The sequence below is a fragment of the Oryza glaberrima genome, chromosome 1 (genome assembly GCF_000147395.1).
Source record: "Oryza glaberrima chromosome 1, OglaRS2, whole genome shotgun sequence".
NCBI classification, from domain to species: domain Eukaryota; kingdom Viridiplantae; phylum Streptophyta; class Magnoliopsida; order Poales; family Poaceae; genus Oryza; species Oryza glaberrima.
The window spans coordinates 24,477,718-24,549,806 of NC_068326.1; the positions used below are offsets into that span (position 1 = coordinate 24,477,718).

The window sequence follows — 72,089 nt, forward strand, 5'->3', positions numbered from 1 at the left end:
CATCCTAACCCCCTTTATCTCTTGATATTAGGCGCATCCCATATATAAAGGTGTGGCCTACATATAGCTTGACAAGTTTTCTGGTATGCAAGACTGATGTAATTAAGGCAGAGTTAGGAGCGGTCTATGTACAACAAAAGTATTTTTTTATTTAATTATCTAAAGTGAAAACATTAATAATAAAGCGTGTGGTTCAAAGCGGAACTTTTATAACAAAAGAAAATCCAAACCATAATTTACTCATTCTTTTAATTGCATTTTTGGGCTTCAAGCACGTGTAAGAGCAAATTTAATAGTATAGCTAACTACTAGCTCTAATTTATTTATAGCAAATCTAATACTCCATCCGTCCTGTAATATAAGGGATTTTAGGGCGATGTGCTTGTCCGATTCGTAGTCCTAGAAAGTATCACATCCCCAAAATCCCTTGTATTATGGGACGGAGGAAGTAGCTCATTTATACAATAGTTACATATAAACATATACTACAGTATTAATATATTGTCACACCTCTCATACTCACACAACGTATTAGAGTCCGTGCTGCAGCTGGCTACAAATCTGTAGCCCGCTTTTCTTCTCTCTCTTGTCTTCTCTCTTCTCTCCTCCACATGTGTTTACAGCTGACTTGTAGCCTGCTATTGTACTCGCTCTAATTGTAACATGCTGTTGATGTGCTTTATGTTTTCAGACCAATTGTTCACCCTTGTCGCACTTTCCAATCAAAAAAAGCTTGGCCTGTGCTCGATCTATCATTAAAGTTGTCATGTGTCTAATTTTGAATTTTAGAACTAGTTTTTTTTAAAGAAACATTTAACCACTTTGGCTCTAGAACCTTAAGTAGAAATTTGTTTTCATTTAATTTATTTTCGATGGATGACATACTACTATAGACAAAATTTGCTACAGGGTACACAAAATTTGTATAATTAGTTGAGGGACACCGTAAAAACGTGACATTGTCCTAGGACACTAAAAAACTGTAAAATTTACCGTAGGACATCGGACGCATTATTTTATTATTTTCCAGCTGAAAATGGTGAGATTTTTTTCGAAATGCCCAAATTGCCCCCGCATGTCACCACACACCAAAAAAAAATCTCCATCGTCCGGAGGGGTGTGGCGAGCGGCAGCGGCACACCCGTGCGGCGGGGCGCGACCTGGCGGCGGCAGCGCCGGTGCGACGGGGGCGCGGCCGGGCGTCGGCACTAGGCGTGACGGACCGAGGATGGCGCGACGTAGCGGCGGGGCTAGGATAGTGCGGCGCGGCGATGCCAGCGGCTGGGCGGAGGTAGCGCGGCGTTTGCGGGATGTGTGGCTATGGAGGCGGCGTGGTGGCCCTACGGCGGCCGGCGACCTGGCCAGACAAGATGCCGGTGTCGCTGGGGAGCTCTTACGATGCGTCATGCCTAGCTGTCGTGGCACCCTCGCTGGCCGGCAGCTCAGCGCGGCACATCCCGCACCACAAGAAGACGCAACCGGCGTGGTACCACTTCCCGCCGGGCCGAAGCAGCTCCCTCGCAGCTGCAGCTGCCCCAACATCGGGCTGAGCAAGCTCCCACCTTCTTCGTGAGCCCCAGCCAAGGTGGTGGTCGCGTCGCTGCCAGACGAGCTCGCGGAGTTCTGTGGGGGCTTCAATAGCACGAGCGTTGCAGCATGAGGAGGTCTAGCATCAGCGCGTCCGACGTGATGCGGATAACCCCGTTGAGCTCCGCCTTACCTGCGCGCCGCCGACGCCCAACCGTGCCGGTACCACCTCCCATCCTGTTCTAGCGCCACCTCCACCGCGTCGAGCCAACCCCAACCCCTGCGCATGACCGCGCAGCGCCTCCCCGTCCGAGGCGCCACACTGGCCCACGCCTCGCTGTGCAGCCGTCCTCGGTTGAAGAAAGAGCAGGGAGAAAGAGAGAGAGAATGAGAGAGAAGATAAGGAAGAATAAAGGAAAAAGAAAAAAAATTGAAGGTAAAACCATAGTTACACATGTGTTTCTCTCTTCAATTTCTTCGGATATAATAAAATAATCTGACAGGTGTCTAGCAGCTAATTACCGATTTTCTGTAGTGTCCTTCAGCAAATTCATGTTTTTACTGTGTCTCTCAGCTAATTACATGTTTTTTTTATGTCCCATAGTAAATATTGTCTACTATATATACACACCCTCTATCCTCAAGTGAATCAGCTTCTGGGGGTAAATCAGAAGATGATTCATTTTGTGGAGAAGGGAGTAGGTACGATTTTTTCGACAACACGTAATTAGTTTTACTTGTAACCCCCAAAAGTTAGTGTATTTAATCCTTTTAGAGCCCCTGTGAGAATTAGGCATAGGTGATCTTTGATCAGCGTAGGGACATGCATATCTTCCTGGTTGGTAGCTCGTTTCCAATCCTAGATTCTTTAGCAAGTTCCAACAAAAGCACATCATTCTAAGCAAACTCGTCGCGATTCAAACTACTACTACTGGTTGTCAATATTAATATATATGTGCGCGCCCTTAAAAGTTTATTTATGTTTTCTGGTTAGACAAAGAAATACCGCGATTCATGTTATTCGTACGACTTATAGTACTCCCTCCGTCCCATAATATAGAAATCTAGGACCGGATTGGACATTTCGTGGTACAACGAATCTGGATAGGAAACATGTCCAGATTCATTGTACTATGAAGTGTCACATCCGATACTAGATTGTTATATTATGGGACGGAGGGATTACTTTGCTACTCCTATATCCTTTTGAAAGAAAAACGAGAGGCTGTATATTGTGTAATTGAAGAGACGATGATGATTAGATGTGCATGATGACGAAGAGCGTGTGCAGAGTACGGAGTGGAGTACTCCTAGTAGGAGTACAGTACGTGAGAGTAGTATATACTGTAGTGTACGATGAGAGCAGGTACAATAGCAATCTATAAACCAGCTATAAACATATTTTAAAAACATAAAGAAAGAGAGAAGAGCAGCGAGCTACAGATCTGTAGCCAGCTACAACACGGACTTTAAGATGTAATGTGTATGATAGGTGGGACCATATATTAATAGTATAGTCGGTAACTATTGTATGAATTAACTATTACATTAAATATAAATAATTTTAATCTAGTAGTGGGCTGCACTATTGACCTTGCTAGGAGAGTACTCCTAGTGGGAGTAGTATACTGATCGTATTTCAGCAGAGCGGAATCAAATCAATATGAATCCAAAGTTCAGAATAGATTTTGTCGGGGAGAAAAGACAGCGCAACATGAGATTCATGACACCGCGGTTCGCAGCTGTCTTCATTTTCTTTGTTGATATGATAACCTCCTAGCTAGAGCATCAATTTTCACGACGTTCATCTCAGTCACTGTCGTTTGACCGATCATATATTCTATTACAAGTAATGGATGCATTTCTATTACTACTTCTGTCCCATGGAGATTTTGAGTTTTTATTTGTAATGTTTAACCACTTGTCTTATTTAATTTTTTTTAAAATTATTATTTATTTTATTTGTGACTTATTTTATTATCCACAATACTTTAAGCACAACTTTTCGTTTTTTATATTTGCAAAAAAAATTTGAATAGGACGAATGGTCAAACATTATAAACAAAAACTCAAAATACATTATATTGTGGAACAGAGGGAGTACGAGGTAAGATACATTATAAAAATGGTATAAACTACTACTATCAGGTATTAGCATTTTTATATATGGTGGGTCTCATCTATCATTTTAATTGTGGTATGATTCATGTTTGAAAGAAAATTTTAGATGAATCCCAACTTATTATCTAACATAAATACATTATGGTACGTGTCTCTCTAAACTACTATTACTACTTAATCAATGAGGCTTCGTTTTACTATCTGCTACCTCCGTCTTAAGTTAGTGGTCGCTTTAACTTTTTCTTACAACATTTGACCATTCATTTTATTTAGAAATTAGTGCAAATATAAAAAAGATAAGACATACTTAAAGTATTTTTTAATAATAAAGTAAGTCAAAAAAAATAAATAATAATTCCATATTTTTGAATAAGACGAATGGCTAAAAGTTACAAATAAAAACTCAAAGGACGGAGTTAGTAGTTTTGTAATAAATATTAAAGATACTCTTAGATTCCAAAGTCCCTGAGGGCTGAAATGGTTCGATCTTGACGGGATATGGGACCTGAAATCAAACATGTGATCGTGATGGACAGGATTTGCAATCGTACCAGATCGAACAGATTGTTCAAGAAAACAAGAGAGAGAGAGAAAGAGAGAAAGAAAAGGGAGTACGAAGTATTCCAGTGACAATAATATTGCTCAGAAGTACAGTACTACTGTAGAAATTACTCCTCTCTTTATTCCAAAAATATAAAGAATTGTTGGATGAATGTGACACATTCTAATATGTGTTTAGTTCACGTTAAAATTGAAAGTTTGTTTGAAATTAAAACGATGTGACGGAAAATTGAAAGTTTATATGTGTAGGAAAGTTTTGATGTGATAGAAAAGTTAAAAGTTTGAAGAAAAACTTTGGAAATAACTAGGCCTAAGTTTGATTCGGTTAGAGGGAGTAGTACTCCTAAATGGCAACAGCATTATAAGTTACCGTGATATGTAATGTCCCTGTCGCTGATAAGATTCGAGCACTTGACAATCAATTTGTCCCCTAACCTTTCTCTGTAAAACTGATGGACCACCAACCATTTTGACAAGCGCAGCAAGAAAGAAGAAAAGCTGGTGGAAATCATACCAAACACGTACTCCAGCTTTTCGCCTTTGTAGCAGTTCAAAGCTTTAAAATACACCAAGCTACTCCACATTGCTGCAGCTAGGCGCTTTGCAACGAGCCTATCTCGCTGCAAACAAGTTCCATGCAATGCAAGTTCCCATGCAGCCACATGCACGTCCATCTACAGGCAAAGTTCATTGCATCGGTAGTGGGCTGTTCCCGTGAAACCCTCAGGCAACACTACAGCTGGTTTTGTCCCTAGTCTCTACCCTTATTTTTTTGATCTTTCCAAACTTTGATTAGCTAGAGTAGCTCTCTACTCCTTGCCGACAACTTCTTCGAAATGGTGGCAATGCAATCACCTGAGCCTGACATCCGGGACCTTTCTTTGGACGATGCATGGTCCTTGCAACTCTCGGCTACTGTATGACCGGATTAAGTTTTTTCATGCGTGTATATGGCTGCATTTTGCACAGAGCCCGCAACTGCTTTCGGAGAGATGATCTAGGGCGTTCACGTGGAATATATTCGGCCTTTGTTCGGCAGGATAATTATGTCATCAGGATATAGAATGGCCCAACTGGGGTAGTAGTAGAGATGATGAGAAGATCTGTCTAGGGCCTTTTCAACAGCGGAGCATGTATATACGGCCGAGTTCAGGTCCAAACTTTTTCTTCAAAATTCTAATTTTTCTATCGCATCAAAACTTTCCTACAACATAAACTTTCAATATTTTCATCACATCATTCCAATTTCAACCAAACTTTCAATTTTAACGTGAACTAAACACACCCTACATCGGACACTATAAAAAAAAAAAAGAAGAAAATCGAGACATCCCATGCACGCAATTGTTTCAAATTACCAGGCCATTTTCTTCGCATATTCCGGCTCGCTTCAGACCTTCAGTTACCACGAATCTAAACAGATGAGCAGAACCGCAGATGCTCTGCACTCTGTAGTACATATAGTACTATGGATGCTTAGCGGAGAGGCCTGAACTTTGGAGCATTTCTTGTACACTTGGATCAGTTGGGGAAGTTACTGAATCATATAAGCTTGAACACACATGTTCGATGTGTTCAGCAACTGGTGACCGGTTCTATTTTATACTGTACTATTATTATATTGCAGAAGTAACAGGAGTATGTTTTCTTCCCATTCCTAGTAGCTTCCTTCCCTGATAACACAAGGACTCCACAGTTCACACCATGCGAACATGTTCCATGCTGTCGACTGCAACATCAAATCCCACGATCTGTTTCCAATACTGTCTACTTACTGTAAGCAGGTCATGGCAGTAGACAGCCATTGTTGGCTCTGTGGTGCACAATAGTTGATGGCTACAAAACGGCCGCAATAGTCTCTTGCGGGAAGTAAATAAAATCCCAGCTAGCTGTGACTTGTAACACTGCGGTGGATGATACAAGCTAGAGGCATCAAGGTAAAGTTATCACAAGCCACAACGGTCAACATAGCAGCAGAACTGACGGAATTAGATGAGGATATAAACGTAGCACTGAACCCTTCAAATAAACGTATAGCACTGAAGAGGGGAGCGCATGCAGCCACATGTGATGTACTTGAGTTTGTTCCAAGGCATTTCAATGGACAGGCAGTGTATTATTTGGTAGTATAGTTGGTTTTGAACTTGGCATCGCCAATGTTTACATAAATGGAACTTCCTCTATACAGTGTGTACTGTGCAAGATTTTTGCATTTCCTGTAATGAAAAATATATTTCAACTCCGACCTTTGCACATATATAGCTAGGGCACCCAGCTAAATTTCCAGATCAAATAAAAGGATTGTTGCATATGTGCACGAACGCCAACATTCTCGACTATCACACACAGAAGAAATGGCATATGTAAAGTAACTCTAAACATGAGAGGTAGACCAAAGATTAATTAACATGGTGGCTAAGATAAGTAATCGTGGCCTCCGTACCGTAATATAAAAGATTTTCTTTCTTTTATTTATTTTATAATATAAATAATTTTGGTGTACTATTTGTCACATCCATAAACACTAATTCAAATTTCTACCTATTTTAACCACCAATATATTATCCAATCACCCATAAGCAAATCTCATTTAATGTGTATATTCTAGTTTTTTCTTGCTATCATTAGTATTATAAAAAAAGAGAATAATCTCTTATATTATGGGACAAAGCAAGTAATAAAAAACCACGTCCAACCCTAAAAATTAGTAAATCTAAGAGAACTATGTCATCTAGAGAGAAAGTGAAACAAAAAAAAAACCTAATTAACACATTCCATTACACATAAATCTTTTCCCTTCAGTCGTAGCATCATATACCAGAAAAGAAACCAATGGGAACACACATAGATAATCTGTAACGAATTAGAAAACTACCTATTATCAAACAATATCATTTTGGCAACGTCATACCGACCAACAATCCTCTCTAATCTCCACAATATCATTGTTCCGCCAAATCATGGTTTCAGTAAGGTGCTATATATATCTAGACAGTAAGGTAGGCCACAACCTGGTCCGGTGGCCCCTATCTAGCGCACTACTAACCCCTCCGTCAATTCATGGTTAGTCTTATTGCCCAACTGTAGCACCCCTCTCAAACTATGCCCCTCCTTCCTCCGTCACTTTAGCCTGATTTAACTTCTTCTCCTTATCTGTTATTTCCCCTTCTCATAGGTGCCCCTACATTGTTCTTCTTCTATCACCGCCGAACGGCCCTTAACTGAGGTTTTCTTGATTCCCCTATTGCCCGCCATTGGACCGTCATTGCACTGACCTCCCTCTAACCACCCCCACGTCCTACACTAGCTTTACCTGTAAAATCTTATTGTCATGTTTCGTTGTTGAAGGAATCACGAGAGTTAAAGGAGAAGATGGGTCCAGCGCATAAATCTGCAAAGTCCATCGGATATATCACTATAAGATTTCTCCATCAGTTTTCTCAATTTTCTATCACAAAGTAGTTACCAAATTGGTATGTTATTAACTTATTATCATGATATATATTCCGTGGGGATGTGTGAACCCATCTCCCACATGCATAGGTTGAAAAAATATCCTTGAATTTACTCTCTTTTGGAATACAAGATTCTAGAACAACGAAAATAGGAAAAACGTTAGAACAGAATGTGACACTGTGAAATCCTATGGTATTCTAAAACATGTGAATACTAAAGTTTGTTCCTATAGATAGTTGTCAAGAAATAAATATATGAATTTCAAAGGAACTTGCTTGTGATAGAGACGGAAACTAAAGAGGTAAAGGAAAAGAGTTCACGAAGGAAAATAAAACATGAAGTTTGAGTCATGTGTATTTTTCTATGGAATTGGGTTGGGTTGGGGTTGGGGGAAGAGGGGGGGGGGGGGGGGGGCCAAAGGAGGGCAATTTATAGGAATTCCAACATCCTATTCCTTTGCAATAAAGGGTTCAACAGAAAAATTCCCAAGGATTCGAATCCTCCGTAAAGTCCATTAAAATTACTTCAATCCAAAAGAGCCCCGCACGTCATATCACTACAGCATGCATGTTTCCTACATTAGTATGTACTCCCTTTGTTTCATATTAATTGTTATTTCAGCATTATTTTTTTTGAAAAAATATTTATCGTTCTCACATCCCAAATCATTTATAGGTTGTGTAGGTTACCAACATCTCCTCTCTCGTTTTTCGCACGCACATTTTTAAAATTGCTAAATGTTAACCTTTTTTTGGCAAAAAAAACTTCTATAGGAAAGTTGTCCTAAAAATCATATTAATATATCTTTCAAGTTTTTTAGCTAATAATTAATTAATCATTCGCTAAACCACGGCTTTATTTTGCATGCTGTGAGGGAGGGGTTCGCAATCCCTGCAATCGAACACTGTCTCAGAGAATTCCCAACCCTATACCTCATCTAGTTTCCATAGCTTTAAGTACATTGTCATATAAGCCAAAAAGTTGAGTTGGCAATAGAGTTAACTAGGAGAGAGAGAAAAAAAGATGAATAAACTATTTCTTATGTAGGAAACTAGCTCTACACATAAACAAGAATAAAAACAATGTGATAAATAGATAAAAGGAGAGAGTAGAGGTGAACGGATGAAAAATTGTTTTGAAGAAACCATCCGTTGAGTATATAGTTTCTACACGTAGCGACTATATGACATAGTAGATATAGAAATTACTTGCAGTTTATAGGTTGGAATTATCTTTCCTACCCATCTTTCATCAATTAATACAATCATATATTAATAATCACACAACTCTCATTCACTTGTGTCTCACGAAAAAATAATTATGGTTTACTTATGAAGTTAACAATGTAATTTACCATTTCTTCATGGTTTATGTAGAAATTTTACTGTAATGACAAGGAATTTGAATTAGAGGAAGTACTAATAGTAGGTTGTAGTAGTATTAATTTACTCACGACTCGTAATGATATTTTATTTAGGCTAAGTTCGAGCCTATTTGGTAGAGCTTTAACTTTTAAATTTAGCTTTAGGAGTTGGGTCTGAAGAGAAGTTGTGGAGTTGACTAAACCTAGCTCCACCTCATTAGTTCATTTTGTGAGAGAATTCCACCCAAATCCACTCTCATTTTAGATGGAGGTGAAACTGTTTGATTGAGCTCCAGCTTGAGATGGAGCTAGAGTTGTACAAAATAGGCCCTTCGTTGCAATGTCCTACTACACCTTAAGCATGCAGGGAGAGGTTCCTGTAGGCTACCCGCTACCATGTCAAGAAACACGTCACGTGTGGTAACGCGAAATCTGCCGCTCGTACGTACTTGAGCCCCTGTAGCCTGGCGCAGCAGGTTAGATGGAGTACTACCCGCGAACACGTCGACGTATACTGCCACAAGCAACACACATGTACACACCTGCACGCGCGAGGACGTGCGGTACAGTAAACGCGCACTGTTCGGCACGGGCCGGTCGTACGCGTACGTTGATCAGTACGACGCGCGACGGCCTGCCTCTGCCTGATGATGAGGTGACGGGAGCCAACGCAGCGTGCGGTGCCTGCGGGGCGCAGCGCTGGCCTCGCCGCACTGGCAAATCAAAAGGGAGCAGCAGTGGCACGCGACGCAGCGTGTCGGCCGATCGGCTGCGTAGTCCCGGGTGGAAACGGGTGTTCGATCTCCCGGTGCATCGGCCGTGAAGGCCGTGGGGGTTGGTATGGTGGGGGAAGAGGAGGAGGAGGAGGAGTTGTCGAGTCCAGCGGACAGGGGCGTGCAGGTGCAGATCCGTAGGGTGGCGATGGGACGTTGGAAGGGACGGGAGCTGGCGCTCGTGCCGTGTGGCGTGTTGAGTGGCTGGGCAGCGGGCGGGCTCAGCTCACACGTCCCATCGGGTCGACGGGTCGTGCCGTGCCGCGGTAGGCTGCAGCGGATCGCAAGTGCTGCCCGTCATTTCGCGGAGATCTTCACACGGGCGGGGCGGCCTTGGTGCATCTCAATGGATACAGGACGCCAGGAGGTGGTAAATCTGTGAAGGAGCAGTGACAGTGTTTGAGAGATATTTAACTATTTATCACTCTTACAACTGATAGTTAAGAATTTAGACCCATATATTATAGATTATGTTGTAATTCTTAATTTTCACATCTTAAAAATAACAAACAGTTAAATGCCTCAGTATTTGATTTAGTTAGTTGGAAATTATAATAATTAACCTCAGCGTACCGTATATCTTTTGGAAAAGGTCAAATGGGAAAACCTTTGCATGAGAAAACCTTTTAGCAGTCTTACCCGAGACTCCTGCTTCCGGAAAAGACGGCCAAAACATAGGATCCGTCTGCTGAATTTTTTCACTGTTTGTGCAAAGCACTCTGCTAGTACCAACGCGAGGAACACGAACACCTTGAGAAAAAGTAACGACATTATGTAACTAGTCTGCGTTACAAGTGAACAGCACTAGAGCAGCATGCCACCTCCCACTTCCAGTAAAAGTTCGTCTTGGGACTTGGAGGTCGGGGAGATGCAGCCGTTGGAGTTTCGGTCACGGTTTTGTGGCCCGCGTACGGCGTACAAGCTGTCTTGCCGATCGAGATAAACCAGTTAAGGGCCCCTTTTAATCGCAGAATCAGGGCTGGCCCGGGGGGTCGAGCAGTGCAGCCGATCTGGGCCCGCAGGTCGTAGGGGACCCGACCTGACCTCCCCCCTCCCTTGGCCCAGTACGTAGAAAGGCAGCACACACGAAGAGGCATCGTATGATATAGGTCACAGGCTCACAGCGCCGCAGCACGTCGTTCCCAATTCCACCATACACAAGCGAGATTGCCGCCGCGCGTGTTGTTGACATTAGCACCTGCCTGCCGTTTATCCCGTTCGTTCCCCACCCAGGCATCCCATCCACTACATTCCAATCGCCGCCGCATCCACGCGCCTTCCATCGGCAGTCGGCTGTCGCCTGCCGCGACGACGCTGCCGCCGGTGGAAGTGCAAAACTTTAAATCGATCTTCAACACTGAATATTGAAGAGGTTGCTTTCTACTGCACTACATGTGAAAGAGGAGGTGAGCAGTAGCAACACCACCACGTTCTTGTGGTACTCTCGTTTGTTGCAAATTAAATTTCCATGCTATCTGTTTGTCATCTGTAATTTGGCTATGTTGGATTAATAGCTTTCTAATTCTGCTTGTTAATTAGATGTGTATAGTACAGAGGTTGCGCTTGAGTGACCTGCACATCCGGCCACCCACGCTCAATTAATTAGTAAGATTTTACATTTAGGTTTATTGTTTTGTAGTGAAATTTAGAAATTGATATTGGTAGATCATCAATACTTGCATCTAGAAATACATACGTACCCAAAAACAAATTTAAGGTTATACATATGAGGTTTTTCATATAAATATTATTTCTCCATGTAATTTAGGTATTTATCAGTAGCATATCATATATATAGATCTATTAATAATTATTTAGATAATATATTAAGGGATAATATATTAAGGGCCCTATGTTTATTTTCGCACCGGGCCTTTGGAAACTTAGGACCGGCCCTGCGCAGAATTGAGAAAATATAGGAATAGGAAAAACGTAGGATTTTAATAGGAATATAAGTATGAAACAGAGGATTGCAAAACACAGGAATAACTGTTTGATTGAACCACAGAAAAAACACAGGAATTGGATGAGAGAGATGACTCAAAAGGAAAGTTAGCAAAAGATTGAAGCTCTTACTAAATTTCCTCCAAAATCTCTATAGGATTATCCATTCCATAGAAATTTCAAAGGATTAGATAGGATTCAATCCTTTGTTTCAAAGGGCTTTATAGAAAATTTTCCTATAGGATTAAAATCCTCTAAAATTATTATGTTTTTCCTTCAAATAAAGGGGCCTAAAGCTATCATTGCAAGGCAATTTTCCTTGCTAGGCAACGGTGCCTCTGTCCTTCCCATTGGTTGATAGCCCAGAACTAGCGCGTGCAACCTGGTAAGCCTGGTATTGTGGCCCAAGAAGGATGCGATGGGCTCACCGTTGCAACCAAGGGGCCTTGACTTCCCAATTAAACGGTACCCCCAAAGTCCATATGTCCTCCGCAATCCGCCCTCAGCGTGCATATTTTACCACGTTCTGTATGCTGAATTCTTTGTGTTTTTTTCCCCGATACAGTATGATCGTACCAAGTTCTTTACATAGGGATGCAAGTAAGAAAATCCGTTACCTGAAAAAACCCCGGCTTTGATATCATTTTCTATTCGCCAATACATAATTTAGAAGAAAACAATAACCATTATTGTAATAAACAGGAAAAAGAAACCCGCTAACACATGCCTAATTTAACTCCTAATCTCAACATTTTAGTTTTTTCTTAAAAGATGATTTCAATTTTTTTTCTAATTTTCCAAAGTACCTTCTTAAAATTGGAATCCCTTTCTCCGTCCTTCTTGCTCTCCACCAACAAGGGAGCACATCGGCTACCAGTAACACACAGGTACATCGGAGGGGAGAGTGATCTCTATTGGTAGTTTAGTGTGGACCCACTTTTATTTTCTAGAATCAGATTTTTAAGATATTTATGAATCTATTCATATCTCAAAATATGATTAGGAATCTTAAAAACAAAATTGCGAGGGTAGATTTTTAGCATCTGTTGGTGATGCTCTTATCCGTCCCACTCGCATCCATATTTTTAAACATGCCAGTGACATTGTTTTGCTGTTCTTTTTAAATCCATCTACGTATAATATCTGGCACTCGGTTATAGACAAGATCATTAGCGACGCCTGGCCAACTTAGTTGTTCTAAACTACCGAATCACCCTCTTGAATTAAATTTAAAAATATACTGTTCATTTAATTTTTTTTTTAAATATTCGGGATACAATTTTTTTTTTATAGAAATATACTGTCGGTCTCGCACAATCGTTGCGCGAAAATGATGTAGGAGTGATGTCGAGGGTGATATCGCGCGGTGAAAAGGCGAGACCACGCATGAACAGTGTGAGAGTGCGCGGTCTCGTGGAAAGAAAGACTGAGACCGTTTGGTCTCGCTGAAGCAATGAGCGATACCGTGACATGCCGATTTAATTAGCGATCAATTATCCTAGATTAATTAATCACGAATCAAGATAATTAGTCATTAATTATTATTAATTAATTGTTAATTGAGTAATTAATCACTAATAAAATGAAGCCATTGGACAGTGTCGCTGTTTGATTTGGCGGGATCGTTTAGTCTCGCTCTTCCATTCCACAAGACCGCACGGTCTTGCGCTGTTGCTGCGTGAGACCGCGGTCTCGCGCTTACACCTCGCGATACCGCGCCCTCGACATTATGTCCAACGGTTGTGCAAAATCGACGGTATATTTCCAAAATAAATTGTATCCCAAATATTTCTGAGAAAAAATTGAATGAACAATATATTTTCAAATTTAATTCTCATTCTCTTTCAAGTGATCTTAGAGTTGTTCTAATATCACAATTAATATTTTTTTATATAATTAATTGCACTATCACATAAAAAAATTTAGCCTGATACTTACTTAGAGGAGGGAGAAAAGAGAGGGAAATTTGAAGAAATTGGGTCTCATGCAAGAGCTATCATGGGCGATAGGACCAAAATTGTTAGACCCAAGAAAATGCAATAGAGCAAGCCAGTGATTTTTTGTTTACCGGTCTCAATGTAAATATTTATTATTTGCTCCCTTTATGAAAACTGCCTAAAGAAACTATACAACGTTGTGATGGTCAGGTGTAGACAAACATTTACTACCCTCTCTCTCATAGACTCACAGACACTATATATTTAGAGCGTCTCCAACAGACTCTCCAAGTTAAATTTGACAAGTTTAGCATAAAATCGCACTCCAATAGCCTTTCTACTTGGATGGCCGAGTTAAATGACTAGCCAAACTCCTCCCTCTACTAGCCAAATTTGGCCAACCAAAAAAGACTTGCTAAACATTGCCCCACCATCTCTCTCCTCTCACGCTCAACCTCCCTCCTTGTCCGATGCCGCCGGGACATGCCGCCTCCCCTCTGCAGCACCATCACGCTGGATCTGCGCAGAGCTCGCCGTCGTCGTCCCTATCTCCACCCGTGCCCACCGCTGGCTGAAGTCGTTGCAGCGTCGCCAGCCGTCGCGCCTGCATTGTCGAGATCGCCATCGCCATCCGCCATTACTGCCGAGATCTCCGTCGCCAGCTGACACTGTCGTTGTTTGCTCTGTCGCCAACCGTCGCCAGCCACTGCCATCGTTGCCGAGGTCGTCGTCGCCAGCCACTGCCATCGTTGCCGAGGTCGTCATCACCAGCCGTCATATGTGCCATCTGGTCGGTCTCCACTACCTTCGTCCTCGTTGGATTAGGCCTACGCGGTGTGGATTCAGGGAGGCACGCGGCCTCCGCCCCCACCGGATTCGGCCAGCGAGACGTGGATTCGGGGAGGGTGCGACCTCCACTGCTTCCGCGCGGTTTTTGTCACCTTCGCGCGGGGCTGCAGTTGCCCTCCGCCGTCATCGTCACCATCTGCTGCGGCAGCTGCCGCCATTGTAGTCTGCGTCGCCACCGCCGTTGAAGGGCGAAGATCAGAAGAGGAAGGGGTGGATAAAATCAGAAGATGAAGAGGGGGAGGAAGAGGAGGAAGAAGGGATAGTAGAGACTGACATATAGATCCTAATGTCAGAGGCTCAAAATACAGAGGGTATATGGAGAGGCTGTTTGAGTAAGTAACAAATTTGACTATCTAAATTAGTTGGAGAGCTGGCTATATAGATATTTAAAGAGCCTAATTTGGTCATTCCGTTGGGATGCTCACCTCCAGTGTGATGGCTCTCTAGGAGGGAGATTTACTCTCGCTATGATTGCACACGTGGATTTGCATGTTGACGGAACTAAGGCTCGATGGTCTCACGACTCATGAGAACTATTAGTCTACCAAACCACCGCAATACAATAGGTACATAACATCACCAAATTTTAATCACATGAAGTCATGAACTATACCAATCAATATGTATATTTCTTAGGCTTTAGAAATGTTTTTCATCTGTCAAATAAATCTGATAGACTCCTAAGTCTGGGCATGTCTAACAATGATGACAACTAATCAGAGCGTACACAATGATTATTCATGGTGGCTGCCTAGAACAAATTTAATGTAAAACGATGTTCAATTTACATGAATATCCTGATCATGAAAGAGTCAACATAACCATAAGGTAAGAAAGAAAAATCTCTGACAACAATCCATAAGCATCAAAAGTAAGAACACCTCGTTGCCACGAAAGATTGTGGATTTACCCACGTCACTTAGAGCAGATACAATAGCAGACTATTAGCTAACTATAAACATATTTTAATGAGATAAAAGATAAGAGAGAAGAGTAGCGAGCTACAGATCTGTAGCTAGCTGTAGCACGGACTTCAAGACGCAATGTATGTATAGAGGTGGGACCATATATTAATAGTATAGAAAGCAACTATTGTATGAATTGGCTATTAGATCGGCTATAGATGAATTGGAGCTAGTAGTGGGCTATACTGTTAAACTTGCTCTTAGGATGAGTTTGACAAACTGAGTTGGAAATCATTCGTCACGCACGTAAAACGGAGTGACTTATTCGTACATGATTAATTAACTATTAGCTTTGTTTGAAAAATAAATTAATATGATTTTTTAAAGCAACTTTTCTAAAGTTTCTTTTTGTAAAAAATACATTGTTTTGCGGTTTAGAAAGCGTGCGCGTGTAAAACGAGTAGGGTGAAGTTGGGAACTTTGAGCAAAGACCACAGACTTACGGAGCAAAGCAACTACACTATTGATTCAAACCATGGTGTTTATGCAGCTGCATAGGATTGCCAGGTCCTAATTGGCTGATTCTGCCACTAACTAGAAATACTATACTTATATTAGAACTCACGTTAGATAGAGTAGAGCATATATAGGGGTTTTAGCCCCTCTCTCCCAAACACCCCCATAGTTGTGAACTCTCCCATTTAGATCCGAGTACCATCTTCTTATTGGTCTTGTTTAGATTCTAACTTTTTTATTCAAACTTTAAACTTTTCTGTCACATCGAATTTTCCTACACACACAAACTTTCAACTTTTTCGTCACATCGTTCTAATTTCTTCAAACTTCTAATTTTAACGTGGAACTAAACACAGCCATTGGCTTGTGGCGTGTGTGAGATGCAATGTGATTGAATTTTTTGGAATACCCTCCTTTTTATTTGAGAATTTTTCGTGCAGCTGTCAAACGCTTTCAATCTGGCGGGGTTTATTTGTGACCCTCGATCGGTCAATGGCCAGTAGCAATCCATCCGTCCGTTCAAATCCCTCTCTGGGAAACGGACGAAACGGGAGAGGCGCGGAAAACCCCCACCCCCCAAATCGGAGCGCGGAGGCGCCGACCAAGAAACCCTACCCTCCGCCGCTTGGGCGGCGATGATGGAGGCGGCGCCGGACGAGGAGGCCGGGCTGGCGCTCCCCGAGGGCGAGCGGATTCTGGAGGTCACCCTCATCTCCGCGCAGGGGCTGAAGCCTCCCTCCGGCCTGCGGCGTCGGCTGCTGCAGGCGTACGCCGTGGCGTGGGTGGACGCGGCGCGCAGGCTCCAGACGCGGCCGGACCGCGCGGGCGGGGTCGACCCGGAGTGGCACGAGCGCCTCCTCTTCCGCGTCCACGAGGCCGCGCTCGCCGACGACTCCCGCGCCGCCGTCACCGTTGAGATCTACGCCGCGCCCGCCGGCGGCTGGCACATCGGGGGGGACTCCCTGGTCGGTTCCGCCCGGTTCCTGCTCGGCGACCACGGCCTCCTGTCCCGGCCCGTCGGGTCCCCGTCGATGTTCGCCGTCGGTGTGCGCCGCCCCTCCGGCCGCGTCCACGGCCTCCTTAACGTGGCGGCCAGTCTCGTCGCCGCGCCGCCGTCCCCGGCAGCTGCCCACGCTCTCCGCTCATCCCCCGCCGTCTCCCTCAGCGGCCTCTCCACGGCGCCCATCCCAGCAGGCCGCGTGCTCCGCATCCTCAACCGCTCGTTTCCGACGCCCCCACCCTCTCCGACGGTTCTTACGCCCAAGAAGCAGCAGATTGCAGCCAAGCCGAACAAGAAGTGCGCTGACAAGCTGGACGTTGCGGTGAAGCTGAACAATAACGCAGATGATCGGAGCGATGAGGAGCGTGAGGAGTTGAGAGAGATGGGCGGGGTGGTGTTTTGCGGGCCTTGTATCCTACCATTACCAAGAAAGATCCACATAAGCCCCTCTGACGAGAACCTGCAGGCCTTTGCTAGCATCTTCTCCGGCGGAGTTGGCATTACCAGACAGAGCCCTCGCCATTGAGGAGTCCAGGCATTTAATAGGTTCGGTTCTTTCAGTTGATTCCTTGTGGAGATAGCCTGTTTCTTCTTGTTGTGGAAAATTAGTTTCTTAACCATGAGGATATAGTGCTGAGTTGTATTATAGCATCTATTGTTGTTACTGCAAATATGTCTCACTGATTCTTTTTTGTGTGAATCAATGGAATTATAGAATTATAGTGCCACAATGAATAGTGCGGAATCATTTTGTTATCTGCTATGCTCAAAGAACCTCAATTTAAGGTTTGAAGATTTCGTTTGAAGCAATATAAGCCTGAATGCCTGAGTATTTCCACTCATCTTAATGGCATATGTGGATATTTTCTTGTTGCTCAATATCAAATTTATCGGTGATAGTGCTATTGTGAAGAATTGTCAATTGGATTATTCCTGGGGCTGTTTGCTTTCTTAATGCTGCAGCTGCATTGCAAAATTGTTGCCTGGGTTGATTTGTAGTAGCATTGCAAACTTAGATGTTGTGAAAAGTTTTAATGACATCATATTATTTTCAAGTATTTTCATGTGAAATATGTAGCCACTGTTCTTCTTTAAGGTTAACTTGGCCGTACATGGGTATTCATGTTTGTCTTACGCTTTACCTGATGAATTATGTTATGTACAGACAATTCATAATAACTAGACATATATCCATCATTTCACTGCTTCTAATTAATGTCTTGTGTGGTCATGTGGAATTTAGTAACAGTTGAACCTTTAGTTTAATCTGAGGGACTATTGATAATTTTAATTCATATTCAGTGATCAAAAGTACTTAATCTTAGATTTAGTTTGAAAGGTGTGATTGTTTGGTTTAGAGGAAAGATCACACATTAATGATTGATCAGCATGCATAGAACAGTATTTTATGATTTTTTTTTTACAGACTAGCTCTGTGGGATAGTTCTCAAGCCTTAATGGCCTTTGAATTATTCTGAATGATCCCTTAATGGAACATAAAATGAACAAATGATTATTATTATAATAGTGCTGGGAAGATTAATAAGCAGAAAGATACTTCAATGGTAGAACCAGAGGATTAGTGCACTAAAGGCCTGATGCAAACAAGTCCATAGTGATTTGTTTTCCCTTCTTTTCTGAGAACAAAAAATGATATCAGTACTAACTACTCTGTACTTGGTTTGACTTTTGAAAAGTCAAGTGTTTTGGAATGATTAGTGTGAGCTTTTTTATGTGGATATCATATTAGTTACCATATTTGTTGCAAAGGACAATAAGTCTTAAAAGGTTGAAGATGCAAGTGGCAGATTAAGTTCAGGATGATGCTATGAATGCCATCTGGTTCTCTCACAAGTCACAACTATCAGCTTAATTTCTGTAACTTTGTTTGTATTCTTTTGTTGAGATATGTTTACTGGGTTTAACTGATTTGCACGTTCTTTTATAGTTTATGTCATAATTCTTAACACACAAAGCTTCTTTATGATGATTTGGCATGTGATGGTTCCAAGTGTCCAACAGTTTTTTGTCCAAGTCAGTGATTGAATGCAGGGAATAAACATCACTTGTACTGTTGTAGCTAATTACTATCCCCTGAATGTAGTTGATATTGTTTCCTTCTAAGTTTACAATCTGAACTGCAAAATCTGATAGTATTGTATAGGAATGCTTTATGGACTGGGTTAAAATCTTGCAGGCCATGTTTAGGGCCCAAATTCGAAATAGTTTCTTTAGCCTGTGACTATTTATGTCTCGAGCCTGTTTGTGGCTTTTTTTTTCATAGCCTAGGCTTCTGGGGCTTTGTAGTCTGCTGATATCGTGGGACATCTAATTGTAACTTTGTTGTATTTGGCTTTTGTATTACCAATTTTCTTTGCATTGATTCTGAAATTACGTGCTTCCTCGTTTTCTATCTTACAAATGTCCATGTTCCTTTTCGATGTATCGGAGTAAGATAAAGACAGTTTTGGTTAATTGACAACTCATGGAAAAGTATCTGCAGACTGCAATGTTAAGTTATCTTCTAAAAACCAAATGGTATACTTGCTTAAATTGTTAGTGATTCTTAATGCTTCCAAAGTTCCATTGTAGGATCAAGGCAGATTTGGTGAAGCACTGAGAGATAAAGTGCTGTATTATAAAATTGTCTGGAGGATATCCAAAGCTCATATTGTGACCTTACGATCTAAGCATTGGGTGGACTATACATGTACAGTGATTTTTTAACCATTTTGACAGCCCTTTCCATCTTGGTATTTTATAATTTTTTAGCAAACGGTAATTCAATGAACTATAGCGTCAAACTTTTGAGCATTTCAATGTAGTTTTGATATCTTTGACAATAATTTGTGGACTATTTCTATGTGATTAGTGGATGCTTTCTATATAAACAATCCTCTTGGTTCTGATGTAAAGCATTATGTGCCGTGTCACTTGAAAATGACAAAACAATATTCAGATTCTGAAAAACCATCTGCCTTCTTGACTTTGATGATTCAAGTATCCAGCAAGGGGATAGCAAGCAATAAACTCATGATGTTAGGTCATTTGAAGATCACATGTTTTAATAGTTTTGTCAGGATAGTTTGTCGGCTTTTTTTGGGTTTTGGCACATTTTTTAAATTTTTTTCTGTACCTCGACTATTGAGTATATATTTTTTTGTCAAGAGCTGTGTTACAGTACTTATGATCCTGTATGACGTGCTGCCACCAAAACTATCAAAGATGCCATTTTCACTGTACACCTAAATGGTGGTTTCTTCACCATCACCATCGCCATCCTCCATTCTAAAGTCGTTATTATAGTTTCCATCAGTTGGGTCATATGTGCGATTTCTGCTCTCCAAAATCTGCCTGCTTTCTATGGTAGGATCCTATGTTCCGATTTAGCCTGTTCCCTCGTATAATTGTTTTCCTGTTCACTCATATTGCTTTACAATGACTTATCGACTAGGGTAAACTGTTTGACAGTTCAGAACTGGAAAGGGCCACTTGCGGCCGTCAGATTTACGTGGAACTCACTGTTCCTTTGCTTATTGCGCTTATTGGACACTGCATAATTCTCCAAAAAGAGGCCATAAAGAAGTACTTGACGATTGTGACCTCACATCAATGGCCACATACAACCATGTACAATCTCCTTTGTTTTTTCCAGGACTTTTCCATCTCCCCCTTCTTCCAATTGCGATCCACACAATCCTGATTCAAGTTGCGCCACCGACGTAACATGCCGTCTTTTTCCTGGTCGATCCTTTGATTGCCTGAATTCTTTCTTCTTTTTTTTCTACGCCCCAACTGGTTGATTTGGATCCCATTCGTTCCCTCTCCTTTACCGGAAGAACCAACCCACTTCTTTTTTTTTTTCTCTGTCTTTGCAACTTTTCAAGTGCAATGTTGGAGAAGATTTCTTCGACGGCGCGAGCACCAAGAACCTCACAAATTGTTCCAATATTCCATTGCACACTCGGGGCATATTGGTTGGATCCTATTGTTTTAGATGCTGCCCATTTGCTAAACACGCCATGTTAGAGGTCTACTTGTCCTTTCTAGGTTCCTTTTCTTTTGATGCGTTTGCATATACGGTATATATGTACTAGATTCCATGGAGCATAGCAAAAGATAACCGCTGTTGCTTTGCGGGCATCTCATAGAAGAGAGGAGCTTCGTTGAGTTGAAAATGTTTCAAGGACAAGTGATGCGAATTCTGTGTGATGCCACAAGTGGAAAGAATAGCGCAAATGTGGCAAGCAAAGCAATGCATATGCGCTGCTTTTCCTGGTAGGTATGTGGCATTGCTAGGTGCGGTGGTAGATGTCCAAGGGGAAGAAGCACAAGGAGGCAGCCGCCTCTAGTGGCCTCGCCACTCACTCACACTGCCCCCGGAGTCTTTTGCTCTCCACCACCTCCCATGTTTCAAGGTAAATTCGTCGTGGTGGTTTCATGCCTTGTGCATATCAAGAAAGATGTACTTAAAGTTCCTGATGCCTTGCAACGTACTCGAGTTTATATATATATATATCAGTTGTGAAAGAGAGATTATGTGACGGTTGATTGTGTTTCTTCCTTAAAAGTTCATATGCTCACAGGTGCTAAAGTTTCGGACAGTCAAATGTATCGGCAATACCGTAGAGGATGCACGTTCATTTTATTACTCCCTCCGTTCTATAATATAAAAATCTAGAACTAGATATGATATTTTATATTACAACGAATTAGACAGGGATCATCTTATTACTCCCTTCATTCCATAATATAAAAATCTATAACCAGATATGACATTTCATAGTACAATGAATCTGAACAGGGGATGTCCTGATTCATTGTACTATGAAATATCTCATCTGATGCTTACATTTCTATATTGTGGGACACGGAGGGAAAAACTCCAAAGTTTGTAAAGTAGACTGGTAGCTTCATAGGGTGTGGGTGTCCCTACATTCTGCTTATATACAATCACAAAGGGTATCATTGCTAGCTAAAAACAGTCACAGTACAAGGTAATCTCTCCGTCCCATAAAAAACCAACCTAGTACTAGATGTGACATATTCTAATACTACGAATCTAGACATACATATGTCCAGATTCATCGTAGTAGATATACATATGTACATATTTATCGTACTAGAATATATGACATCCGGTCATATGTTTATTTTTTATTGGACGGAGAGAATAGATGAGCAATCGGGCTGATTTAGGGTGTGTTTGAGGAGAAGGAGATTGGAGAGATTGAGAAGATACGCAAAACGAGGTGAGCCATCAGTGCATGATTAATTGAGTATTAACTATTTTAAATTTCAAAAATGGATTAATATGATTTTTTAAAGCAACTTTCCTATAGAAAATTTTTACAAAAAATACACCGTTTAATAGTTTAGAAAGAGTACGCGTGGAAAACGAGCTGCTTTCTCACCCTATATCACACCCAAGCGAACGCAGCCTTAATATACACCTAGCCAAAGCTACCCGACCACAACTGTTCTACTAGGGGTCAGTGATTCAGACATTCCGTACTCATTTCTTCGTACCACCTTCATTTTAAAATGTAGGATATCGTTTACTTTTCGTAGATCATTCATCTTATTAAAAAAATTAATATAAATATGTTTAAAGAATAAGTTAAGTTTGTATTTTATTTGATGATAAAATAATTCACAATAAAATAAATAGGGACATATCCGATGAAACGAGCTAAGTGTTGGAAACTCGTGAAAATCATACCTAAAAGTTTAGTAAATTCATGAAAAAAATACTAGAGATGGGTGCAGATATGAAATACATTCTCACCAAATTCCAGCTCCAAACTCAACTTCGTTTATTTATGAAACTTTCAGATACGATTTTTACGAGTTTTTAACATTTAGCTTGTTTTCACACTTTGAAGATAAGTGATTAAATGTTATGTAAAAAATCAACGACATCATAAATTTGGAATAGAGGGAGTATTTGCCTTGCACCCTTTCCGACAGTTGAGCAGACGAAAGTATCGCCGCGACGCCGCCTCGTTGCTTTTTACTCCTACGTGGCTACGTGGTCGTCTCCTTTGGCCTTGGCCGATTGATCGATATCAACATTGATCTTTTGACGCGCCGAATAAATAGGTCGCGACGTTCATGAGAAAATCCACCCGGTATTGGCTTTCTCCCTTCCGCGTACCGGATGCTCAAGTGCTCAACTTGGAAACACCGTGCTTGCCTGTTTACACATAATCTTTAATTTTCTGCGATGATTGCCTGTGCCCTGACACCTCGCTGCCCGTCCGTAGTAGCTGTATAAGCCTTGTTTAGATAAAAAAAATTTTTTTTTGACAAAAACATCACATTAAATGTTTAGGCACATGCATTGAGACAATAAATGTGAAAAAAAAACCAATTACACAGTTTGCATGTAAATTACGAGACGAATCTTTTGAGTCTAATTACGTCATGATTTAACAATATGATGCTATAGTAAATATTTGCTAATGACAGATTAATTGGGCTTAATAAATTCGTCTTGCAGTTTACAGGCGAAATCTATAATTTATTTTATTATTAGTCTATGTTTAATACTTTAAATGTGTATTCGTATATTTAAAAATTTTACACCCATAAAACTAAACACAACCACAGTGTAGTGTAGTGTAGTGTAGTGTGCACCTAAAGCTGGGCCTCATGTCTTGAGGACAAGCAAGGTTCCATTGTTAGTCTGAAACAGAGATAAGTGAGGCAGCCAGCTGAGAGGTCACTGTTTTTAGCTCTCCAGGCGTCCAGCTAGTTACTGTGTTGGCGTTCAGAGAGTGACACACTCACACACCGTGGAGCATCTGCATGCGTCGGGCTAGTCGCGTTGAACTTTCCTTTACATTTATTTTCAGAATCAATGCCTTGGCAAGTTGACATACAGTAGTATATCTGTGTAACTTGAATGTAGTAGATGCGCAAACTGTCCTCAGTGCGAGGTTATGTGGTTATTTGTTCCGTTGGACTGAGCTGTTTAGTCATTTTCAGGAGCATATGCTCGATCTCCATTCAACGTATCTAAAAGCAAAAAGGAAAGAAAGAGAGAGAGAGAAAAGTCAATCTATCGAGCTATGAACTTTGTTGTTTGCATCCTGGAGGACCAAGTGTCGGTAAGCCTGTATCTCGGTTGCTAGCATGCATGTACTGATGCACGCCTCCCTTGTGATTGCTTCGACTTTAAGCTCACTCATGTACTAGTATTTTTTTTTGACACTCAAAGTGAGGAGGAGGAAGAAGAAACAACAAGCAAAGGCAAAAGAAATCTAGCGTGTGAGTGAGTGAGCCCCCACGGACCGATACAAAAAAAACCCGTGTGCCACGACGTGCGATGCATTCATATGCATGCATCCATCCTCGTTTTTTTTATTATTCCCTGTGTAATAATAATCGAGCCCGTCGACCAGTGCATCTGGATATATATATATATCCGGTGCTCCAGAGAAATTTTTCACGTGACATTACACCGTACACGCATATGGAGTGTACACGACGCGCAAAACAAAATTTCGCCGGGGAGCAGCGAAAACGGCGTGCAGGACCAGCACAGTGAGAGGGCGACGGGTCGACCATGTGAGGAAGGACGGGAAAGAGAGAGAGAGAGAGCGAGCGCGTAGTACAGTACAGTACGTGCCTCGACCGGAAAAAAGGGGGCCGGCCAAAATAGCATGGAACTGCTAAACCGAGGCGCGCGGGCGCATGCATATGTGACCGTGATCCCGTGCTGCTACGATGACGCACGGCGAGCGCGGGGTGTATCGGCATCGGCCACGGCCATCAGGCCAGGCAGCAGGAGGGGGCAGGAGGCAGCTAGCTAGCTGTAGAGCCGTAGAGGTAGCAGCTAACTAGGTGGCCAGCCAGCCAGCGAGACAGACAGCGGCGCGGCATGCAGAGGAGGCAGGGCAGAGCTAGAGAGAGAGGGGGTCGGCTCGGCCCGGCCGCCGGGGGGGCCCCCTCTCGCCACGGCGCGCGCCATGGCGTGGCTGGCCTGCCTGCGCTGAGACGCTGCACCGCACTGCATGCTACGCCTACGCGGGGGCGGGGGCCGGGGGGGGGGGGGGGGGGGGGGCGGGGGGCGGACAGCGTTGTGGTACGAAACCGAGCGTGCCGCCCGCCGCGCGCCGTAGGATGGTCCATCGAGACGCGCGCGGTCGAGAGGACGGACGCGGCTCGCTCTAGGATCCGAGTGACTCGCTCCGGCCGCTGCCGCCGCAGCGGCAGCACATGCAGATGCAGATCGACGCGCGGCTCGGGTCGCCAGGTCGCGCGCGCGGGAGGTGTGGTTGCGGTGTGCAGTTGCGGGCTGCGGCGGGGGGAGTCGCTCGCTCGTGAGTCGCGACGTGTTCGACTCGGCGCATCGATCGGTGCGCGGGGGCACGGCCGGGCCGGGGGAGGGGGACCGAGTCGTGTACGCTCGGGTACATTGTCCGTTGGTGTTGCCGGGTACGAGGGAGTACGGTATCGACGAGGAGTGCGATGCATTGCGGGGATGAGCTAGAGGGGACGGAACGAGTTGTCTAATCGGTTCTGACCACATACTCCCTCCCCCCATTCCATAATATAAGGATTCTAATATTTAATATTTTGTTTGTACTGTTTGATTATTTGTTTTATTTAAAATATTTGTACAGATATTAAAAAATAAAAAGTTTTGCTTAAAATAATTTGGATAATAAAGTAAGTCAAAAAAAATAATTTCAATTTTTTTTAATAAAACAAATGGTCAAATAGTGCAAGCAAAATGTTAAAATCTCTTATATTAGAAGACGGAGTGAGTATATGAGAAAAGAGGATTTTTTGAAAAAAAAATAAACTAGACTTATGGCTTGTTATTTTATTCAAATTTCAATTACAACTTTCTCATTTTTTTCGTAAACACACTTTTAAAAGGTTAAATGATACGTATTTTTCTTGAACAAGTTTATATAAAAGTTTTTAAACATTAATTAAATCTAATCTTTCATGTTTGTAATAGTTAATACTATTTAATTAATCATTTGACAATAAGTTTTTCTTATTTTGCGTGTGGCTGAAAATCTCTTCCAATCTAAAATAACGAATGCAGCCTTAGGAAATGAGCCATTCCAGCCATTTTGCTTATATAGTCAAAATTCAAAGCTAATACGAGTAAAACCCAAATCAAGTGACAAACATTTCAAAAGGACAATGTTAAAAAAAACACGAATATTAGGAAAGAACCTAATATCAAATAATTAGAAGAGGTGAGATTTCGAATTTAGGCCAGCTAGCCTACCACCTTGTGGAGCTAGGCGAAAAACTCTAAACGTTTCTCTACAAGGACAATTGTTTCTAATAACCACATTCCAACCTTATCTCCAATTCCAAATTTCCAATCGCTAGTAACGACCGACTATATATACTGAGTAACACTAGTAGTAAGACTATTTTTAGAGAGAGAACGATTTAATGATTCATACATATAGCCAAGTGAAAAAGATTGGTATAGATAGGGCTAATTAATCCTGCCCCCGCCGTTTTCTCTCGGTTTATTAATCTTAACCGTGGATGTCAACATCACACATTGTGTACCAATCGCCATCTCACCACCTTTCCTTTTGCACTATAAATAAATCCGAACGGCCTCTGCTTCTCGAAGCCCGGCCTGTAGCCTCGCCTCGCCTCCCTCCGCCGCCCCGGTTACGCAACCAAATACCGACGGCGCCGCCCGCCGACGAGCCTTCTCCCTTCGCGCCGCCCCCTCGCAGCATCCTCGTGCCCTCCTCCGGCATCTTCCTGCGCCGCGTTAGCATCGTCTGTCGGCGCCGTCGGAGGTTCTGCTCGGAGCTCGCTTCCGATGGACGGCGCGGCGACGGGCACGGAGCGCCTCTGCCCTCTAGGATGAGGGGCCGGAGACGTCGCCGGCGGAGGCTTGTGCAAGTACGAGCACTTAATATTCTCCCCTACTCTATTCCTTTTCCATTTGAGAAAATTAGAAGAAGAAGAAAAAAAAACTCGGTTACTTTATTTCTTTGTGAGAAATGTGGGATTCGATAAGATATGGCCTTGCTCGTGCTGTTCTAATGCGCTGTAACTGTGGGTGACGGCGGTGCGTTTGGTATTTGTTGATAATGTATTGCTTCGTCGCTGCACATTCTGCGAGCCTCTGCTTGGAAAAGCAAACCAGCAATATTTCGGTGTACCATCACTAACTGGAGTAGCTGCGGCTTGTTCTGTTCGGTTCAGCATGATCTTATTTCAGAGTTTATTCGGTGGATTGATATGAAAACGATTTTTTGTACGGATTAAACCGCACGGAAAATACCGCTGAACTGGAAATTTTTTTTGAAGAAACGGTGGCCCGTGGAAATATTTTAAATGATCTGTTCCTTATAACATTTGGGTAGGAGACTAGGAGGAACATAATGTGCTCCAACTGTGCCACGGCATGCAAACCATTTACAGATAGCACAGAAGATTGATGAACTAACATTATGGTAATTGAGTTCTGCTGCAATAGTAACTGACATAGCTTGAGCGCTTTCGAAATAAAATGGTTTAGGATATCATGTACTTACATATCATGTGTTAGTATGTCTGCAATAGGCAATGGTAACTTCCTGTTCCTGTGGTTAAACATTAACCGAGCTTTTCTTGAAATAATATACTGATGTAATTAGCTTATGATCCCATGTTCGTTTTATTTTCCATTTATTTATTTATAGGTAAATGATCTTTGCAACTGTCCTATAAATATAACTTTTTTTTATTCAGGTCATCTATGCTAGCACACTTGATGACTGATGTCATGGAAGATAATTCTTCATGGACAGCTCTTTCTATTGATCACATTAGAATTTCTGCATTCAATTTCGGAATTGTCTCCGAGGATAACGATGAAGGCAAAGAATTTTTGCTTTCATTGGACACTGTTGTTCCTGATGATATCCTGGAGAGAATTTTCACGTTTTTACCTATAGTAAGCATGATAAGGTCAACAGCAGTTTGCAAAAGATGGCATGACATTATCTACTCAAGCAGGTTTCTTTGGACCCACATGTTGCCTCAGAGGCCATGGTACTTTATGTTCACTTCTAATGAAAGTGCTGCTGGGTATGCATATGACCCGATTCTCCGCAAATGGTATGATTTAGAGCTTCCATGCATAGATAAGAGCAGTTGCTTTGTCTCTTCTTCTTGCGGATTAGTTTGTTTCATGGACAATGACAGCAGGAATGCCATTTCTGTATCTAATCCTATCACAAAAGATTGTAAGAGAATTTTGGAGCCCCCTGGTGCAAAGTTTCCAGATTACAGTACAATTGCCATAAAGGTAGATCGTTCCTCTCATAATTACACCATTACATTGGCAAAATGCAAGCAAGTTCCAGAGGATTACGTCCGATGGGATTTCTCTTTATACAAGTATGACTCACAGAGTAGTTCATGGGTGACTGCGGTTGAGGAGGTGTTCATTGGTTGGAGAGGGGGTGATGACAGCGTGATATGTGATGGAGTATTGTACTGTTTAATTCACTCCACAGGCATTCTTGGTAATATTGAACCGCGTCATAGCATTATCATGTATGACCTTATTGCTGGGCCTTCTAAGGCGTCACTAATGCAATCGTCGATCCCAGCACCTTGCTCTCTCACCTGTGGACGTCTGCTTAACTTGAGGGAGAAGCTGGTTCTGGTTGGTGGGATTGCAAAACAGAACAGACCTGACATCATCAAAGGAATTGGAATATGGGAACTTCACAAAAAACAATGGCAAGAGGTAGGTCGAATGCCTCATAAATTATTTCAAGGATTTGGTGAGTTTGATGATGTATTTGCTAGCAGTGGCACAGACGACCTTGTCTACATCCAAAGCTATGGTGCAACTGCTTTGCTTGCTTTCGATACGAAGCAGAAGCAGTGGAAGTGGTCCGCAAAATGCCCTGTGAGCAAAAGATTTCCTCTCCAGCTTTTCACTGGCTTTTGCTTTGAACCTCGGCTTGATATTACCACTTAATTGTAATGCCTTCCAATGGAATCAGGTTGGCAGTCCTGGTCTTTGTGAATATATGCATGCTTCATTAGATTGTTGCGTCACATGCAATGTGCTTTCCTTTGCTTATCATCCCACATTCGTCCTGATGGATGCAATTTCCTTTGCCTCTTTTCATTGGATTAATTAATCTTTAGAATGTTGATCTCTCTCTCTCTCTCTCTCTCTCTCTCTCTCTCTATAATAATGCCTGTTTACAAATGTACCTCTATTTTCTTTAAAAACAATGCATAGATCTATGCTATTTATCACATTTATCTGAATTCTCAAGTTCAGCCATGTACTGCCTCGACAAAACCTGCATACAATGTCATTGCTTGATGCAGGCCTTAGAACCTGTCCATATAAACTGAATGAGCTATTGTCCTTACAGCATGTCTAGACAGATAAATTTTGCAGCGCCATAAGTTACATGTCTTTTCATCGCGCAACTTCCTGTATGTGATATCTAAATTTTTGTCCTTTGCGGTCTCAAGGGACAAGTTCAACTGTATGCGTTTTGTTTCTTGTGATACTTCATCAGTGATGGGCCTACCACTGATGTTTGCTGCTCCGGAACAGCTTGCACACTGGATGTACAAGGCGATTGAAAGTCGTTTGTCTGTACACTGACCAGTCACTACTAGCTGATTTTGTAGAATCATCATGGGCCAAATCCAGGTTTCCTCTTGTAGGAGCTGGCCCATCCCTGAAACCGCCGTGACTCTGCATCGTGATGCAAGTGTGAGCCAGAGGTGCCATTGATGAGATTCCAGCTCGTCATCACAGCTCCTCTGTATGTAGTGCTCAGTTGTGACATTAATAGTTCAGCCGTCTCAGCGTTTCTCAGAATGGTGTCACGCGCTCATGCTCTGCATATGATTTTGTTTTGTTGCCTTGCAGATTGCACTGTTCTCTCTCTCTTTTCTTTTGGCCGTACGTTTTAGCTGGTTAGCTCACTCTAGGTATGGCACCATGATATGGGGCCAATTCGTCTGCTGTTTTTCTTTGTTAATCTTTACCGTGTCTCTGATTTGTTACCAGTTCTGCGTGCTGTTTTAATCAGAACTAGCTGGGTGGCCCGCTCAATTCGTAATTGCGCGGCTAGCACCTAAACAAAATCATATATTTTTTAAGTATGATTTTACTTAAAATTTATTAAATAGCTATCTAGCTATTTCATTGTCTTAAGACTTTGAAAGACCAAACCTTATCATCCTCGTGTTTCTAATTATATAGTTTTTAAAAGTCACACCAGTTGCTACCCTTTATGTCATCTCCTTCTTTATTTGCTTGCTCGATCTACCACTATTTTCATTCATTCTTCTTGAAACCTTTAAAAATTGTGTCCGTCCACTGTCTCTTCTCATTGTTGTCATTGAGATTTTAAAAATCGAACATAATTATTGTTTGGGTTTATTTTTTACTTTCTAGAAGTCCCGCCAAACAATCAACGGCTTTGCTATTGTACTCTTCTATGGCTCGCCCGCTGCCTCCCTTCTTTATTGGCATTGAGATTTTAAAATTGAACATGATTATCATTGGTTTTTTTTTTTTTACTTTTTAGAAGTTCAAAACCTTTAAAAATTGGACTTGTAGTTTCATTTTTTATAATTTTTAGAAGTCCCATCAAACGATGCTACAATGCCCCTCTACAGCCCGTCCGCCGCCAACTCTTTATTGTTGTGATTCTAAAAATCGAACATAACTGTCGTTGGAATTCATTTTTTATTTTCTAGAAGTCCTGTCAACCGTCGGCGGCTCTGCAACTATACTCTTATACACCCCGCCTGCTGCTTCTCCTTTTTATTATCATTGAGATTTTAAAAATTGATTATGATTATCAATGGTTTTTTTTTAATTTCTAGAAGTCCCGGCAATCGCCTTACTCGTTTGCTTCACGGTCTGCTTGACGTCTCTCCTTTTAATCGTCATTAGGATTCTATTTGGTGTTTTATTAACAATTTTTATATCTCATATCAACCGCCACCACTCTACTTCTTTATAGGCATGTTACTTAATTTATCTTGTCATGTGTTTTAGATGGTCTTTTCTTTCAATAATCTTTATTTTTATCACAAATTTTAGTTATTTATAAATTGTATTCTTAATTGATATCTTATTTTTCTTTTTCTAATTTCAGAATTTTTTAAAAAAATTTTAGTTAATATCGTATTGTGTTATTTTAATGTTTTTATTTTTTATTTTCAATTTCAGTTGTTTCAAAATTGTATTCCTATTTGAACTCTCTTTTAATTTTTCTAGTTTTAGATATTATTTTATTTTTATTCTAATTTTTAATTAATCTCGTATTGGATTCTTCTTTCAATATTGCTTATTTTTAATTTTGAATTTCAGCTATTTTTAAATTGTACTTCTACTTGGACTCTCCTTTTTATTTTTTTTTCTTTTTCTCCGATTAATGTGGGAATTTCTAGCCCCCACAACGAACATGGTGCCTCCTTTCAAAGCTGTTTTAATAATATAATAGATAGATAGATAGATATTGCTTGACAGATGTGTCCTATCTTACAGGTTTGGAATACTTTTTGTTGGTTAAGAAAGCAGTAATCGCCTGTTGCTTTCTGCTCTTATCAGCTGTCACAGACAAACCCTTTGGCTTCTCACCCTCTTAACCTTGTTCACTTTTATCCAGACCAGATAATATATGAGGTGAGTGTTTTTAGATGAACACAATGGGAAACACTGCGTATGCAGTCATGGAATTATTTTTATCTCTTAGATTGTTAATGGCATGGTGTTTCCTTTTCTGGATGCTTACACAGAAACGAAATACAAATAGGGAAGAAAAAAAGAAGAAGAAAGGGATGAAGTACCCGATTTCATTGTGTTTGAATCTTCTCCTCCACTTTCCAGTTTCATCGTACCATTTGGCCATTTGAGCCCTTTAGGCTCGTGCTTCGTGTCCAACTTTGTAGCCACCGAATTACTGCAACTTCGTGGGGATTAATCGAGATTTTGATGTGCACTCTAGTCTATCTTGGCTGGCCATCCAACTTGCCCTTGTCCTCTACGGGTTGCAAGTGGCCACGCACAGTTGCGTTGGTCTACGCACCGTAGATCACGCCGCTGGGTGTCGACGAATTTAACTTTGGTTCAAGATGTGCCATGTGTGCCGTGTGTTGTCTTGTCCGGGAAAGATGGAAATTCTGAATGTGTGGTTTACTAGTACAAGGATTATTTCATCCAAAGAGGGAAAAAAAAAATCTGCGAGTTCCCTTCAGTAGAAAATGGGTAGCAGAACATTATTGTTTTAAGCTGAGTTCTAGATGTGTGGACAGTTTTCCATATTCAGATGAAATTCAGTCCTTAATTTTTCTTCTAAGAAATGGTTTGGTTGAGAGGGTTAGAAACAGCTGCAACTGTGTTTTTTCTCCTTTCTCAACGAAAGGCAGGATTGCTACCGTCGGATTGAGAAGGCAAATAGGTATTTATAATACAGAAACGAGTTTACAGGAGGCTATAAGTACTAAAACTCAGGCCTGTCGAAAAACACAGGCTGATGAATGATGACTGAATGAACAGAGACAACTGGGCCTTAACCCAGTGCACTCACTACTCTGAATAATGATCATAGCACTTATTTGCATGCATATCTACCATGCAGTAAAAATGAATTCTGACGTATGATCAGTGTTCATTGGACCACTTAGAGCTCATTCAGAGTTTCAGGCTAATAATAAAACTAAGAGTAACCGCTCCCCCGCGTCACTCTTGCGCAGATTTCTCGGGGGCGAAACCCTAGCCGCCTGCGTCGCCACCTTCCATCCACCCTCAACGCCTCGCCGTCGCCGGAGCTCGCTGCTGCAAAGGCGAGCGGCCAATTGGGAAGGCGGCGGTGAGGACATCGTGAGTCGTGACCCAGCGAAGCTCGCCCTTGGCATGAGAGGACGGAGCGGCGCATGGCGTTGCAGGTCCACAGCGGCTAGAGTCGATCGGCAAGGGCGCAACGGATCCGACGCTCTCGGAAGTGGATTTGGCGTTCCCAATGCAGGGGCGCAGACGGCGGTGGAGGTTGGCAGCTGGAGAGAAGGTGGTGGCGGCAGTGGCGGTGGTGCCGGATCTAGAGCTCCCAGATCCAGTTCGACAGTGACGCTGTGACAGGAGGAAGCGCATGGCGCCGGCCGACACGACGACGTGTGGCCGGCGAAACGCGTGGAGAGTGCGACACCCGTTGTGGGGCTCCAGAGGGAAGACCATGATGATGGCCCTGGCATGAAGGAGCACGACTAGTGGAACATGGCCGGCGTGGTGGCGAGCCTGCTATGGTGGAGCACGGCAAGGTGAGGTGGTGCGGTGACGAGACTGTCACAGTGGGAGGACGGAGGCGAAGGTGATGCGACCAGGCGGCCCGTAGGAGACACGGGCAGCCTGGTCGAGGTGGCGGCAACAACGGTAGCATCATAAGAGGGGCGTTGAGGACTGCGACAAGCTCCTCTCTAGGTGTTGGTCCTCTTACGGCGGCGATTTGCCATCGCAAGATGGCCACGCTGGACGGACTAGTGCGGAGAGAGGGGATTCATCTTCTCTCTGACCCTCTTCCTCTCCAGCCCACCCATGTGGATGAATCTGGAGCACGCCAGAGGTCGAGATGCTTCTTCGATGGCCGGCCGGTGGCGAGGCGTCGACACGGTGGCTGCGTGTTGAAGAGGATTAGCTGGTAGTGTCTGTTGAACTTGACATGCACACATTGACATGAGAAAGTAGGAAACTACAGGCAAAAGCCTAGCCTTCGGGCCGATAACGGCGACGCCTGCGTCGCCGCATTCCTCTCGGGACGTTGTTACATTTCTCCTATTCTAATGGTTTCTTTAAGTATTAACCATGTCCTGGTTCTCTAGGACGGGCGACGGCGGCGCTCTTAGCGTTGTTCCCTTATTTTTAGACGTTGTTCAGAAGAACTATTCCTCTGGCCTGTCGTGTGCTTGTTTTGTTTTCAGTAGCAGGATTAGACGTTGACGCATGGTGTGGCTATTTTTTTCATTTTTTTTTCTAGTCTTCTAGAACTACAGACTTGTTCTTTTTTCTTGATATATCAACGTATTATCTTGTGTGGGTTGTTTTGGAAAAAAATAAAACTAAGAGCAGAGTATCACCAGTTGGAGACTGGCCAGTCAGTTTCTACTTAAGTAGACTCTCCAATCTCCATCATGTGACTATGTCTGGATCACTACAACTTCTTCGACGTATGGTTTGCTCCATGGCCTGAACAAGTTGACTGGGACGTGACCTACGTGTCGCGCCTAACATTTCTTAAGTTCAGACCAAGCATTTGCCTCGTACATACGTAATTACGTATTCCATAAAGAACTTCACCGCGTCCAAAGCAGATGCAGCCGCGTTGCTACTTAATTATCAACTGACATGAGCCAATGATACATTGATTCTATAGCTGAAAGCTAATGAAATCACTGATCAATGGATCATGTCAAAGTCATCCCTGATTAGCGGGTTGTGATTAACTGGTGGAGGAAAGTTTCTATCCACAAATTAGAAGTCGACATCTCTGCAGAACTGGACCTAATGGTCTACTTACACGTGAATTCTCGCATGCAGTTCGTGATGGTACAAGTTGTGGCCACACAAAAGGCTGGACCTGTTCTGTTCATCTCTTGCAGAGGATTTTCACCCGTTTTGTCTTGTGTGAAAATTGACATTGCGTAGTAGTAACCGGTAAGCCAGCGATGGAACTTCAGTCAACAGGTTGTTCTCATGGAGGGATTACTTAGCAGTGTAGGCAACAATGTATTGAGGCCGTGTTTTCTCCTTCGGAGAAAATGACGAATATGGCTTCTGTTCTTAATTAGAACTGTCCTTGTTGCTCATACATGGATTACTTAACTGAGTAGACAAGTTAATAAGAGATCATATAGAGGGATAGTGCACAGCTAGGAGCTTAGGACGTTTGAAAATAACTTCCAATCCAATCGATTGCTTGCAAAGATAAGACGATGAAACTACCACAATACGGACTTCGATGAGAAAAGGGAAAAGGGGCGAAAGTCATCGCTGTCCAAAATTCTACGAAGTTCCTTTGAATTGGCTTAGGACATACTCCCTCTCTTTAATATTATACTCCGTAAGTCGTTTAACTTTTTTAAGTCAAAGTTTTTAGGTTTGATCAAGTTTATAGGAAAAAAAATTAGCAATATTTACAATACCAAACTAGTTCATTAAATATACTATTGAATATATTTTAATAATATGTTTGTTTTATATTGAAAATATTATTATATTTTTCTATAAATTTATTTAAAATTAAAGAAGCTTTACTCTAAAAAAAATCAAACGACTTATAATATAAAACGGAGAGAGAAGGAATTTCGGATGAATTTTAACATGAGATCTAGTCTCGTAAAAAATCATTTATCGATATATCTTCTTATTCATGTGTTCCTTCTGTGCTTCCCTCAAACGGTCATTTCTACATCATTTCTGCCTTTTTTTTAATCCATGGAAGCCCTTTTACGTGGTGATCATCAGAATTTCGTATGCAAATAATCTTGATGATCTTTGTAAACATTTAGATGGTATGGTTTTACTTCCTTGAAGATGAGCTTCTGATTATATAGTGTAATAACATAAGACACTTATTATTTACATTGGATAAGTAAACTTCGAAAGTGTAAAATTTTGCCAAAATTGAAGTAACATAAATCATAAAAGCATAACTTTGTTAGATATTTTTTATAATATTAATTATATGTCAAAGTTACATTTAAATGATTGTGTTAATATGTCTGAAACACCAAATATGAGTAAGGAGGTTTATTTAAGAGTAAATTGTAATTTGAGCCATCTTTTATTGTCAAAATGTTACTTTACACACCCTTAAATCAACTTTTCTTTTTTCTACTTTGTACTAGGTAATTTTTGCTATTTTTTAAATATGGATCACCCAAATATCTTTTCTAACTATGTCTAGCCTCCACTCTAGCAAATATATAGACTGCACATAGATGGAGGAGTTCGGCGGTGTGCTGGAGCCGATTTGTTTGAGGTTGTTGATATATATACATAGAAAAGTTTATTTATGATGATCCAAACTACAATAATAAGGGTGTGTTTAGTTCACACTAAAATTGGAAGTTTGGTTGAAATTGGAACAATGTGATGGAAAAGTTAGAAGTTTGTGTGTGTGGGAAAGTTTTGATGTGATGGAAAAGTTGGAAGTTTGAAGAATTATTTTGTAACTAAACACGGAGTAATATTATTATTCGATCCAAATAAAAAACAAATAGTTTAAATATAATTCAAAGCAAAACTTTAACGATAAAATAGGACTCAAATTACAACTCACTTTCTTAATCTATTATATTATTAAAACAGTTTTGAAAGGAGGCACCACGTTCGCTGCAGGGACTAGAAATTCACACATTAATCGGAGAAAAAGTAAAAAAAAAGAAAAGAAAAGGAGAGTCCAAGTAGAAGTACAATCTAAAAATAGCTGAAATTCGGAATTAAAAATAAAATAATATAAAAAATTAGAAAAATTAAAAGAGAGTTCAAGTAGGAATACAATTTTGAAACAACTGAAATCTGTACTATTATATAAATTGAAGATGTTTTTACCGGTATTTTGTTACGTCATCCGTGTATAAGTTGGTTTTTAAGTTCTTTTGTTTTTGAAAAGACATATCCGTCATCCGGTGAAAAAAAAGGTGAGAAAAAAAATTAAAAAAATAGAAAATAAAATTTCTATTGTAAAAAAAAACGTCCGACTCCGACTCCTCCGATGGAAAAAAAAGGAGAGACGACGGGAAAAAAATCGATACAAAAAATAAAAAAAGGAGAGAAAAATTTATACCGTAAAAAAAACGTCCGACTCCGACTCCTCCGGTGGAAAAAAAAAGAGAGACGACGGAAAAAAATCAGGAAAAAACAAAGAAAGGAGAATCAAGCGACAAAAAATTCAAGCGAATTCTCACAGTGATGAATCATCGTAACTAAACCATATAACAATAATAAGACTAAAATAGTTGTCACCCGTTGTAGCGTATGGGCTTTTCTCTTGAAAATAAAAAATAAAAATATTAAAAGAACACAGTACGATATTAATTAAAATTGAAAAAAAATTCTGAAATTACAAAACGAAAAATAAGATTTCAATTTGGAATATAATTTGTAAATAACTAAAATTTATGATAAAAATAAAGACTATTAAACGAAAAGACCATTTAAAACACATGACGAGATAAATTAAGTAACATGCCTATAATGGAGTAGAGTGGTGGCGGTTGATACGACATATAAAAACTGTTAATAAAACACCAAAATAGAATCCTAATAATGATTAAAAGGAGAGACGATAGGAAGGCCGTGAAGCAAATGAACAAGACGATTGCCGGGACTTCTAAAAAGTAAAAAAAAATCCAATGATAATTATATTCGATTTTTAAAATCTCAATGACAATAAAAAGGAAAAGCAGCGGGCGGGGTGTATAGGAGTATAGTTGCAGAGCCGCTGACGGTTGACAGGACTTCTAAGAAATAAAAAAATGAATTCCAATGATAGTTATGTTCGATTTTTAGAACCACAATGACAATAAAAAATAGGCGGCGTACGGGCCGTAGAGGAGAATAGTGGCATCGTTTGACAAGACTTCTAAAAATTATAAAAAATAAAACCCAACAAGACAATAAACTCTAAAAACTACAAGGTTCAATTTTTAAAGATTCGGAACTTCTAAAAAGTAAAAGAAAACAATGATAATCATGTTCGATTTTAAAATCTCAATGACAATAAAGAATGGAGGCAGCAGGCAAGGCATAGAGAAGTACAATGGCAAAGCCGTTGACGGTTTGGCGGGACTTCTAGAAAGTAAAAATGAACCCAAACGATAATTATGTTCGATTTTTAAAATCTCAATGACAATAAAGGGAAGAGATAGTGGACGGACTATAGAGGAGTATAATGGCAATGTTTGACGGGACACCTAGAAATTATAAAAACGAAACCCAACGTGACAAAAAAAAACTCTAAAAACTATAAGATCTAATTTTTAAAGGTTCTAAGGAGAATGAATAGAAATAGTGGTAGATCGAGCAAGCAAATAAAGAAGGAGATGACATAAGGGGTAGCAACTGGTGTGACTTTTAAAAAACTATATAATTAAAAACACGGGATGATAAGGTTTGGTCTTTTAAACTCTTAAGACAATGAGATAGCTATTTAATAAATTTTAAGTAAAATCATACTAAAAATATATGATTTTATTTAGGTACTAGCCGCGAGCTAGTTATTACTATTGCGCACAAGTCTGAAACAACCACCCGGCCGTGTTTTAGAACCAAAGACAGAGAGAGAGAGGTAGTACAAAGTATATAAAGACTAAAGGAAATTAGAGTCCACTTCGAATAATTAATGCATGGTTTCTGCAAGCACAATTGAAATAGACAAGTCAATGCATGGTTTCAAGTCTTCGTTGTACTGTGCGTCAAACTTTCCTGGCTAGAAAGTACACTGCAAAAATTGCCATCTAGTTTTTCAAAGTTGGAACGGTTCAATTCAACCATGCATATATGCATCCACCCCCTATAAAATGGCCACCCCGCAAGCCACAAACTCCACCACCAAGCAAATCACGTAGTCCCTCCACACACCTCGTACCTCGATCTCGAAGCTTAATTACTAGTTAACATTAACAATGGCTGCTAATAAGCTCAAGTTCTCCCCTCTCCTTGCCCTCTTCCTCCTCGCCGGCATAGCCGTCACCTCCCGTGCCGGCGACATCGCCGTGTACTGGGGCCAGAACGGCGACGAGGGCAGCCTGGCCGACGCCTGCAACTCCGGCCTATACGCGTACGTCATGGTCGCCTTCCTCAGCACCTTCGGCAACGGCCAGACCCCTGTCCTCAACCTCGCCGGGCACTGCGAACCAAGCTCCGGCGGCTGCACCGGCCAGAGCTCGGACATCCAGACGTGCCAGTCGCTGGGCGTCAAGGTCATCCTGTCCATCGGCGGCGGCGCCGGCAGCTACGGGCTGTCGTCCACCCAGGACGCCCAGGACGTGGCCGACTACCTGTGGAACAACTTCCTCGGCGGCAGCTCGGGCTCCCGGCCGCTCGGCGACGCCGTGCTGGACGGCGTCGACTTCGACATCGAGACCGGCAACCCGGCGCACTACGACGAGCTCGCCACGTTCCTGTCGCGGTACAGCGCGCAGGGGGGTGGCAAGAAGGTGATCCTGACGGCGGCGCCGCAGTGCCCCTACCCGGACGCGTCGCTGGGGCCGGCGCTGCAGACGGGGCTGTTCGACAGCGTGTGGGTGCAATTCTACAACAACCCGCCGTGCCAGTACGCCAACGGCGACGCCAGCAACCTGGTGAGCGCGTGGAACACGTGGACCGGCGGCGTCAGCGCCGGGAGCTTCTACGTCGGCGTGCCGGCGGCGGAGGCCGCGGCGGGGAGCGGGTACGTGGCACCCGGCGACCTGACGTCGGCGGTGCTCCCCGCCGTGCAGGGCAACGCCAAGTACGGCGGCATCATGGTGTGGAACCGGTTCTACGACGTGCAGAACAACTTCAGCAACCAGGTGAAGAGCAGCGTCTGAGCTATAGCCTCAACCTCAAGCCCCCAAGCCTGAGTAATTAACTTACGTGACACGTATACTTATTACTTACACAGTGGTTGAGTTGGACTATAAATAAGAGAAGATCCGTGCATACGCATCTGTAATATAGTAGTAGTAGTAATAAGCAGTTATGTATGCACAACCCACATGGTGTACTTTGTGTAACTCTGTGTTTGATCATGGGAGTGTATTTGCCGATATAAATTAAATAAGGAGAATGATTTGCATTAAGCCAGTATGTTCGAGTTTGGAGAGCTGATCGGCTCTGATTCACGGGATAGCCCCAGTGAACCACCTCTTCGTCTTCGGTGTTAGGTCGCGTGACCTATCGCGACCAAAAATAAAAGAATTCTTGTACGAAGGACCGGACGCAAGATAGATGTCGTTAGGTGTTTTTTTTTTTTTCAAATGAAACTCGTGATCAGAAAGTCACCAACGGAGCCATAAACGTATACGCGCAGGGCGTATCCAGTTGTACTATACGCCGGTGCCTAGCGTTAACTGATGATCGTGTACTACGTGCATGCATGGTGGAATAAGCGTAAAAGTTGACTAATCCAACAAAACTCAATCGGTCAATTCGCGAAGCGGCAGCTGTCTTTCTCTCCGTCAGCCCGCAGAGCACGCCCACCGGCGCACCGCGCACGCATGTGACGTGTGGTTCCGCTGGGGAAGGAGAAACGAGGGCACGCGAGCTCCGCGACTCCGGTCTCCGGCGCTCCTATGGCTAAGAATTGAAAGGCAAAAGCTACTCTCATGGTCATGGCGAAGCTTCCGCCCGTTGCCTGAGCAGATTGGACCTGTTTAAAAGATTTGTTACTTCACTGGGGAATACTAGGGATCAGTTGACCGATTCAGGAAATGAAAATCGGACGTACACGCGCATGAAGGAGACTCCACCCTAGTTTCTTCTCCCTCTCTCCTCTTTAAATATTTTTCCTACAATTACTTATCTAATCTAAGTATAATTTGATTATATTGTTATATTCGTTGTAATTAAATCTTTACAGCAAGATATCATATGATTATATTCTGATAAAAGAAAAACATATGTTTCAAACCATTGAGTTCCATACGTGATAGCAACATGTTTTAACGCGTGTCTTCTTTGTGTTTCATAAGCTACCTGTCCCTCTTTTTTCTCCACTTCATGCATGCATTTAGTGATATTCGGAATGATTTTTCTCCTAACTACATATCCGATCTATGATCCAATCACTACCATTCTATTCATTGTAATTAAATCTTTACAATAAAATATCACATAATTATATTATGATAAAAGAAAAACATATGTTTAAATCCATTAACACTCGATGTTTCATACATGATAGCGAGTTTCAACCTGTCTTTATTGTGTTTCACAAAACTTTTAAATGTTTAATGGCTGATTTTTTTCACCATATATAAATTAAAGTTTCATCCGCGGTCAATTGAAACATAATTGAAACATTTGACTGTCCGTTTTTTTACATGACATCGGACGTTGTCCGTTTTTTTACATGACATCGGACGTTTGATCTAGAGCTCTCCCCTATTTCACCTACAACAAAATTTTTATTCAACTTGCAGTTATACTTTTTAAGCACTATTTTACTTTTTCATCAGTAGGAAGTTACATCAAGATTCATGTTCTTTTATTTTTATATTCAGCTGGCAGTTAGCAGTTACACTCAGTTATATAGCACTTGTATTCAGCTACAATGCACTTACACTTGGTTATAGCGCACCAAAATTAGATTTTACTATAGTTTTTTCTTCTAGATTTATGATTTTTGACCTTTTTTTATTTCATTGAAAACAGACTACATCCATTGATTGAAAATTCTGCAAGATTCGAAACTAAAATCTATTGAAAGATTAATAAGTAGTAAAAAGAAAAGGTTGTGTTGCAAGTTCCACAACTTCAAACACAATTATTTGCCTCATGCAGATATCTATCAAGCCTTACAGTAATTCATATAATAAAATTGTTTCTGTTCATACAATCTCTGACAAGGAAACATATAGGCAGTAATACAAATCAAAGAACCCTGCGATACTCATGCTACGGATTGGGAACGATCGCTCACACCATTTTACATGCAAGGTAACATATTTAGCAACGAATATAGAATCACAACAATGGCTCTCTCATGTCTTGCACACAACTCACCAAGCTCACAGTTAAATGATGCCAGTAATGCCAGCGTGGTATTATCATCAGGCCTAAGGTTTTGCTGGAAGACCGTCAATTCATTCATGGGTTAATATCTGTGCCCGCAGTCTTCACATCAAACCTTCCTGACCTGAATATTATGGGTGGACTGCGACCGCCAGATAGGTTGCCTGCCACTTTGAACAAGTGCAACCTCCTCGCCTTCCTTCACCATACCATGTTTCTGTGGAATATATATAGCATCATATCAAATGGTGAGTATCGTATGTGGAATAGTGGATATTTGGGGCATGGCTATTTTATCAGTCTATTTTCAGCAACAATTGCTTTCAGTGGCTACAGCGCAAATAACAATTTTCTGCATTCTGCTAACCCCAAAAGTTCTGAAAATAAAACATTCTATTATTCTAAAGGCGAATAAGTCAGCTGCTTGTTTTTAATCCAATTTATGTTTTACAACAAAATAAATGGTATGAATATGCCATTCACAGCAAGACCATTATTTTGGTCATTTCAATGCCTTTTCTAGTTCTATACTTATTTGTACTGGAAAATAACTGTGCCTGTTGGTTCGTTGGCTCAAACATTAAGACTTGCCTCAATTACGGTGTAAATTTTTTTTACATCTTTTTCACACTTGAACAGCAAAGCCCCTAATGGTGCAAAATTATCTCACTAGAGAGAAGGCATAATACTACAATATTATTTGGCCTTTAATGATAATTGATCATGACTTAAAATATCAAGATGCTTTTCAACATCGATTTTATTTCCCAGTTTACAGGCAAGCTGTAATAAATTTCAATTCTGAGGTCAGGTGTCAGGACATTCTCCTGATAAACGAGTTTAACTAATGCCTATTAAAGTGACGCAGAGAAAATCAGAAGGGGTAGAATATATTAGAAATTACCAGCAAGTATGACAAAGCGTCACCAAATGTCTTCTCAGCATCATCAGAAAATTCCATCTGGACTGGACATACACCTTGGTACAAAGCCAATCGTTGTCTAACTCTCTCCCTAAAAACATACCATCAACACTAATTAGGTGCTTGAAGATACCATATTATAAAGGAAAAATGAACAAGAGAAACATCATACTTTTAGAGAGCCAAACATTTCAGATCAATTGTCTGTTATAACGTCAGAAGTACATGCTGTAATTATATTATCTAAACTCAGTTGTCATTGATCACAATCTCATAGGAAATACTATCAGCTGATATTTAACCAATTACTAATAATGTATCAGGACATTTCCAAATAGAGCCAATGGCTGGTAAATTAAAAGGGCCTTCCATCTTGAGTTCATTTTGCTCCTAGACTAAAGCAAACCAATGCTAACTAAAACCCTGAGATATCCATGTAACCATGTAGCATAACAGTTTTTTTCTTTACTAGGATGCAGGCCACAAAATACATATATCATTTGATACAAATGGATAGCTCATGTAATGAACACAATTGAGCATAATTTCTTTCTTGGTTCACAGAGGTTATCAACTAAGAGGCTTGGTTGGCCAAGGCAGCTCCTGCCAAAGTACTACCGCTAGTCATTAGTATATGACGTTTTGGACAAGTAAATGAACTATCATTTGCCTAAAGTTGTTTGTTGTAACGACAAATATTATAGACCAGAGGAAGTATTACTGATGGATTGGAAATTTGGATGTGCTAAATGGAAAACCATAACATAATCAGACAAAAAAAGTTAACATAATGTGTATTTTACTGTTAATTCAAGATTATACAACTAGAAAGAAATTGGGGTTTATCAAGCATCAGAACGAAAAAAAATAGAATCTTACTGGTCCGTAAAGGCAAAAATGGTGCCAGAAGGGCGGTAATGACTAAGTAGGATAGCCATAAATCCTGTCCTGGTGAAAACCACAATTGATGTTCCAAGAGTGTTGGACATCATTGTTGAATGGTATGCAAACATTTCACTCATGTGATTCTACAGAAAGAAATGTAATTAGAAAAGGGAATTGAATGAGGAAAAGGCACAGGGGTATCATGGCAGTTCAGAGTTCAGACCTTGAACACCTGACCAAGGTTAGCCGGTGTTTCCCCACCAGACATAGTGGCTTCAGTTCTCAGGGCAACAGTATGCATGACCTTAACAGCTTTCAAAGGAAACCTGCCAGGAATCAAGCCATAAGCTTGGCAATGTATCTCTAAGTTGAATACATAACAGAATATTTGCAAGCATATGCTACAGAAACAAGTGCACCATACTTTGCAAGTAATAATACCAATGAAAAATTTTATCAATTCATGTAATGAATTTCACAGAGTTGGCAAACAATGATATAAAGTCCCATAATAATTTATTTATATAAATAATTTATATGGCATCAAACCAGGCGTTACTAGTAACTTCAATACCATGAGTCCATGACACATTTCCAAAGAGCAAACTTAGATGGAACTATGGAAGCCAAATCAACAGGAAACTAAGAACTCAATGCTGAAAAATTATAAATATTTACTTTCATGACAAATATAAGTAAATCAAAAGGCACCAGAATTTCATGACGTACAGGTCTTCTACTGGACATACCATATGTTCTAGCAATTCCAATAACTTCCAAGAGAACGCAATTGCAAAAACATGATATTGTATGGCAAAGTATGACTGAATAAAAAATAAAAAAAATCAGCCTACTTTAGTTATTAAAATTTGATCATGTGAGTGATCATCTATGCATAAGAAAAGGATATCACATACTTTCCGTGTGCAGTTTCCCCAGAAAGCATAATGCCATCAGAACCTTCTCGAACAGCTATAGCAATGTCTGAAACTTCTGCTCGGGTTGGAGTTGGATGAACAATCATACTTTCTAGCATATTAGTGGCAACAATAACAGCTTTTCCCATGCTCCTGCACATTCTAATAATTTCTTCCTGCATGAAGACACAGAAAATTCTAAGACTGCTGTTTGTATGTTAATGCATTCCAGCATGAAGACTATTTCCTGGACAAATTATAGATCTAGAAAGTACGGAAACAACCAAAGTAATGGCTTTTTCAAGCCTCAGGTTGTAATGGACATGTTAGCACAATGGAGTACGAGCAATATGATCGATTGCATCATACCTGCAGCAGCGGTACCTCCTCAATAGGGAGTTCAGCTCCCAAGTCACCTCTGGCAACCATAGCCTACATCATTCAACATTACATATGTCAGAGTTCACATATTGAAATAAAAAAAGTTTGTATACAAAATCAGAACAAGTAAAAAAGGAAGCCTTATTCAAGATTTTACATACAGCTCAACACAATCTAAAGCTAAGATGATGGGTTTAACGCGTCCTGCTAAACTGAAGTATAAGAAAATTCTGTCTCTTTACCCCATCCGATGCTGTGATGATTGAGTGTAGGTTTGGAATGGAATCTGCACTTTCAATCTTTACAATTACATGTATATCGGCATTGGAGCCTGAGAATCAAAACAAAACACACTATTAAGACAGTTGAATAAGTGCTGGATAATTTTCATAATGTAGGGGATAATTATTACTTCTGAGATAATCCTTCAATTCATGCACAACTTGAGCATCTTTGACAAAAGAAACGGCATAGTAGTCAACTTGATTCTCCACACCAAACTTAATATCATCCCAATCCTTGTCTGCAAGTTCAGAAAATGAGAATGAAACAAGAGTGTTTATAATATTCAGTGAAATGAATGTTGACTATTACCAGTTATTGATGGCAAGGTTGCGCTCTTTCCACGAACATTCAGGTGACGCCTGGATTTCAGTTCACCTCCATCAATAACTTCACATTTTACCGAATCTTCAGTTTTGGACTTGACCAACAACGACATCATTCCACCTAAATGGTATCAACATATCGATCAATAAAAGCACATCATGAAACCGTATAGAATCGAAGTTATATCAGAATACACAATCATCTCAAAGCAGAAAAGAAGATTTCTACAAATATCTGGTGGTCTAGAAGAAGTGTTAATCAGTTGTGCATGACTGAGCAATGTTAACAGCAAATCAAGACTAGCAGACTTCATCTAGGAAATGATCTCTAAAAAAAATGTTAGGTAACAGTGTTCTTAGAACTTGCCAGTTGCAGATAATTATGTTGTATACTGTGCCCACATACGCATACTCATACGACACATAATTCATGTGAATTGGCACTTCACAGTAGTCGCAAGAATGAGCTCTAGGGAAGCAGCAAAAGAATGGAAAAAAAGGAAATGTTAAATTCCATTAACTCTGGGCAGAAGGAAATGAATATATGATATTTGAAGAGCTTAGTAATTTAACCAAGAGCAGATCACTCATGGATCTATCTACTGCTCTACGTATGAGCACGTGCCATATATGAAATAAATAATTAATTCTAACCCTACAGCAAAATTTTAACACTTAACTGTTTTAGATAGAGTGAGTTGTTTTGCTTACAGTGAATACAATCATATGTGTGTCTATGCAAAGGAGACAAAAGTAAGTTAAAGATTAGAGGGGAAGGAATATCCACATACCATCTACGAGGAGCATGTCACCCACTTCTACATCATTAACAAAGTCATCATAGTTAACGCTAACACATGTCTCAGTCCCAACTCCTCTCTTAATTGTGAAAGTGAACTCCTGGCCAGTTTCCAACATTATTGGTTGAGGCAAATCTCCACTCCTAACTTCTGGTCCCTGATATGTAAAACACCATTATGATCCGAGAAACCCTCTATAGCATAAGAAAATGAAAAGGGCAGAGTCAGCCGCCAGCAAGTTTTTTTCCTGGTACTTGGTAAGTATTGAAAGGTATAGGTACCTCATAGTGTTAAGCAGGAGGTATATAGCTCTCAGTAGATGTATTATACCTCCTGATTAACACTAGAAATGCCTCTACCTCACAATACCTCCAGAGGAGGCGTAGACCGCAAAAAAACACTCTAGCATGAGCACATCATACTCTGTGTAAGACTAACACAAATATAGCAGGTTCTTAGGATGATTACTGTGAACCGCCCATTCATTAGAGTACAAAAACTCAAAGAAATAATACTGACCTTCGTGTCAAGCATAATAGCAATCACGTTATCCTTTGTTTGAGCATTATATTCCTTTACTAAGTCAATAACTTTCTGGTGTGATGCATGGTCTCCATGTGACATATTAAGCCGAGCCACATTCATGCCAGCCTCAGCAAGTTTCCATATCATCTCCTTTGTGTTAGTTGAAGGACCAATGGTGCACACGATCTTTGTCTTGCGTCTCACATTTGGTTTAGACCACACACCATTGGCTGATGTTGCAAGTTGCTGAATGGCCTTGAGATGCTGGAAGTTTTCTTCTTCCTGTAAAAGAGATATTATTGCCAAAAAGTTTAACAAACTTTCAAGTCATAAGAGTATGTTTTAAAAGATTACAGCATTACATTCTACGTTACTGAAACTTTCAATGCACAGTAACTAACTACGGTGACAATCTGTGCATAATACTCCCTCCGTCCCATTTTACAAGGCGTAACTTTTTTTCGACGGAGTCCCAAATTACAGGGCGTATCATGTATTAAGTAGCTTTCTTCCCCATGATGCCCTTCTGCTTTGCATGCATCTAACGCTTGGATACTAACCCGACAATTAATCGGCTTGTCAAGCCATACACCTTTGCGGGAGAGGGCAGACGTATCGGGCAGGGACATTTGGATCTAATCTACATGCATGCGTGAGTTATGGGAAGAGGAGCGATGGGAGTGATCTGCATGCTAGATTAATTAGTGTTTAATTAGGGGCACATGCAGAAGAAATCATGACCTATTTTCACGTCTTGGTCTTTGCAAAAAAAAAGGTGCGCCATAAAAAATGGGACGGAGGGAGTATTCACCTCAAACCAAACCAGAACAAAAGGAATTGAGTCTTCTTGATGGTTGGGAGTTTTCATAGCTTAATGTGGCTTGAGAAATGACAACGTTCTTGAATGGTTTTAACCAAACTAATCACAGAAGTAGCACATTCTTGTTCGAAGTAGCCTACCCATGACGAGATAGTTTCATTATGCTCAAGTAGTTTAATATTTCACAGTGGCGGGAAATAAGATTAGCACATTTCAGACTCTGCAGAGAAATATTTCCAAAAGCACCTTTTTAGAAGACTGTTACAAGATAAGGAATTGCAGGTATGAAGTTTTTCCTTCCTTACAAGATAAGGTCCCTAACTAACTCAGAATTGTGCCAATGTCATTTTCCAAAATAGTACATCAACCCAGATCCACACAACCAGAAACTAACAAACCAAATGAATCATGAGCTGAAAGAGAAGAGGGAAATGGCCACTTTTACTAAGGAAAAAAATATTTTCCAATGATCTATTCAATAAAACTACTGATTAACAGGTTCGCTACCAGCCTACGAGCTCCTAAGGATGCATGAAACGTATCAAAACCGAAAGTACACGAGAACGTATTCATGGAGAAATAGTGAAGAAAATGACATTTACAGCAACTCCGCCCTCTAAATTTCACCGCCACAGGCACGAAAACGATACCCCCAAATGTGACAAACTCGGTTTCACCGTCACAGGGTGCCAATTTCACGCCCTTTTCATCCCGAAAGCAACCGGACACCTCAAACACTCCATCCCATCCCAAATCCACCCGGGGGGATAAACCCAGCTAGCGACCTGCGAGATACCAGTCAAAAGAGTACGAGGAGAGAGAGATAGAGAGAACCTTCACGTCCGCGTCGTCGTCGGCCGACACCGGCAGCACCTCGGCGTCGAGACGCGGGGCGCGGCTAATCACGGACGTGACGGCGGACTCGCGGCGCGCCCTCGCTGCCCCCGCGCTCCCACCGCACCAGCGCGGCGCGAACGACAGCCTCGCCGCCGGGCGGAGCGCGTCGGCCCCAGATCCGCCGCCACCCAGCGGCCTCCCCACCGCCGCCACCGCCGCCGCCGTCCCTGCCGCAGCCACCACCTGCGCCATCCCGATGCGGAGGAGATTTGGGAATGGAGAGCGAGAGAGAGAGGGACAGAGGAAGAGGAGGAGGTTGGCGAGGAAGAGAAGAGAATAGGAGGTGAGGTGCGCGTGCGACGTGACCCGCGTGCAGCGGGAGGAGGAGATGGATGGGTTTGGGTTTAAGGAGAGGAAGAAGGCTTGGGCCGCTGCTGATGCGGAGCGGCGGCTTCGTTTGTATCGAAGGGGGCCCCCTCTGCCGAGCTGGCCTTGCAGAGGCCGCGTCGTGACGCTCTCCGCTCTCGCCTCGCGCCCCGCGGCCTCGGAGAATCCGTCGTTGAGTGGGACGCGAATATGCGGCTGGGGTTAGGCCTCCACGTTTGTTGGGGGGATCCGTGAATCCGTGATACGGGTGGCAAATGACACGATGAAACCCCTGTAAAATACTCCCTCCGTCTTAAAAAAAAAACTCTGGTTTCTGGATTTAACATTTGACCGTCCGTCTTATTTGAAAAAATTATAAAAAAAATTAAAAAGACAAGTCACACATAAAATATTAATCATGTTTTATCATCTAACAACAATGAAAATACGAATTATAAAAAAATTTCATATAAGACGGACAGTTAAAGTTGGACACGGAAACCCAGGGTTTGCCTTTTTTTTTTTTTGAACGGAGGGAGTATGTGTTTTGAGCCTTGTCAATGAGATATGCCAGTGAAATATTTAACTGCTAATAATTGTACTTCCTCCATCCTATAATATAGCAATCTAGTACCCGATGAGATATTTCATAGTACAACGAATCTGAATAGGAGAGTGTATAGATTTATTGTAATATGAAATATCCCATCCGGTACTATATTGCTATATTATGGGACGGAGGGAGTAACTACTAGTACTTCTACTGCCGAATGGGGGCGTGAATCTCCTGTGTTCTGTGATGGTGACGGCACCAGTAGATGGACTTTTGTTACGCTTCAAAACTCAAAAGTCCGGGGTAGGAAAACCATGCGGTGGACTTGGGATTGGATAGCCCGGCGCAGGCAGACGGTCGTGCCAAACGCAAGAACATGTGGAACGACCTCTCCCTCCGTCTTTTAACATGTGTGTTTACAGGGCGTGGAGTTGAGATAAAATCCAACCACCGGTTGTCGCTGTTAGTAATCCTGCGACAGTACATTCGTGGAATATGGTGGTATATACTCCCTCCGTCCTAAAATAAGTGCAGTTTTACACTATTCACGTTCAACGTTTAACCGTTCATCTTATTTAAAAATTTTTTATGATTAGTGTTTTTATTGCTATTAGATGATAAAATATGAATAGTACTTTATGTGTGATTAAATATTTTCATTTTTTCACAAATTTTTCAAATAAGACGGACGGTCAAACATTGGGCACGAATATCCACGGCTACACTTATTTTGGGACAGAGGTAGTCCTACTATGTACTCCCTCCGTCCCAAAAAAAAAAAAACCCTGGTTTCCATGCCCAATATTTGACCGTCCGTCTTATTTGAAAAAATTATAAAAAAATTAAAAAGACAAGTCACGCATAAAATATTAATCATGTTTTATCATATAACAACAATGAAAATACGAATTATAAAAAAATTTCATATAAGACGGACAGTCAAAGTTGGATACGCAAACCCAGGGTTTACCATTTTTTGGACGGAGGGAGTATACGGTAGTACTCCGTAGTACGGTACCGTGCACCGGTGCGCGTGATTCTGGTCGGCGATGGAATTATACGAGATTACGTGGTGTTCTGCACGCCACGCGCCGAGCAGTGGACGGGGAGTCGGGGACAGCTTGGGCAGTTGCGCGCCGCGCTAGCTGATAGTGGATTCGTGGGAGCGGCCGCAGGCGCGGGCGCGCGGCTGAACCGCTGAAGCGACCCAGCAGTGGCCAGCACCAGCAGATGATCGCGTCGACGGGATGGCCAATTTATTTTGGCTAATGGCTACTGGTTCGATAGCGTGGGACGAGTCGACGGTCTGAGCGCGCAGGTGCAGACACAGGCCTCCTGTTTAGTTCCCATAAAGTTTTTTCCAGAAACATCATAAACATCACATTAAATTTTTAAACACATACATGAAACATTAAATATAGATTTTTTAGAAAACTATTTACAAAATTAGGAAGAAAATCGCGAGACGAATCTTTTGAGTCTAATTAATCTATGATTAGCATAAGTACTACAGTAACCCACATATGCTAATGACGGATTAATTAGGCTCAAAAGATTTGTCTCACGGTTTATAGTCGAGTTATGAAATTAGTTTTTTTATTCGTATCCAAAAACTTCTTCCGATATCCAGTCAAACGTCCGATGTGACACCCAAAAAAATTTTTTTCGCGAACTAAACAAGCCCACAGTCGTAATGAGTGTTACGTGTGCACCAAGGCCGAGTTTAGTCCCAAACTTTTTCGGAGCGGTCGACCGATCTAAGTTGAAAAAAATCGGACGCTGCTACTCTACATGTGCTCTATTTTTCTCACGTCATATGTGCAGCATAGTATGTGTCTCTATATGTACTCTTTCATTGCTACTTAAAGGATAAAGTTTTATTAGCAAGTTTTGAATACTTTTTTCTTTTAAATTACTCATCTGTTATTGAATCTAATTACACCATCGTACTCATTGCAATTAAATCTTCATAACAAGATCTCATATGATTATATTTTGATCAAAATAATATATATATGTTTCAACCATTCAAATTTGATGTTTCACGTGTGAAAAGAAATTGTTTCAGTTGGAATCCAAATATGTTGCACGTTTTAAGTTTTCATGCTATAATCAATTTTTATTTAATGTTTGTACGTGGCGTTATGTGGATGTGACTTATTCTGATGTTTCGTTGATTTATTTGTAAATGTTGCACATTGTATTATTTGGATGTTTCAGTAGATATTATGTGATGTTTCAATCGTTACACCCCGATGTTTTATGTAGTATATAAAAATGTTTCAGTAAATATTATGTAATATTTCAATCGTTACACCCCGATGCTTCATGTATTATATAAAAAATTATATAAATGTTTCAGTAGTATTATGTTATGTTCAATCATTACACCTCGATGTTTCATATAGTATATAAAAATGTTTCAATAAAAAATATTATCAATTTTCTCATAATATGGTCATGCGGAATCTTATTATAAAGGTTTAATTAAAATAAATACAATGGTATAATCACATCATAAATTGGATCAATAGTTTAGAAGAAAAATCATTTAGAAAATTGATTAGAAAAAGTAGTATAGATGTGAGGTACACCAACCCATGAGAGAGAAGAAAGGAGAGAAAAGTACAAGCAGTACATGCATGCAGAGATTCCCACATCACATAGAGAAGATTAGAATATGGTGCTACAAATATACGGGCGTCCAATTTTTTTCAGTTTAATCGGACGTCCGATAGTAAAGCCAAAGACCCCCAAGACAAGGTACAACTGTTGGGAAGGGCCGTAGTTATCTCCAACTTTTTCTTCGAACTTCTAACTTTTTCATCATATCAAAACTTTCCTACACACAAACTTTCAACTTTTCCGTCACATCATTCTAATTTCAACAAAACTTCCATTTTTATTGTAAACTAAACACACCCCAAGCTAACAATAGTTATGGCTTTGTTTAGATCCACCCCTTTAGATGTAGGGGTAAAATTTTTTACCGTATCATATCGGATATATGGACACACATTTGAAGTATTAAACGTAGGCTAATAAAAAAACAAATTAAAGAATCTGTCAATAAACCGCGAGAAGAATTTATTAAGCCTAATTAATTCATCATTAGCAAATATTTACTGTAGAACCATATTGTTAAATCATGGAGCAATTAGGCTTAAAAGATTCGTCTTGTAAATTAGTTGCAATCTACGTAATTAGTTATTTTTTAGTATATAGTAAATACTTTATGCAGGTGTTCAAATATTGACATGGTGAAAAATTTTAGGGTGAGATTTAAACAGGACCTATAGTACAAAGCTTTAACACCTCTCCTTTCACATGTTCAGGTAGCTAGCGATGATAGTCCTACGTTATAATGGGCAGCATGTTGATACTGAAACCGTACGCTCCGTTATACAATAAATCGTGTCCACCAGATACCGCATGACAAGATTTTTTTTTACCACCTCACCTGAAAAGATATATTCAGATATATTCACTCTGTTTCTTAATATATAATATTGTTAACTTTTAAGATACGTTTGATTATTATCTTTTTTTAATTATTACTTCCTCCGTCCCAAAATGTAAGTATTTTTTAATTATTTTGCGTGTCTAAATTCATAGCTAAAAATGCTTACATTTTGGGACGGAGGTAGTTTTTATTTTATTATGACTTGATTTTACTAAATGTTCTTTAAGCCTGACTTAAATATTTTTATATCTACACAAACTTTTTTATTAAAATTAATAGTCAAATGTTTGTTAAAAACTCAACGGCGCCATATACCCAAAAGAACAGTATATGTTTAACCGTCCCTTTGACTTCTATGTTCAACATGTTCCGTCACATATTCATACTTGAGTTCTTTTGGCCATTGTATTTACAGTCTTAGCATGTTTTTAGGCACTCAAATCGTGGACGGACTCGTAGCTTTCTTTTTGGCTATGTTTTGTGGGGACACCCAATTTAGGCCTGGTGCCCCAAATATCCACTCGTGATCGTCTAGGATTTCGATCACGCACAGATTGATATACAAAACAGCTTTCAATTAATTATACAAATTTGTTCATACAACCTAATTATACAATTGTTAAAGGTTGAAGAGATCCACACTAATACATCCTTACTTGAAAATACAAGGAAAATCCAAACTCCTAAACTACTAAACTACAACTAATGAACTCCACAAGCAAAAGCTAGACTATCCTAGAAAAACTTGTTGTTGCTGTAGACCTCGCTATCTTCTGGTCTTCTTATTAGCACAATTCTCTATATGTTAAATTATGCAAGAGTGGGTACTTATGTACTCAGCAAGACATATTATAAATAATTAAAGGTGAAGAGATATGAATAAATGAAACAATGAGTAAATAAAGGAGTAATAAAATCATATATCATTCTTATCCTCAAAATTTAATTTTTAAAACTACTTATACTTCAGGAGTAGGAATCACCCTTATGACATATCTCCTTAATCGGGAGCATGGTGTATTCGAATACGGTACGACTATGTAGTGTCTGCCTAGCTTTACCCACACAATGAGAACAATTTGCAAAGGCTGTAAACACCATAGTCGTTCGAGAGTCCCACTTACTACTAGTTACTGCACAGTGGGGTCTTGGTTCATCATAGTGGTTGAACTCTTGCCAGGCCTAGGCAAGGTTACTATATCGTCACACTTTCATGAAGCCCACTGTTGTGAATCATGCCGCCCAAACACCTTACGCATGATTCACCCCAAAAAACTGCTCCTAATGAGCTACCCAACAGTCTTTCATATAGTGGGACAATACTAGGCTAAGTCCAATTACTTGGTCGTGTAGATGGGCGCAAATTATGTCATTTCCCATAGTATAAGGGGGTAATTATAATCCAGTTAAACCACCAAAAATTATGTCAACATCCAAAACTTCCATACCAACAAACTTCACCATAAATTCCAACATTCACAACTTTCAACAATCACAACCTCAACTCAAATGCCCATTTTAACCGGATTCCTAAGTTTGTAAAGATATTTGAATAATAAACCACATAAAATGATAACCATGTATCTTTCTATAACCTCATGTAATAATGCTTGAAGGCATTTAACATCTACCCATGAGATGCTAAATGAGTAATATATCATGCATAAAACTAAACTGAAGATTATATTGAGTTTTCTATATGATCAAAATTTTAGTTATGTCTTGCCTCACGCCTCGAGATTCTTGTGGTTTTAGCGTAACCATCTGGGTCCACATAAGCTCCTTGGATGTCGATAGAATTTGCTGTACGGTCGAACGTACTAATACGAAAAGATAGCAAATAAAGCCTATAAGAAAAAAGCTACAGAGAAATGATAAACCAAGGAATAAATAAAATTGGAGCAAAGCGAGGGAAAAAGGAATGGTTCAAAATAGATTTAAATTTGGAAAACAAAAGAGAGGTTTTGGTTTCTAAAGGTTGGGAATTAAATAAAATCGAAGAAAGGATAATTTGGATAGGTGGGGTTTATTTGGTGGATTTGGTTTCTAGTCGGTGCTATAGTTGAGCAGCACGACGGCTAGACATTTGGGTTTGGTTAGCCGATGCTGAGGTTGGGTAGCATAATGCCTTAAATGGCTTGTCTAGTCGATGCTACAGTCAAGCAGCACAACGACTAGTGAGTTAGGAGATTTTTGTGGAGCGGAATAGTGTTACTCTATAGTCGTGAGTGACAGTAGAGCGGCTAGGATTGCACATAGCCCAAGGACTTAGTGTGCAACGTGTTATGGAGGTCGAGAGAGTAGTAAGGATCCGACCGCTATATGCGTTGAGGCGTGGGGTGCAAAGAGAAACACTTCGACCTTGGGATTAGGTTATGCCGGGTTTTACGACCAACGGTTCGATGTAGGAGTTTGAAACCACGCAAACGTCTCCACAGAAGGCGTAAAGTGTCCACAGTAGCTGTTTAGTGGCAATGAGATAGTATAGGAATGGTTTAGAAATAAAAAGGGTATTTAAATAAATCAAAGGAATTTGAATTCAAAAAGGGGTTTCAAATAGATTAAAGAAATAAAATTTAAAATGGTATTTTAAAATAAAGAAATGGGTTTTTAAAGAAATTAAAGGATAATTTAATTTTAAAAAGGTTTTTAAATAAAACAAGAAATTTAAAACTAAAGGGATATAAAGTATATCAAATAAATTTAAAATAATTTTTAAAGGTTAATTAAAATAATTTAAAATCAGAAAGTAAATAAATAAATAAGGAAAAGCTATTTAAATAAAGAAATTTAAATAAAATTTTAAAAATAGGAAATTTAGTATCAAAATAAAGGGTTTGAAACTAGATGAACTTAGGTCAAAAAAATTCTGGAATTGGATCAACGGTTGGAGAGATATGGATGTCTAAAGTTTGGAATTTGAAATAAATCAAATAAAGAAAAGGATTACTATTTAGAAGTGGGGCCCACTCGTCATAGCCTTCTTTTATCTCTTCTTCTTCCTTGAGCCACAGAGAAAGAGGGGGAGGCAGAGAAGGGGCGGTGCGCACGGTCCGGTGGGTCGGCGCTTCCGGCGGCGGCTGGGGACGGCGCATGGGCTAGGACAACGGCCGACGGTGGAGGAGCGAAGGGAACACGACAGCCGGCGGTGGTGGATTTGAGGGAGAGAGAGAGAGAGAGATAGAGAGAGAGAGAGAGAGAGAGAGAATTTGAGTTTTGGATGGGGAAAATGGGAGGGGTTCGCCGGTTTATATGGGAGGCAAAGGCGGTGGAGGGAGAGTTGGTCGACGACGGCACGGCGGCGTCAGCTCGGAATAGTGATGTGACGGCACCGAGTGTCAGCTTTCGATTGGCTGTCGATGACGGGTTGGTGGTTGGCGGCGGCTAGTGGCGACACGCAACCGAGGGGAATGGCTCGGCGTCGGGCGGCAGTGGCAAAAACAACGGCGATGGCGGCTTAGCAGCGGTGGTGGCGGAGTAGCGGCGGCGGCCGCGGATTGGCGATAGCGGCGGCAACCTAGGGGGTGCCACGGGGGCCCCTGGTATGCGGTGGTGGCAGAACGGTGCCGGCGTGGCAATAGCGGATGGCGGGGACGGTGCGACAGGGCGGCGGCAGCGGCGCATGATTGGCTGGTGGCGGCGGCGCCCATGGTGATGCGGTGTCGGTGGCGGCGTGCCCACAGGGAGAGAAGGCAAGAGGCGGGCAGCTTGGCTGGGCTGGTAGCCCAAGAGGAAGAAAGAAAATTGAGTAAGGGGGAAAAGAATGAGCCAAATGAATTGGGAGTTTGGCCCAAATTAATAGGAAACAATGAGAATTTTTGTGGATTTTTGGATAAGATTTGGAGGAATTGAAAATTAAGGAAAGTTGTTGACTCTTTGAAATTTTAGAAAAGGAATTAAAAAAAGATTTCTAGGAATAAAACTAAGGAAAATTTATATGGAGGGTTTTTAATAAATTTTAAATGAGATAAAAACTAAAGAGGAAATCTTGAGGGTCTTTTGAACTTTATAAAAAGAATTTAAAATAAAGTTTTTAAAGTAAAAGGAGTTTGAAATATTTTAAAATAAAATCAAAGATATTTATTTTTGAGATATAAATTGTGAAAAGGATTAAAATGCTCCAATTTTATAAAATTCAAAAAGAGCCAAATGTAAGAGTTGTCACAAAAGATTTTCTCTAATATTTTAAATTTTAAAAATTGAAAAGGGTTTAAAAGGAAGGGAAAGAAATACGAATGATTTATCTACTAACTTTGGATAAATTTTGGGAAGGTGGCAAAAATAAATGGAGGGAAATAAATAGGATATTAGCCAATCAATATGTGGTATGGATTTTTAATGGTTCATTTGTGGGCTAAAGGAAGTTGGAAATAAGTTTCCTAGCACAAAAGCAATCACTCAAATATTTGTGATAATATTATTCTTGTGCTACAAATGGGATCAAGCCATAGAAATCAAATGGGTGGTTCAATCAAAATAGGAACTTGGCCACGAAATATTTTGAATCGATGGAGAGGAAGTAAAGGTTTACTGGATTAGGTTTAGACAGTGGTTTGATCCAAAATAAATTCCAACAAAAATGGAATTATAGTGGTTTAGCCTCAAGGATAAAAATGGATAATTTGGGTGGAGAGGATTTCAAAGGAGAGAGTATTTACTGGAGGGTAAAACTGCATTTTGGAAATAAATGTAGGTAGGGAAATATAAGAATTTCTATAGGAACAGAATTGGTGGTAGAATGGTAAGCTCTAAAGGAAGAGTGTTGCCTCTAGGGAGATGATATTTCATGTATTCTGGAGATGTTTGGAAAAGGATCCAAAGGAAATTTGTTCTGGAGCAACGCTTAGAGGCTAGAGAAATAAATGAAGGGGTTTTGTAAAAGTCGGAAGAAATAAAAAAGGAGGGTTTTATAAAATTTGAAATAAATAAAATAGAGAATAAATGACTTTTATAAATTCAAAAGAAATAAAACAGGGGATAAATAAAGGGTTTTATAAAAGTCGAAAGAAATAAGATGGAGGGTTTTTTTTTATAAAATAGAGAATAAAGGAAGGATTTTATAAAATTTAAAAGAGAGCTTTTAACTTTGCAAATAAAATTTAGACCCAAGATAAAAAGAAAAGATTAAAAGCAAGATCGCTCTAATGGAAAGATCGAGAAGAACACAACTAAAACTTTTCATAAAAATTTTTCCCTAAAAATTTGAGTCCGTTATTTACAGTTACCAAGTGTTAGGGTTACGGATAAGGCATACCTTCTATCCTACAACTTATGGAATATACCGATAAGGTATACCTTCACGTACACGGATCGTTTCCATATACACCGTTAGGAATTTGTTCCAAATTATGGAAAATATCTCTACGAGTGAAGCGATTTCCAAAGTCCTACTCGGAAGGGATAGAATTTTTGTTATACCGTACCAGATCAACTATCCTCATATCTTTATTGGGGGTCAAGATGATCCACGGTATAAAAGGGACCCCCAGGGAGGGGTGCAAGGCATCGAATTTCATCGCCAACACACCCACCATAGTTTACGAAGCCGGAGTACGCGGAGCCAAGTCGCCGGGAGGTTTCGTCGAACTCATCGACTACGATTTCGCCGGTATCATCTGTTTCGTCTACTCTCTTTGTAATCTGTTCTCGTTATCATCAATCTCATATAAACTGGACTAGGGCTATTACCTGACAAGGGACCTGAACCAGTATAATCCGTGTCTTTTGTTTGCTTGATGTCGTACTACGTAGACCCTCGTTCCAACGTACCCCGATACTCAACTTATCCGGTCCACGAGTATCACTTGTTGACACCAAGCTTGGACCAACTGAAGAGACTTTTCTGAAGCACTAGGTCATAAAATAATGGTGGGTACTCAACATGACGAGTAGGACAAGGCCACACCAAAAAATCTCTTCTATGTAGCTTTAAGTGGCATCTTTAACTTTTTGTGCAGTCTCTAATATGTTCTATTTTAATCCTCGTGTTTTCTAAATTTAGATCAAAGTTCAAAATTTTACACTAAACACTCTAAAATCCAAAACTAATATAAAATCCCTTCATTATTTGATAGTCTCTCCCCTTTCCCCTCCTTACTTTCCATACTCTACCCCAACCTCTGCTCTCCCCCCGACTGTGGCGACGGCTCTCCAGCGTTCTCCTAACGGTGACATTCGACTCCTCTTTGTGCGTCTGCTACAACTTATCCTGGCTTTGGCTGCTTCAATGGGACACACGGGACTCTGTCAGTGACCTCATGTGTCCATCGTCGTTGCTCCTTCGCGGAAAAGCAAAGGCGGGCACAACTGCTCCTCCAGATCCACCTCGCTTAGTTCCTTTGAATTCTATGTTCAATGTGTTCCGTCGCATATTCATACTAGTTCTTTAGGCCATTGTATTTACAGTCTTAGCACGCTTTTAGTCACTCAAATCGTGGACGGGCTCGTAGCTTTCTTTTCGGCTATGTTTCCAGCATGGCCCATTTACAATTACCAAGCTTGGACCAGCTGAAGAGACTTTTCGGAAGCATTAGGTCATAAATAATGGTGGGTGCACAACATGCCGAGTTGCAGACTAGGACAAGGCCACATCAAAAAAATCTCTTCTAGGTAGCTTTAAGTTGTGTCTTTAACTTTTTGTGCAGTCTCTAATATTTTCTATTTTAATCCTCGTGTTTTCTAAATTTAGATCAGGTTATGAATTAACAAATAAGACAGGAAAGAGTAAATATTTGCCGAAACATCGAGAAATTGTGCATATAGAAAACTCTAAAGAAAGAAAGTTCAAAATTTTACACTAAACACCCTAAAATCCAAAAACTAATATAAAATCCCATTTTATTTGATTGTCTCTCCCCTTTCCCCTCCTTACTTTCCATACTCTACCCCAACCTCTGCTCTCCCCCCGACTGTGGCGATGGCTCTCCAGCGTTCTCCTAACGGTGACATTTGACTCCTCTTTTTGCGTCTGCTACAACTTATCCTGGCTTTGGCTACTTCAATGGGACACACGGGACTCTGTTAGTGACCTCATGTGTCCATCGTCGTTGCTCCTTCGCGGAAGAGCAAAGGCGGGCACAACTGCTCCTCCAGATCCACCTCGCTTAGCACAGATCAGGGGACGACGACCAACGGAGCTTCGGGCAGCATGGATTAGAGCATGTTGGGCCTGTAGAACTCTGGGCGGCACAGATTAGGGCCCCTAGGCTGATGAAGATTCCAACCAAGACGGCGAGTGGTGTCGAGGGCTGGTGGGCTTCATGGTTGCACGTGGTGGTGGGGCTTCTAGGCAGCATGGATCGGGGCGTTGGGGGTCGGCGAAGCTTCCCCGGTGAGGCAACGACCATCCCAGTGAGACTCTAGTCTGGTACGTCGCTCCGAAGTTTTCAATGGTTGTATTTGTGCATGCTTTGGGGGTGTGGGGGGGGGGGGGTTGGACCTCGTGCAGATACTTTTTTTCTAGCGTGAGGAAACCTTGTCTTGCATAATACACGCAATTCACAAGCTTGTAGAGGCCACCCCTTTTCTTCCATCTCTCCTCCACCCTGGCTTGAATCTAACGTGGATTCTTTGACCACATGTTAGAGTGGAGCATTCATATCTCTCCTCCACCTTGGCTCGAATATGACGTTGATTTTTTGACCACACGTTAGAGTGGATCATTTATATCTCTCCTCCACATTTGCTCGAATCTGACGTGGATTCTTTGACTGCACCTTAGACCGGAGCATTCATGGCCAAGTGGTCCAAACATCAAAAGGTGAAAGATCACACGGCCCTTTGTGGAATGTACTACAGTACAAACTAGCTAGCTCACTTTAGTAGTAGCACACTAGCACCCATGTCTCTCAACCCGCACTCCCTATCAAACTCAACTCGATTAGTTAAATTTGAGATTAGGGACAGCAGAAGGTGAATTGATGAGTACCGAGCGTCAAAAAAACATAGACACTGCAATTCAATGCAACCCGATTATAGAAGTAAAGAAGAGGGGGGACATTGCGAATTTTCTTTGTGGTAAATAGACAGTGCACGGCCTATATAATATCTCTGTACGAGATGATAAATTTGTATATGCCCACAAGCTAAAAGAAGGAGAGACACTTGAACCACGTAGTGTGCTCACCACGTAGTCACCACTGTACCCGACGGGAGTTCTCACACAATATTGGTATATATACATACCTGGATTGAGAATTTGAGATTTATTCGAAATCAATATGTTATACTCGTGTGCTCAAAACTGCGCTGATGAAAAAGGAAGCAACACGGATACATCTCCGAATAGAGAAGAGTCGAGGGTTGGCTAAAAAGGAAATTGATCTATTGATAAACATCACTAAAAATAATCTAAGATAGGTTGGTAGCAAATTGATATGACACTCAGAAAGATTATAGGATTGATATTACATTACAGGGCACACGTGAAAGGTGTCGACAGACCAAGAATGGATAAGTTATAGTTGATTTATCTCTAGAATTTGGGACTCTATTTTACTTTTAGAATTCTATCTCTAAATCATACTTATCTCTATAATTTATATATTTAACTCTCATTTCTAACCATCCTATATGGACTTCTAACTATTCGAACTAAACATTGCACCGGTGGCAAGTTCGCCCTGCGTGTATGTGCCTACAACGGAGCGGCCAGTATAGGTTCACTAGAGAGCAGCCGCCGGCCAATCTCATAGGACACGTATGCGTCGATGCAGGCGTAATTGACCTGCTCCCACGTCAGCGTCGGCTCACCCCATCTGCTCTTCGTAATGTTTTTCTCCTTCTCCATGTGGGCGCCCATCACCGTGAGCGCCAGTCTCTTCAGCCCCGCCCTCGCAAGCTCCGGCTGACCAAGCACGGCCGCCGCAGCATATCTCAGATCCACCGCACAGGCGACCCTCAGGTTGCAATCATTGGCCAGACGCTGCACGTCGTTGTTGACTGCAACGCCGACGAAGCGAACGCTCGGGTCAGCGAGGAACTCCGCGAGCTCATGTGGGACCATATTGCCGGCTTGGTAGATCTGGAACATGAGGCACCGGCGGCCGACACAGAGCTGGAGCACCGCGACCTTGTAACATGTTTTGCCGGCGGGCAGATGATCAGTGCGCCACTCCGTGTCGATGCCGACGATGAGCCCCCCCTGGGGACGTTCGTGGACTATCTCGTTGATGAATTGGACAGCGAGGGAGTGCGACGACGTGATGGTGGTGTGGATCGGTATGGTGTCGCCATCCATGAAGACGTCGAGCGTGTTCTCGGGTAGAGGAGGAGGATGAGTTTGGGGAGTGTAATATCTGCCTGCCATTGGTGTAGGGGACAATTTTGGACTTGACAAATTTGGAATTTGCGTTGAGAAAAGAAGGCCTCTGCTGTGTCCTTTTAAAGCGGGCATACCGGTAGAAACCGAACCGGACAAGCATGCTACTTGGAATCGTAATCGGACTTCGGAATTCGCGGGGACAACCGAGTCGTTGACTTCGGAATTCGCGGCAAGTTGCGAGCCCACTCCGCCTGGGATTTCCACTCCTCCCACACGCCCGCATCGCCGCCGCCTCTCCCCTCCCGTCCTCACCGCCGCCGCCGCCTCACCAGCGCCACCTCCACCTCCACCCACGTCTCCTCTTGCTCCTCCCCTCCCCGTCACTTCAGCCGCTGCTGCCGCCTCCGCCTCCGCCTCTTCATCCCCAACTCCACTGCCCCCTCCCATCTTTGCTCGGTCCAGCGAATGCGGGGATCTAATTTGGGGGCCATGGCTCGATCCGACGACGAATTTGGAGGCCATGGATCGCCGCCGCCTGGTCTTCTGCATCTCCACCTGAGCTTCCCCCAAAATCTCCTTTGATTGGAGAAGTTAACATCGAAAGCTATGGTGCGTATGCTCTTTTAGGTTCTAGCTCCTGATAGTGGATCTGTCAATTGATTTAGTTCAGATAAGAAACAAGGTATCCATCTAATATGCAGTTCACGCTTGCACTGAAATAATGAATTGATGATTACTAGATTTTGAAAAATGGCAAAGACGTCAAGACTGTCAGTCCTTATTGAGGTGTTTAGGTTGGCAAAAAAAAAAAGATGGAGCAAATGGTAGTGACCAACCTCTGCAAAAGTGTTCCTGAGGATAAGGTGAGAATTTCTTTTAAAGTTTCAACCTTGCCACTTTGGATTCTTTACTGGATGACCTGAATTATGAGAGAAAATCAACGCTCAAGATACCTGTACTGATTACTAAGCTTATTGTCAACACTAGGGAGCTAGGTACCTGAAGAGAGAGACCATATATGTTGCACACTTGCACATACCAATATGAGCCCAACTACAAGTTTGGCCTACTGGTTTGGGAAAATTAAATCACATTTTAGAAATAACAATCGTTAATTCTTGGTACGATATTGTGTACTTCATCTCTCTTGATGGTACTATCATTGATATACTAGTTAAATAAGTCGGGCATTCGCACGACTATAACCTCTTTCTCTGCTAGATGCTTTCACTTATCATATACAGAAAATGATGATCAACCTTTTACTTTCGGTTCCCAAAGTACGACAATAAAAACACGGCCCCTTGTATATGATTATTCAAGCACCTCTGTTGGTGAAAAAAATCACGTTTACAATCCAACCAGGCAAGGACCAAAGCATTGACTCCGAGTATGGGATCATTCATAAATCCTTGAAAAAATTTTAAGCTTAATTGGAACAGAACTTGGGATTTTTTTTCTTTGCAAATGCTTTTATTTACCAAGACGTAAGAGAAAAAATATTGATTGGGGCGGAAGTAAAAAAAAGGGCAGGAACACAGACATGAGAAAGAATGCTGATAGGGGCTGAAGTACCAAATGCTTTTATTGCAAATTTGGATGTCTTGATACTCTGAATATGTGCTGTCACAGCCGCATATCGGAACTGTGTGCGCCTAAACAGAATTAGTTTATTGCATTACGAAATATCAACAACATAAGTCGAAGATTCATAAGGAGCACTTCCTTTCCTAGTGGCCTTATAATCTTAACTTGTGCTTCTTAATATGCTTTGCATTCATCAACCATCAACAAAATGGGAATCTTCTTTCTGATGATCTAATCGATGAACCGACATTTGTTCAGGATCAAAGAAACTTGCTAGGCCAAAATCGGCTATTTTCAATATGCCTCGGTTGTCACTCAAAAGATTGGAAGCATTAATATTGCGGTGAATAATGTGATGACTATGGCAATGATCAATGCCACAAAGTAGCTGTGGCATGTAACATTTCACCTAAAAATCAGTATGATTATTGCCTGCATGTTCGAACCATATTTTAAGTAAATAATGATTTCTTTTAGGACTTCTATAGATTACAGTATATTCGATATGGATTTTTTTTATGGTGCTCCAAGTTTACTTGATCTTTCTTTAAAACCAATAAGGCAATAAGATTTCAATAACTGGAGATCTACCATGGCTTATTACAACTGAAGTGCAACTGCAACTTGACTTCAGTTGTAGACCTTTTGGGTTGTCTACCAGTTACAGTAGCACTACTTGTCAAAGAGTTAACTTAGTATAAGCATTAAGTGGTAGCGTGGAGCAGTATAAGTGCAACTACGAATATATGATGTTTAAGACTAAGTTAATACTTTCTCAGGCCATCAATAATTAAATTGGTAGCTCTTTTGGCATTCTGCGAAAACAAATTAATGTTACTCACTTTCTCTGGTACTTTGACCCAATATCACGAAGACATAAATTTTCTACTATATTCTGATATGCTATTGTTTCAGTTTTATAAATCTGTCTGCATTCCACCCAATCTCGTCCTATAATGCTCCACACAATCATGGTGATTTCAGTTTGTTTTTATGTTTTGTAGTTGAAAGCAATTCGAAAGTAAATTTCAAGCTTTGGTCAGCCAGCTGAGATTATTTATATAATATTTCCTAAAAAAAAGGGTAAATGATGAGAATGTTTCAGCACCCTGAAAAGTTGAAGAACAACATGCTAAGCAGTAGTTATGTCAGTAAGAAAATAGAAACTCGTGGTGTTGATTTGCACTATCATATTCAGCAATGTATTTATATGTATTATAGGGTTCCTTGAAACTTTTCATCTACCGGTCACGATCTATAAAATGTAGAGAATGAAGGCCCAAGTATTAAGAAGTAAATACCTCAGCTTAATTTCACTCCAGAAAAAGAATTTAGTCTAGCTAGAGAAGGTAGTGCAGGATTGATGGATCTGGGTAGATGGATGTGGTGGCTCCGGTGATGGGCATTGGAAGTGAGGAGATGGCAGTAGGGATGCGGATGAGGAGGCGATTCACTCCCATCGTTTGGGATCCGAGAGGATCTCGCCACTGGACATTGGGAGGAGGAGATTCTAGCGGCGCATTGCATGGGAGGAAGATGGTCCAGTGGTGGCGCTCGGTATGGGGAGGAGGATGACCCGATGGTGGCAGCAAGGTGGAGGGAGGTGGCGGCAGATGCGGAGTCCATGAGGTGACAGGCAGGAGAGGCGCTTGGCTTGGCTTGGGGTCCCTGCCTCCCACGGACATGGAAGTATTCTTTTTACAAAGAAGGTTCTTGAAGTACCGGGAAGAGATTTCTCTGATTAAAGGATCCGATGGCTCTTGACATTCTGAGCAAAAAATTGGACGGTCCATATTTCCTGCATGACATGGCTCTGTAATTTTGCATTTTGGGGGTTCAACTTTCATATATTAAGATATATTGCTATTAGGTGCTTGAAGTCTTGAATGCATTGGCATAAACTACCCAAAAAGCCTGTGCTTCGCATCTATGAATGGACAGTCCTATCATTTATTCGCCCAATTCTTGCAGATGCACAAGGCCTCCACTTTTCAGTTATATTTGTTTCTTCTGTCTCAATGGGACAAACTTACCATTTTAACAGTTCTTATTGGTTCTCTGTGCATGTCATATATGATAACTATAACTTGCTATGTATAGTCTATATATAATTTCTTAAGAACATATGGCCTAGCTGCAAGATTGGATTTAACAGTACATGTTTATCCATTTATGTAATAATGTAATTATGCCTCAAAAGCTGGAAAACCTTAATCTGTTGTGAGTATGGACTAAAATGTGATCAACATGTTCTATAATGGAGTGTTTAAAGCCTGTTATATATTTTTCAGTTTTTGAGTGTGCATTTTTTTTTCAATTTAAGAGCACATAGAAAAGAATACATCCTACCAAAATGTAAAAATTTAAGCATTAAATATCGCAGTTGTACAGCAACAAAAATATGTTGATGGTTCAGGTTCATTAATAATAAATAGTTACATGCAAAATTGAATTGCGTGTCATTTTATACTCATTTTCAGAAAGATATAAAAAAATATGTATGATAACAAATGGGTTCCAAACTAGCAACAAAATATGCATATATGCCAACCATGTGAATAATTATGTACATATCATGATTAACAGATGAAATGATCAGTGCTAGCTTACTAGCTTTCTATTGCTGCAGTACCAGATAGAAGACGTATCATTCCTTACTCTAAACTGAAACACTGCTACTTCATTTTTTTTTTTGCAATTAGCATCGCATCAGTCATGTTTGGTTTCGGTAAAATTAACTTGATCTTTGGCGAACTATTTTGGTGGTTTGCTTTCTTTTCTAAATTTAATATCGTTGTAGAACTGAGAACTCTGGTGAAAAACACTTCTGATGTATGTCACATTGCCATTCAGCGTAAAGTCCGATCTGGTATTATCTGAATACGGTGGTAAAAGAAGTACTTCCAAATATATGGATCCATGAATATATATTATCTAATATTGTTTCCTCTGTGTGCATCTCTTGTTTGAAATTTATGTATGTTGTTTTCATGTAAAAGTCTAAGGCTTTCAGTTCAAATAAATAATTTCTTATGGTTTGCTATTAAATGCTTCATTCTTGCAAGCTTGTTACTGAGTTACATTGATATATATTTTGGGTTAAAATGCTTTAGGCTCATATATTTTTTAATTTGCAATACCTCTCTACCCTCTAAATAGATAACTGAAAATAGATGTCTTAGCAGTGTCTTTTCAATTATCAGAAGGTTTGCTAATTTTCAGAAGTTCAGCAGACCATTATTTTACTCTTATTCTAAATTGTAGCGAGCGAAGTCTATAGAAAAGCTGATCTTGGACTTGTCCAAGCTCAAGGTTGGCTGAAGGTGTAATCTGAAACTAATTTAGGTCACCACCAGAAACACAACATATACATAACCCATGCATAGGGTGTACCTCTAAGCATTCATGAGTTTTGGAGTGGAGGGTTTTACTGATTTCATGGTCTAACTAAGAGGTGATGAGGTTGTCTTCATTAACTTTGATTACTATTTGAAAGATCCAATCGACACAAAAAAATAAACCTTTAATGTGCCAAGTATGATTGCAATTGTAATATCTGTACACATTTAAAAAGATACCAATCATTTAGCCTGTATTGCCTGAGTGTTTCATGAATGTATGAAGTCGACATAATATTTAATATTTACTTAGAAGTTCCATTTGTAATATGGATGGTTCTCGGAGCTGTACAGTGAAACTAGATGGCATATTGCTCTAGGTTGTCTACATAAAGATTATCATGATGCCTAAATATTTACTAACCTTTTGAGTGTAGTTGTTCAAAGAGCTGCTACTGTTTTGGAGGACATACATTTAAACAAGCATATCAGGCGCATGGTCTGGGAGAAGTTAGCAGCAAAGGATACTAGGTAAAATTGTTGCTGTTAAAGGCATATAAATGTGATGTTCTGTTCTTTTAGCGTGTGAATAAATTCAGGATGCAGTTGGCCTTCGACCAGTGATCAACACTACTTCCGGGAAAATTTCCCCTCCTAGCGTTGCATTAGTAGTGTTTTATGTGAGTTGCTCAATTGGCTGTTCAAGTTGCTCTTTATTTTGCGCACCAGCTTATGCAAAATATTGTTTTCTTAAGGTCTATCCCAGATTTGGCCGGAGAAGGGGAGCTGGTTGGCGACACCGGACGGAGTAGGAGCCGACGGCAGTGGTGGAGGCGGCGCCCCACCCCTCCCTCTCCCTCCCTCCTAGATCTAGCCGGGGGAAGGGAGCTGGCTGCGGCGGCGGTGGATGGAGGAGGAGAGCCGGTGGCTCGCTCTCTCCCCTCCCTCCCTCCAGATCCGGCCGGAGGAGGGGAGCCGGTTGGCGGCGGAGGCGGCGCTCCCCTTCCTCCCTCCCACCCAGATTCGGTCGAAGAAGGGGAGCCAACCGACGGCAGCGACGGACGGAGGAGGAGGAAGAGGAGAACCGACGAAGTTGCTTTTTATTTTGCGCACCAGCTTATGCAAAATATTGTTTTCTTAAGGTCTATTAAGTGATAGTTTTGATAAATGTTCTCATATACATTACCAACTAGCGGTTAAGAGTGGTCAGGTCTGGTGGAGGTTGCTGGTTTCGGTTGAATTTGATGGATGCTCTGATATCGCAAGCTGGGGGAGGAGAGCGGAAGGAGAAGCGTGCTGCATGAGAAAGATAATGGGTGTTGTTATTTTTTTTAATAGGGGGTAGGCCCTACATAAGTTGTAAACAAAAGTCTAAACACGAGAGAAATTTTGGACAAATTAAACTTAAACTCTATGTATCAGAATGAGGAAAAATAACATTTACCTTCCTCGCATTGTATACATACTAATTCATGCTATTAGTCATGTTTAGATTGTAAAGTTTGTTGTTTTTACATCATTCTTTGCTTGATTGTCAAAACATGTATTGTCTTTTAAAGTCAAATGTCGTCGTAGCGTTAGCACGTGCATATTACTATTTAAGCCTAAAGCATCGAAGTGTCATCGTGGCGAGCCGATCGAGGACGATGCCGTTGCGGGGTTTATTGTGCTCACTAGGTAAATTAAAGAGTAAAGTCCATCACCGGTCCCTAAACTTGTTCAGGTTCTCAAATTTGTTTGGCTGTGTCATCCCGGTCCCTAAACTTGCAGATCACTCGTTTAGGTCCTCCAACTTGTTCAGTTGTGTCACCCCAGTCCCTAGACAGGACGGTCTAAAAACTTTATATCAAAAAATAATTCATAAATTTTTCATGTGAACTCTAATGAAGACAAACTTTATATCAAAATTGTAGCCTTCGACGCGACCTACAACTTTGTAGTTCAAAAGTTTTTGAATTAAAACTGTTTAGGGTCCTAAAATATTGTTGCATGTTTATAGATTTTGAAATTTTAATTTTAAAATTACATTTTGGGACAAAAAATGACTTAAAATAAAAAAAAATTCAACTACAAAGTTGTAGATCGCGTCGAGGGCTACAAGTTTGATATAAAGTTTGTCTTCATTAGAGTTCACATGAAAAAGTTATGAATTATTTTTAAATATAAAGTCTTTAGACCGTCCTATTTGACCCAAATGATATTCAAATCCAAGTTTAGGGATCGTGGTGCCACAACTGAACAAGTTGGAGGACCTAAACGAATGATCTACAAGTTTAGGGACCGGGATGACACAGTCGAACAAGTTTGAGGACCTGAACGATCGATTTGCGAGTTTAGGGATCGGGATGACACAACGGTACAAGTTTAGGGACCGGTGATGGACTTTACTCTAAATTAAACAAGTTGTGCGCGCGAAGCTGCGTGAGACAGAGCTAACTCGCGCAGGAATTAGTACCTGCACCTGGGTAAAAAATTGATTTTTTTTGGCAATGTTATGATTTTATTTTTTCAGACGGATTATAAAATCATCATTTGCAAAAGTAGTTCATGATACCATAAAGCTAGTCCCGCCTATTTCGCCTGCAAAAATCTGCCATCCACGCGCTACCCACTTCCTATCCTTCACCCACTAAGTCCTCGCTCCTCCACCCATAACCCCCCACCTCTCCCTTCACTCCCTCACCTTTCCCCTCCTCCCCCCTCACTTGCTCTCCTCTCCCAGCCGGTGGTGCGGAGGGCGGAGGCGGGGGCCATTGTAGCCGACGACGCTTACCTCTCCCCTCCCTCCTAGATCTGGCCAGATGAGGGGAGTCGGCAGCGGCGGCGAACGAAGGAAGAGCCGGCGGCAGCGGTGGAGGCGGTCCCTCCCTCCCTCCTAGATTCAGCCGGAGGAGGGGAGCTGGCTGGCGGCGGCGGACGGAGGAGGAGCCGGCGGTAGCGGTAGAGGCGGCGCCCCTCCCCTCCCTCCCTCCCTCCCAAATCTAGCCGGAGGAAGGGAGCCGGATGGCAGCGGCGGTGGATGGAGAAGGAGAGCCAGCAGCTCGCTCTCTCTCCTCCCTCTCACCAGATTCGGTCGGAGGAGGGGAGTCGGCCAGCGGCGGAGGCGGCACTCCCCTTCCTCCCTCCCTCCCAGAATCGGTCGAAGGAGGGGAGCCAGCCGACGGTGGCGGCGGACGAAGGAGGAGAGGGAGGAGAGCCGACGATTGGAGGGGGACGGGGTAGCGGGTGGGAGTGGTAGCAAGCGATTTTCTTTTATTCGGTAGGATTGTTTTTGCAGGCGGGTGAATGTAATGCCTATGAAGATTTAGAGGCTCACCTGCGAAAGTGATTTTAGCAGGCGGGGCCAATGTCCGCATGTAAAAAAATCGTATATTTTTGTATGCCTTAAAGTACCGGCGACGTGGAGCTCCGCCTAGAAAAATATTTTTAGCCCATTTGCAAAAGCAATTTTTCTACTAGTGCGATGTGCCAAAATCTCCGGCAAAAACGCCTCGTATTTTTATAATAGTAGGATTTGTAAGATGACATGTTCACCAATTAAAGCAGCCATCGATATTTTTATGGGACCTAATTTGAACGTTTTGTTAAAATGGAGGATGAACCCATTTCCGAAAAGGTTATTCGGCAAACGTTCGCCACTAATACATCAGGCAAATAGATTAGGATAGGGGAGGATGAGAGACGTAGCGATGCGATATTGGTGCGTCGCGTCGTTGCAGTATCTTTCTCCCGTTTTTAATTTCCCATTTTTCCTTTTTTATGTGATTCTTTTCGATTTTCCGCTATTTTCCTTTGCGTGATTCTCTAGTACATTACGTATCAGTCTTTCTATTTTTCTCAATCCTTTTCTTTTCCGAATTTATTTTTTTCGTTATAGTATTTCTCTGTAGCCTTTTTAGTGGAAACATTTTTATATGAGTTATTTTCATGGAAACTTTCTACATATATTCTTTTTTATATATAAACTTTTTATATAGACTTTATGCTACAAACTTTACATAAATATGTTTTTTATTTATAAACTTTATAGTATGAATTATATTTGTAGTTAAAAAATTTAGTGTAAAATTTTTAGTACAAATCAAAAACAAATCTAATCATCACCAGACTCCGGGTTTTTTTAGGAAATAAAAAAAGCATTCAGCGATTTGTTTTTGTAACTAGAAAAGTCTATAAAATACTGGGAGATGAACGTATCTGACTGTGAACGCGAGACGCAAACATTCGTGGGCTAGACCCACCGACTCCCGTGGGCGCGGCGCGGCCGCCTCTCTGGCCTGGTGATCACGACGGCTTTGGCTTGGCCGTTTCCTCTTTCTATCTCATGCAGCCGTAGCCGTTCATGCGCTTTACCTGGGTTCAGTTTCGGCTGCTAGTGGGGACTGCAGTCACCAGCTGGTGGTTTATGAGCAGGGACGTCAGACATGAGCGTCTGCATCTTGCATGCCTCTTACCTTTCGCTAGCATAGTAGTGGCATTATGCATGACGTGTGTGTCAAAGTATGCGTATACAAGTACACGCCATGCTTCACCTTGTTCTCTGTCACTTGTGTGTATGTTTGCTGTTAATCCTCCGTGCTCCTTGCTGTAATTGCTTGAACATGTTCTACTTGGAACATTGAATCCCATTACCTGGAAGTCTAAATCTAAAAGCTGAACAAATTCTTGACAAGTATAATATCTGAAGGGACAACAAAATTGAGCATCAATGACACGATGAGGATTTCATTGGTGATTACAACATGTCAAGATACATTTTTCATTTTTCTGAAACCCTACAGAACTGCCAGCGATTTATTAATGGAGTAAATCCCAAACTACAGGCAGTAACACGCTGGAATACCCACTGAATAATCAGGGGTCGAGCCAGATCGGAGGCGAGCAGTCTGCAGTGAATTCACGGGGGAATTGGCGAGCGCCAGGCCTGATCTTCTCGCCCTTCCTGTACATGCCCATGTCGACGTTGCAGTACGTGCTCCCGTTGTTGAGCACCATGGACAGGTCGAGGTTCGCGTCGTCGAGGAAGTAGATGGTGTCCTCCTGGAGCATGGGGAACTGCGCCACATCGACGGACCTGGAGCAGCTGCGGCCGAGGAAGAGCGCGCGGCCGGTCAGCTCGGGGATT

At 41.2% G+C, this 72,089-nt stretch overlaps 5 protein-coding genes and 1 pseudogene across 5 annotated transcripts in view; 3 read left to right on the forward strand and 3 right to left on the reverse strand.

The window, feature by feature from the left end:
* Window positions 1–10,914: 10,914 nt before the first annotated feature.
* Window positions 10,915–19,518, forward strand: LOC127762377 (uncharacterized; annotated as a pseudogene).
* Window positions 19,519–26,575: 7,057 nt separating this feature from the next.
* LOC127760965 (F-box/kelch-repeat protein At3g61590-like) lies at window positions 26,576–29,006 on the forward strand. Its single transcript, XM_052285203.1, has 2 exons — window positions 26,576–26,849; window positions 27,684–29,006. Exon 2 carries the CDS (start codon window positions 27,691–27,693, stop codon window positions 28,924–28,926), a length of 1,236 nt encoding a protein of 411 aa, XP_052141163.1. The 5' UTR covers window positions 26,576–26,849; window positions 27,684–27,690; the 3' UTR covers window positions 28,927–29,006.
* A 9,524-nt stretch (window positions 29,007–38,530) lies between these two features.
* On the forward strand, window positions 38,531–39,765 carry LOC127769340 (acidic endochitinase-like). Its single transcript, XM_052294893.1, has one exon. It carries the CDS (start codon window positions 38,610–38,612, stop codon window positions 39,513–39,515), a length of 906 nt encoding a protein of 301 aa, XP_052150853.1. The 5' UTR covers window positions 38,531–38,609; the 3' UTR covers window positions 39,516–39,765.
* Window positions 39,766–41,470: 1,705 nt separating this feature from the next.
* LOC127784373 (plastidial pyruvate kinase 2-like) lies at window positions 41,471–48,807 on the reverse strand. The gene is made up of 12 exons (XM_052311641.1): window positions 48,393–48,807; window positions 46,733–47,020; window positions 46,205–46,370; window positions 45,400–45,534; window positions 45,218–45,328; window positions 45,048–45,136; window positions 44,794–44,856; window positions 44,425–44,600; window positions 43,731–43,833; window positions 43,502–43,650; window positions 42,605–42,713; window positions 41,471–41,917 (listed from the first exon to the last, which is right to left on the reverse strand). The coding sequence occupies exons 1-12, from the start codon at window positions 48,645–48,647 to the stop codon at window positions 41,810–41,812; spliced, it is 1,752 nt and encodes a 583-aa protein (XP_052167601.1). The 5' UTR covers window positions 48,648–48,807; the 3' UTR covers window positions 41,471–41,809.
* A 12,605-nt stretch (window positions 48,808–61,412) lies between these two features.
* LOC127783945 (uncharacterized) lies at window positions 61,413–62,084 on the reverse strand. Its single transcript, XM_052311139.1, has one exon. It carries the CDS (start codon window positions 62,082–62,084, stop codon window positions 61,413–61,415), a length of 672 nt encoding a protein of 223 aa, XP_052167099.1.
* A 9,596-nt stretch (window positions 62,085–71,680) lies between these two features.
* Window positions 71,681–72,089, reverse strand: part of LOC127779686 (uncharacterized) — a 1,373-nt gene continuing 964 nt past the window's right edge. The window contains exon 1 of the mRNA XM_052306552.1: window positions 71,681–72,089. This exon is cut by the window's right edge and continues 964 nt beyond it. Coding sequence (XP_052162512.1) covers window positions 71,819–72,089 — 271 coding nt within the window. The 3' untranslated portion in view covers window positions 71,681–71,818.

What these genes read in the sequence shown, in the direction of transcription:
- LOC127760965 (XM_052285203.1), top strand. Translation starts at nt 27,691, where the DNA reads ATGCTAGCACACTTGATGACTGATGTCATGGAAGATAATTCTTCATGG.
- LOC127769340 (XM_052294893.1), top strand. Translation starts at nt 38,610, where the DNA reads ATGGCTGCTAATAAGCTCAAGTTCTCCCCTCTCCTTGCCCTCTTCCTC.
- LOC127784373 (XM_052311641.1), bottom strand. Translation starts at nt 48,647, where the DNA reads ATGGCGCAGGTGGTGGCTGCGGCAGGGACGGCGGCGGCGGTGGCGGCG. An exon ending in AACCTTGCCATCAATAACTG is followed by an intron (nt 45,329 to 45,399) that starts GTAATAGTCAAC and finishes CTGAACTTGCAG; the next exon opens with ACAAGGATTGGGATGATATT. An exon ending in ACCTTGGTCAGGTGTTCAAG is followed by an intron (nt 43,651 to 43,730) that starts GTCTGAACTCTG and finishes TTCTTTCTGTAG; the next exon opens with AATCACATGAGTGAAATGTT.
- LOC127783945 (XM_052311139.1), bottom strand. Translation starts at nt 62,084, where the DNA reads ATGGCAGGCAGATATTACACTCCCCAAACTCATCCTCCTCCTCTACCC.